The sequence below is a fragment of the Oncorhynchus kisutch genome, linkage group LG4, assembly GCF_002021735.2.
Source record: "Oncorhynchus kisutch isolate 150728-3 linkage group LG4, Okis_V2, whole genome shotgun sequence".
Taxonomy (NCBI): domain Eukaryota; kingdom Metazoa; phylum Chordata; class Actinopteri; order Salmoniformes; family Salmonidae; genus Oncorhynchus; species Oncorhynchus kisutch.
Window position 1 is genome coordinate 64,316,132 of NC_034177.2, and position 70,682 is coordinate 64,386,813.

Genomic DNA, 70,682 nt, shown 5'->3' on the forward strand with positions numbered 1-70,682 from the left:
TAGACAAGAGCCTATTTAAGATGTTTGACAGTGTGAGTAGGCTAGAGTAAGCCTATCGCTGTGCAATAGGGTCCCGATCCCGATTTAGGGCAGTGCGTTTGGAAAGTATTCAGACCACTTGACTTTTCCCATTTTTTGTTACATTACAGCCTTTTTCTAAAATGGATGAAATAGTTGTTTTGTTTTTTCACTCATCAATCTACACACAGTACCCCATAATGACAAAGCAAAACCAGGATATTGGACATTTTTGCAAATGTATTAAAAATAAAAAACTGGAAATACGGACATAGCACCGAATACAACAGGTAGACCTTACAGTGAAATGCTTAGTTATAGGCTCTAACCAAAAGTGCAATTTTTAAGTAAAAAAAGGTATTAGGTAAACAATAGATAAGTAAAGAAAAAACAACAGTAAAAAAGACAGTGAAAAATAACAGTAGCAAGGCTATGTACTGTAGCGAGGCTATAACAGTCGCTAGGCTATATGCAAATATCACATTTACATAAGTTTTCAGACCCTTTACTCAGTACTTTGTTGAAGCACCTTTGACAGCGATTATAGCCTCGAGTCTTCTTGGGTATGACACTAAAAGTTTGGCACACCTGTATTTGGGGAGTTTCTCCCATTCTTCTCTGCAGATCCTCTCAAGCTCTGTCAGGTTGGATGGGGAGCGTTGTTGTACAGCTAATTTCAGGTCTCTCCAGAGATGTTGGATCGGGTTCAAGTCCGGGCTCTGGCTGGAGCACTCAAGGACATTCAGAGACTTGTGCCAAATCAATTCCTGCGTTGTCTTGGCTGTGTGCGTAGGGTCTTTGTCCTGTTGGAAGGTGAACTTTCACCCCAGTCTGAGGTTCTGAGTGCTTTGGAGCAGGTTTTCATCAAGGCTCTCTCTGTACTTGGCTCCGTTCATCTTTCCCTCGATCCTGACTCCCAGTCCTGGCTGCTGAAAAGCATCCCCACAGCAAGATGCTGCCACCACCACGCTTCACCGTAGGGATGGTGCTAGGTTTCCTCCAGACGTGACTCTTGGCATTCAGGCCAAATAGTTAAATCTTTGTTGCATCAGACCAGAGAATCTTGTTTCTCATGGTCTGAGTCCTTTAGGTGCTGTTTGGCAAACTCCAAGTGGGCTGTCATGTGCATTTTACTGATGAGTGGCTTCCGTTTGGCCACTCTACCATAAAGGCCTGATTGCTGGAGTGCTACAGAGATAGTTGTCCTTCTGGAAGTTTCTCCCATCTCCACAGAGGAACTCTGGAGCTCTGTCAGAGTAACCATCGGGTTCTTGGTCACCTCCCTGACCAAGGCCCTTCTCCCCCAAATGCTCAGTTTGGCCAGGCGTCCAGCTCTAGGAGGAGTCTTGGTGGTTCCAAACTTCTTCCATTTAAGAATGATGGAGGCCACTGTGTTCTTCGGGACCTTCAATGTTGCAGAAATAGTTTGGTACCCTTCCCCAGATCTGTGCCTCGATACAATCCTGTCTTCCTTCGACCTCATGGCTTAGTTTATGCTCTGATATACACTGTCAACTGTGGGACCTTATATAAACTGGTGTGTGCCTTTCCAGATCATGTCCAATTAATTGAATTTACTACAGGCGGACACCAATTAAGTTGTAGAAACATCTCAAGGATGATCCATGGATACAGGGTTCACCAGAGCTGAATTTTAAGTCTCATAGCAAAAGGTCTGAATACTTATGTAAATAAGGTATTTACATTTTTATATTTGAAAATATCTGAAAATCTGTTTTCGCTTTGTCATTATGGGGTGTTGTGCGTAGATTGATGAGGATAAAAAATATACATTTTAGAATAAGGCTGTAATGTACCAAAGTGTGGAAAAAGTCAATGGATCTGAATACTTTCCGAAGGCAAGGTATATACGAAAGTATGTGGATACCCCTTCAAATTAGTGGATTTGGCTATTTCAGCCACACCCGTTGCTGACGTGTATAAAATCAAGCAAACAGCCATGTAATCTCCATAGACAAGCATTGGCAGTAGAATGGCATTACTGAAGAGCTCAGTGACTTTCAATGTGACACCGTCATAGGACTGTGGAGCAGTGGAAACGCGTTCCTCTGGAGTGATGAACCATGATTCACCATCTGGCAGTCCAACGGACGAAACTGGGTTTGGCGAATTACAGGAGAACACTACCTGCCCCAATGCATAATGCCAACTGTAAAGTTTGGTGGAGGAGGAATAATGGTCTGGGGCTGTTTTTCATGGTTCGGGCTAGGTCCATTAGTTCCAGTGAAGGGAAATCTTAACGATACAACATACAATGACATTCTAGATGATTCTGTGCTTCCAACTTCGTGGCAACAGTTTGGGGGAGGCCCTTTCCTGTTTCAGCATGACAATGCCCCTGTGCACAAAGCGAGGTCCATACAGAAATGGTTTGTCGAGATCGGCGTGGAAGAACTTGACTGGCCTGCACAGATTCCTGACCTCAACCCAATCGAACACCTTTGGGATGAATTGGAACACCGACTGTGAGCCAGGCCTAATCGCCCAACTTCAGTGCCCGACCTCACTAATGCTCTTGTGGCTGAATGGAAGCAAGTCTCCACAGAAATGTTCCAACATCTAGTGGAAAGACTTCCCAGAAGAGTGGAGGCTGTTATAGAAGCAATGGGGGGACCATATTAATGCCCATGATATTAATGCAGTTGTCCACATAGATTTGGTAATGTAGTGTATGTATGACTTTCCAATGCACGCCTTTCCTACACACCTCTCAGTATTTGGTATTCAGACATACCTTTTTCAGGAGCGTAATGCTCTGCAGGTGTGGCTACCTTGCGTGCTCTGAATAAATGTCATTCAACCCCTGAAAATCCTTCCACTTGCAGGCCAACCGATTTTCTTGTGGAGTTTTCTTTCAATGTGGTTTTCAGTACATTTATCTTAAGACATCCCTTTAAATACGATGCACCTAGTAGTTAGAATATTGTCGACAGACTAGAATATATCGAGAGAAAGGGTTCAGAATATTAGGGATGGATCATAGAAAGCCTAAATATATGCATATTCGTCTCCATTTCAGCACCAATTGCTAGATTGGAAATATTCAGATTTTGTAGATTATTTCGGTTTAGCAAAGTAGACATATTTATGAATCATACGAAATGGTTTGGAGAGCCTTTAGGCAAGAAAGAAAGAAAACAGTGGTTTGATTCATTCTGAAAATGGCCACATTCTGTTCTTCAACCCATTGTAAATGTAAGAAGATTCGGTACATATAATTGTAATAGGGAAAATAGTATACCTTTGTCTATTGCCTGTACTAACCATGGAACTGTGTGATGACAAGGTCAACATTGAGCCAAGCATTGAGGGTTCAAACTGTTATGGCTTTGTCTGTTCTCCACTCCATAACAATTTAATTAGCCTAGATGTCTTTTTCAAATATTATCAACTGTTAGTGGTGATCCTCGGCGACAACCAAATGGCCATGATGGCGTTTGCAGTTGAAGTCGGAAGTTTACAGACACCTTAGCAAAATACATTTAAACTCAGTTTTTCACAATGTACGCTTACCATGCTGCACTTTGGTCCTTCAGCCAGCCGTGACAGAACTTCCCACCACCAACAGACCAAGCAACATGGTAAGGTGGACTCCTGGACATGGGAGGACGTTCTGGACGGCACATGGGAGGAGATCCTGGCGGGAAGGGATCGCCTTCCATGGGAACAGGTGGAGGCAGCTAGGGGAGCAGAGGCAGCCGGAGACAGGAACCAGCGGTATGTGGGAACACGTCTGGCAAGGAAGCCAGAGAGGCAGCCCCCCCCCCCAATTTCTTTTTGGAGGGGCACACGGGGAGTGTGGCAGAGTCAGGAAGCAGACCTGAGCCAACTCCCCGTGCTTACCATGGAGAGCATGGGACTGGTCAGGCCCCGTGCTATGGGGTGGTGCTCACGGTTTCGAGGCGGAGCATTCACAGGCCGGTGTGCTCGGTGCCAGCGTCCCACATTTGCCAGGTGGAAGCTGGAATACAGCCAGAACGGGTGGGGTCAGCTCTGCGCTCAAGACCACCAGTGCGCCTCCACAGCCCAGTGTATCCGGTGCCTCGGCCAAGGAAGAGGCCTCCTGGATGTCTCCCCAGCCCGGTGAATCCTGTGCCTGCCTCCTGTCCGGAGCTGCCAGAGTTCCCTCCTGTTCGGAGCTGCCAGAGTCTCCCTCCTGTTCGGAGCTGCCAGAGTCTCCCTCCTGTCCAGAGCTGCCAGAGTCTCCTTCCTGTCCGGAGCTGCCAGAGTCTCCCTCCTGTCCGGAGCTGCCAGAGACTCCCTCCTGTCCAGAGCTGCCAGAGTCTCCTTCCTGTCCGGAGCTGCCAGAGTCTCCCTCCTGTCCGGAGCTGCCAGAGTCTGCCTCCTGTCCGGAGCTGCCAGAGTCTCCCTCCTGCCCTGGGCCCGCTTCAAGGGTCCCCAGTCCGGGGTCGGCGACGAGGGTCCCCGCTCTAGAGGCGCCACCTAAGTGGGCCGAGCCAGAGGTGGAGTGGGGTCTACGTCCCTCGCGAGAGCCACCACCGCGGAGAAATGCCCACCCAGACCCTTCTCTATAGGTTCAGGTTTTGCGGCCGGAGTCCACACCTTTGGGGGGGGGTACTGTCACACCCTGACCGTAGAGAGCGTTTTATGTCTCTATTTTGGTTTGGTCAGGGTGTGATTTGTGTGGGCAGTCTATGTTCTATGTTCTATGATTTTCTATTTCTATGTGTTTGGCAGGGTGTGGTTCTCAATCAGAGGCAGCTGTCTATCGTTGTCTCTGATTGAGAACCAGACTTAGGTACCCTTTTCCCCCACCTGTTTTGTGGGAAGTTTAACTTTGTTCAGGGCACGTAGCCCAAAGTGTCACGGTTTGGTTTTTGTTCTTCGTTTTGTCGGCGTCATTTTTTAATAAAGACAAAATGTACGCTTACCATGCTGCGCTTTGGCCCAGTCCTTCAGCCAGCCGTGACACTTTACTGTGGGAAAGTTCATATGTTGATATGCTTCAGTTTGCTGCCATATGACTGGTTTCACATTTGTCTCCAGCGATCATAAGGTAAAGTAGATCTAAAACAAGTGTCATTTATATTTACGATCCCCTTCTCCAAACGGATGACTCATTTACCTCGATCTTATCAAGTGTAAATGACAGAGAATGGCGCTTATATTGGAAAAAAGTAAAGTAGATGCTTCTTTTCAATTGTAACCGGTATGGCTAGACCTTTTTCATTAAGTCAAGGTCAGAATATGGTCTATCTGTAAACACACCTTCATTTATTCGAGCTCCACCTCCAACGAATAGTGGGCGAATAGCACTCTATTCTCATGCTTAAATTCGAGGTCAGAATCTGCATAAGAGAGGAAAGTGCTTAAAAAGGGAATCAAGTTCCCTTTACATGCACACATAATTTGTTGCTCACTCAAATCCTAGAATCTCTACATATGGCAGTGAGAAATGTACACATGGTTGATAAATGAGACCCCTGGTCTTTACCTTCTCAGCTAGGTTCAGACCACCTGGGAAGTGAGTTTAGACCTCCATAGCATTCACGCTGACTGAGTGGAAGTCGCCCTCAGACTCTAGGTCTCTTTGTTTTGTTTTAAGGGGAAGGTGAGTTGACCCTAGATCAGTGCCTAAAGCCAATATTGACCCAAAACTGACTCAGAAGTCCCTAAAATAATCAAATTCTCTCAACACGCCATGACTTCTCTCTCTCTCTCTCTCTGGAGAGAGCTCATGTTTCCTTTATCGATTGTGATTGAATACTCTAACCTCCCGCCCACCTCATGCACCCCATTTCACAGAGCTCTCAAATCCACTTATACGCAAACACAACATCCACAGTTTGTGTTTTAATCCCACTTAAAGCTTGGTTGATTAAATCATGTTACCAGAGGGAAGAACAACACACAGCACTTCTGAGATTTGTTCTGGCTGAAAGTTGGTCTGATTGCAATGAAAACAGCTTTCTTTTGTTCTGTTCGTCGACGTGTCGCTTTATATCTTCAAATCAAAAGCAGTACGTACCAAGGGAGTAGTGACTTGTATAAAGCCAGACACCTTACAGCTTCTCATGCAATGAAAGGCTAGAATCATGCAATAGGATTGTTTTCTCATTTGAATCATAATTAAGTGAAAACGCATATTAATTTCACCTTGTTTAACCCCAATACAAGTGCATTGGACGTTGAACAAAATACACAATTGTCTAGCCACCCCAACAACATGAAATAATAACTTAAATCCAGGAGATGGAGAGACACATAGCAGTGTATCCCTGCCTCATGTGCTCGTTTAACGAAGCTTCTTGTGATTTGATTAAGAAAATGCAGCTGTTAAGGTAGAGCCAGCCCCTCTATGCTGCTCTGTGTCACTACTGCATATACAGGACCTGCATCTGTGTCATCGCCATGGTGACGGCCCCATCTCCTGTCTCATGTATCCATGGATCGACAGGAAGTGACTGACAGCCATAAACTCACAAAAAGAGCAGAAAAAAAGACTAATGCGTGAGGCTGCTAGGCATAGAAATACATGACATGTATGTCATTGCCTATAAGTGCTGCAACATGATGAGTAAACACGTGGCTACGGGAGTGATGGGACCAAAATCAATACTCAAAGCTACGATGGAGATGACATTTTTTTTTTTAATCGCTCAATTATTTCTTGTATTTGGCATCCAGACCAAGGCTATAGATAAAAAGTCCGGCTGCATCTCGGTATCAATAGGGGTCGGGAAATAAGAAGAACGAGAGAAAAAAGAGGAAGAAGAAAGTCAGAGCTCTCTGGTCTGTGAATAGGGGAGTAATGAGAGACTGTCTGGAGAGGGAAAAGGACGATTTCATTCATCCTACTGCTCTCTGCATAAACATACTGTCTCCCTTTATTATCTTTGTCCCTCACCTTTCATATGGGGAGAGAGAGAGAGAGAGAGAGGAGAGAGGAGAGAGTTCTAGGGAAGTAGAACGTTCAGAGAGAGAGAAAGAGAGCGAGAGGCATAGAGGCCGTTTGAAAGAGCAGGAGGCATGCTGTCACGGGCTGACTCTGGGTGTGTCAAAACACCCACTCTAATCAACAGTATATCAGGAGTAGTCTCTGGACATACTGTATGTGCCACCGCCTCTGCTCCATACAAATAAATAAATCAGTGTGCCTCTGCCTCACCATTTCCTCCTTTTGGGTATGGACGGACAGGACCATCTGCCCTCGCACGCATGCAAGCACAGACAAAAACGTAATAACACACACACACACACACACTTCAGACGGATTGTATTTATTGTTGCTGTGCATATGGTTGTAGAGTGTGGTAGGGTGTCTGTTTGGTGGGTTTCTGTCACGAGAATTATGTTCTCAGTGTTCATAAACCCAATTGAATTGATTACTCAGCCTGAAACCCAGAATTTGTAGGAAACTGGTTGGAATGAATCAGACGGAAGCCCAGTTACAATAGTCGTGAATGTTTATTTAGAGAGCTCTGCTTATCATTTCCTGTACATTGGTCTATATACCTCACATTTTGTCATAAATGTCCCTCCTCCTCTCAGAACCAATGACAATATACTGTAGATCACAAGTCTTCTCCAACTCATACATTGCCTGCCACCTGTTGTACAATCTACTAGAAGCCCAAGGTCTCTCCCCTCCCTGAGTGGGGACAGAATGTCCTGTAAGGAACACAGTAGTCCAGCCTGTTTGACGATAGCTCCATTTCACACTTGCACCCTGCTCACATACTAAAAAGGAACAGAAAGTCCTTGTTCTAATTCTTGACTAAAACTACACACATTAGATTTAGTTTTATGATTCCAATAAGTTTCATACAATCATACAGTGACAGGGTAGAATTATGTTAGTTATAGTTCTACTTTAAATGTATTTAGTCATTATTCATAAAATTCATAAGGTTCCCCACATGTTTTGTTGTGGCTAACATTACCTAGGTTAGCTTAAGCTAGGTGACTAACATTACCTAGGTTAGCTTTAGCTAGGTGACTAACATTACCTAGGTTAGCTTTAGCTAGGTGACAAACATTGCCTAGGTTAGCTTTAGCTAGGTGACTAACATTACCTAGGTTAGCTTTTGCTAGGTGACTAACATTACCCAAGTTAGCTTTAGCTAGGTGAATAACATTACCTAGGCTAGCTTTAGCTAGGTGACTAACGTTAGCTAGGATAGGGGTTAAAGCCCCCACGTAGTCTTTGAAATGTTATTTTTAAATCATCACTGCATGTCTAATCAATTCAAATTGTATTGGTCACATACACATATTTAGCAGATGTTATTGCGTGTGTAGCGAAATGCTTGTGTTCCTAGCTACAACAGTGCAGTAGTATCTAACAATTCACAACAACACACACAAATCTAAAAGTAAAAGAATGAAATTAGGAAATACAGTACCAGTCAAAAGTTTGGACACACCTACTGAGGGTGTTTCTTTATTTTTACTATTTTCTACATTGTAGAATAAAAACGATGAAATAACACACAAGGAATCATGTAGTGACCAAAAAAGTGTTAAACAAATCAAAATATATTTTATATTTTTAATTCTTCAAAGTAGCCACCCTTTGCCTTGATGACAGCTTTGCACACTCTTGGCATTCTCTCAACCAGCTTCACCTGGAATGCTTTTCCAACAGTCTTGAAGGAGTTCCACATATGTTGAGCACTCTCTGCGGTCCAACTCATCCCAAACCATCTCAATTAGTTTGAGGTCGGGTTATGGTGGAGGCCAGATCATCTGATGCAACACTCCATCACTTTCCTTCTTGGTCAAATAGCCCTTACACAGCCTGGAGGTGTGTTGGGTCAATGTCCTGAAGAAAAACAAATTATAGTCCCACTAAGGGCAAACCAGATGGCTGCAAAATGCAGAGGTAGCCATGCTGGTTAAGTGTGCCTTGAATTCTAAATAAATCACAGACAGTATCACCAGCAAAGCACCCCCACATCTCCTTCTCCATCATGGTCGGAACCACACATGCAGAGATAATTCGTTCACCTACTCTGCGTCACACAAAGACACGAGGGTTGGAACCAAAATTCTCAAATTTGGACTCATCAGACCAAAGGACTGATTTCCACCGGTCTAATGTCAATTGCTCGTGTTTCTTGGCCCAAGCAAGTCTCTTCTTCTTTTTGGTGTCCTTCAGTAGTGGTTTCTTTTCAGCAAGTCGACTATGAAGGCCTGATTCACACAGTCTCATCTGAACAGTTGATGTTGAGATGTGTCTGTTATTTTAACTCTGCGAAGTATTTATTTGGCCTGCAATTTCTGAGGCTGGTAAATAATGAACTTATCCTCTGCAGCAGAGGTAACGCTGGGTCTTCCTTTCCTGTGGCAGTCCTAGTGAGAGCTAGCTTAATCATAGCCCTGGATGGGTTTTGCCACTGCACTTGAAAAAACTTTCAAAGTTCTTTACATTTTATGACTGACCTTCTTGTCTTAAAGTAATGATGGACTGTCATTTCTCTTTGTTTATTTAAGCTGTTCTTGGCATAATATGGACTTGTTTTTTAAACCAAATAGAGCTATCTTCTGTATATTACCCTACCTTGTCACAATACAGCTGATTGGCTCAAGAAGGAAATACATTTCACAAATTAAATTTTAACAATGCACACCTGTTAATCAAAATGCATTCCAGGTGACTACCTCATGAAGCAAGTTAAGAGAAGGCCAAAGGGTGGCTATGTTGAAGTATCTCAAATATAGAAAATATTTTGATTTGTCAAAAACTTTTTTGGTTTCTACATGATTCCATATGTGTTATTTCATAGTTTTGATGTCTTCACTATTAGTCTACAATGTAGAAAAGAGACAAATAAAGAAAAAATGTTGAATGAGTAGGTGTGTCCGAACCTTTGACTGGTACTGTATATACATATTAGGACGAGCAATGTCGGAGTGGCATTGACTAAAATACAGTAGAATAGAATACAGTATAGATATGAGATGAGTAAAGCAGTATGTAAACATGATTAAAGTGACTAGTATTCCATTATTAAAGTGGCCAATGATTCCATGTCTATGTATATAGGGCAGCAGCCTCTAAGGTGCAGGGTTGATTAACCGGGGGATAGCCTGGCTATTTAACAGTCTGATGGCCTTGAGATAGAAGCTGTTTTTCAGTCTCTCGGTCCCAGCTTTGATGCACCTGTACTGACCTCGCCTTCTGGATGACAGCGGGGTGAACAGGCTGTGTTTGTTTATTTAAAGAAAATAACTCAAAAATATATGTCTTAATCATTTATTTCCATGAGCCTCCTTTTGCCCTTGAAATGCTCAGATTGATCGTGTGGGCTTTAGGAAACAAATGTGATGGTCTAGAGCCCACCCCCTTACCCAGATGAACAGTCATTGGTCTATTATAATCAGATCACATTGTGACATCATGATATAGGCCAAAAGTGTCATCCCATCTGTACAGGCTGAAAAACAACTCTTACACAAAAATACATTATCATACGTTTTCCAATTTCAGAGTGTTATTTCAACCTCCGTGTGGAAATATCCTTAGAAAAACGGGTAAGTTACGTTTTTAACTGCACTGACACTTTAATGTTAGGGTTAGGGTTAGCTAACATGCTAGCTAATTATTTAAAAGGCTAAAGTTGTTCATCATGTGATTCGAACAAGCAACGTTAGGGTTACCTGACCTTTACATTTTATGCCCAACCAACCTCCCTCCTATCATATCTGTTTTAAGTAATCTACTGCCTTTATCTGTGATTGAAATTCACTGTATACAAAATTGTGTGGTAGACAATTGTTTTGTTTCTATCTCACAATAATTTGTGATATTGAGTTGGGTCAAATGAAGATCCTACATCTGTATAGTAAAACAAACAGACACACACAAATGCACACACGCATACGCACAAACTCTCCATCGCTCTCTCTCTCACCAATCAGCAGCCGGATGTCTCCTAGAGAGTGAATCAGGTAATAAATGGAGGTTACAGGCCTGGTTATTTCTGGCCTGCTGATGGAACTCCTGCTGAATGGAAGGTGAAAGGCCAATCATGCTCAGAGTGACCTTCTGTGGCCCGGTCCCCAGGGGCCCTGTGTGTGACTGACAGAGAGAGGGGAAATTGACCTCACAACACCATCTTTCGTCCAAATGGATCTGAGACCCACACATCTGCTGTGACTGATTGAATGGCTGTCATCATTGAAACTCCCCAGTCAAACAAGAGTCCATTCAGATGGGAGAGAGAGGAAATGAAATGGAAGTGAAGAGAGCTCTGTGTAAATGCCTCAGACAAAATACTGTAGTTTGATAACAAAAGAGAGAGGATGAGAAAAAGTGACATGACTCACTGTAACTCCATTGTGGCTTTATGTTAGTTTCTTTTCTTTGAGTGACTTTGACAGGTTAACAATGGAGTCATTTGACATCCATTGACAGGTAGAAAATATCTTACTGTCCACAAAAAAATGTATGTGGATTTTGTGCCAAATCTAAATGCATTTGTCACGCTTCATAGACAACAGGTGTCCTGCAGAGTTAAAGATTAGATAGGTGACAAGAGGAATAAATAAACATTGACGAGGAATAAATAAACAATAAAAGAGTAAAAATAATATGGTTATATTTTGGGAGTAAAAAATAACATGGATAATTACAGGAAGTACCAATACTGCGTCAATGTGCAAGGGTACAAGGCAATTGAGGTAGCTATGTACTGTACATACAGTGGGGCAAAATAGTATTTAGTCAGCCACCAATTGTGCAAGTTCTCCCACTTAAAAAGATGAGAGGCCTGTAATTTTCATCATAGGTACACTTCAACTATGACAGACAAAATGAGAAAAAAAAAAAAATGTAGGATTTTTAATGAATTTATTTGCAAATTATGGTGGCTGACTAAATACTGTTTTGCCCCACTGTATAGGTAGGGGTAAAGTGACTAAGCAACAGAATAGATAAGACCATAGCAGAAGTGTATGTGGTAAGTGTGAAAGTGTGTGTGTTATGTGTGTGTGCTATAAGTGTGTGTGGGTGCATGTAGTGTGTCAGTGTGTGTGTTGGGAGTGCAAAAAAGGATCAATGCAGGTAGTCCGGATAGCCATTTGAGTAGCTATTTAGCAGTCTTGTTTAGCAGTTTAATGGCTTGGTGGTAGAAGCTGTTCAGGTTCCTGTTGGTTCCAGACTTGGAGCATTGGGAACCACTTGCCGTGCAGTAGCAGAAAGAACAGTCTGTGGCTTGGGTGGCTGGAGTCTTTGACAATTTATAGCGCTTTCCTCTGACAATGCCTGGTATAGAGGTCCTGGATGGCAGGAAGCTCGGCGGGGGGGAGGCATTGTCGTGCCCTTTTCATGACTGTGTTGGTGTATTTGGACCATGATAGATCCTTAGTGATGTGGACACTAAGGAACTTGAAGTTATCGACCCGCTCCACTACAGCCCCGTCGATGTGAATGGTAGCATGCTCGGCCCTCTATTTCCTCTAGTCTACAAGGAGCTCCTTTGTCTTACTGACATTGAGGGAGAGGTTGTTGTCCTGGCACCACACTGCCAGGTCTCTGACCTCCCTATAGGCTGTCTCATCGTCCTAAGGTGATCAGGCTTACCATCGTTGTGTTGTCGACAAACTTAATGATGATTTTGGAGTCGTGCACAGCCACGCAGTCGTGGGTGAACAGGGACTACAGTAGGGGACTGAGCATGCGTCACTGAGGAGACCATGTTGAGACCGAGTGGCGGATGTGTTGTTGCCTACCCTCACGACCTGGGGACAACCCGTCAGGAAGTCCAGGATCCAGTTACAGAGGAAGGTGTTCAGTCCCAGGAACCTTAGCCTAGTGATGAGCTTCAAGGGCACTATCGTGTTGAACGCTGAGTTGTAGTCAATGAATAGCATTCTCATGTAGGTGTTCCTTTTGTCCAAGTGGGAAAGGGCAGTGTGGAATGCAAGCGAGATTGCATCATCTGTGGATCTGTTGGGGCGGTATGCACATTTAAGTGGGTCCAGGGTGTCTGTGATGATGGTGTTGATATGAGCCATGACCAGCCTTTCAAAGCATTTCATGGCTACAGAGATGAGTGCTACAGGTCGATAGTTATTTAGACAAGTTACCTAGGCATTCTTGGGCACAGGGACTATGGTGGTCTGCTTGAAACATGTAGGTATTACAGATTGGGTCAGGGAGAGGTTGAAAATGTCAGTGAAGACAGCTGCTCAGCGCATGCTCTGAATACGTGTCCTCATAATCCGTCTGGCCCTGTGGGAATGTTAACCTGTTTAAATGTCTTACTCACATCGGCTACAGAGAGCGTGATCACACAGTTGTCCGGAACAGTTGTTGCTCTCATGTATGGTTCAGTGTTGCTTGCCTCGTAGAGAGATTAAAGGCATTTAGCTCACCTGGTAGGCCTGTACAAACTGTGATAGTTTGCAAGCCCTGCCATATCCAACGAGAGTCAGAACTGGTGTAGTAGGATTAGATCTTAGTCCTGTATAGAATATTTGCCTGTTTGATTGTTCGTCAGAGGGCTTAGCAGGATTTCCTACAAGCGTCCAGGTTAGTGTCCCACTCCTAGCTTGTTGAGTGCGATCTTATTGCCAGCATCAGTTTGGGCTGGTAAGTAGACAGCTATGAGAAATACAGATGAAAATTATTTTGGTAAATAAACTCAGCAAAAAAGGAAAACGTCCCATATTCAGGACCTTGTCTTTCAAAGATAATTTGTAAAACTCCAAATAACTTCACAGGTCTTCATTGTAAACGGTTTAAACACTGTTTGCCATGCTTGTTCAATGAATCATAAACAATTAATGAACATGCACCTGTGGAATGGTCGTTAAGACACTAACAGCTTACAGACGGTAGGCAATTAAGGTCACAGTTATGAAAACTTAGGACACTAAAGAGGCCTTTCTACTGACTCTGGAAAAACACAGAAAGATGCCAAGGGTCCCTGTTCATCTGCGTGAATGTGCCTTAGGCATGCTGCAAGGAGGCATGAAGACTGCAGAGGTGGCCAGGGCAATAAATTGCAATATCCGTACTGTGAGACGCCTAAGACAGCGCTATAGGGAGACAAGACGGACAGCTGATCATCCTCGCGGTGGCAGACCACATGTAACAACACCTGCACAGGATCGGTACATCCGAACATCACACCTGCGGGACAGGTACAGGATGGGAACAACAACTGCCGAGTTACACCAGGATTGCTCAATCCCTCCATCAGTGCTCAGAGTGTCCGCAATAGGCTGAGAGAGGCTGGACTGAGGGCTTGTACGCCTGTTGTAAGGCAGGTCTTCATCAGACATCACCAGCTACAACGTCGCCTATGGGCACAAACCCACCGTCGCTGGACCAGACAGAACTGGCAAAAAGTGCTCTTCACTGATGAGTCGCGGTTTTGTCTCACCAGGGGTGATGGTTGGATTCGCGTTTATCGTTGACGGAATGAGCGTTACACCGAGGCCTTTACTCTGGAGCGGGATCGATTTGGAGGTGGAGGGTCCATCATGGTCTGGGGCGGTGTGTCACAGCATCATCGAACTGAGCTTGTTGTCATTGCAGGCCATCTCAACGCTGTGCGTTACAGGAAAGACATCCTCCTCCCTCATGTGGTACCCTTCCTGCAGGCTCATCCTGACATGACCTTCCAGCATGACAATGTCACCAGCCATACTGCTCGTTCTGTGCGTGATTTCCTGGAAGACAGGATTGTCTGTGTTCTGCCTTGGCCAGCGAAGAGCCCGGATCTCAATCCCATTGACACGTCTGGGACCTGTTGGATAGGAGGGTGAGGGCTAGGGCGATTCCACCCAGAAATGTCCGGGAACTTGCAGGTGCCTTGGTGGAAGAGTGGGGTAACATCTCACAGCAAGAACTGGCAAAGCTGGTGCAGTCCATGACGAGGAGATGCACTGCAGTACTTAATGCAGCTGGTGGCCACACCAAATACTGACTGTTACTTTTGATTTTGACCCCCCCTTTGTTCAGAGACACATTATTCCATTTCTGTTAGTCACATGTCAGTGGAAATTGTTCAGTTTATGTCTCAGTTTTTGAATCTTGTTATGTTCATTCACATATTTACACAAGTTAAGTTTGCTGAAAATAAACGCAGATGAGAGGACGTTTCTTTTTTTGCTGAGTTTAGTAAGGTCTACAGCTTATCATGAGGTATTCTAACTCAGACGAGCAGAACCTCGAAACTTCTTTAATAGAGATTGCGCACCAGCTGTTGTGAAATCATGTAAAACAAATGAAGACAGAATGGGGTAGCTGGGAGAAAATAAGAAAACACATTTCTATTCAATATGTTGAATCGAAGGACATAGCAATGCACACTGTACAAAGTAACAGCGGCCAAAGCTTTTATGATCAGCAACATTGTCAACAATTATTGTGACAATTGTAATAATTAATAGGGAAGAGCTTGGAATTGTTATGTTAGTCAGATGTAAATATGTCACCATAGCTACTGCAAGAATGAGATGCCTGATTGGGGATGCAATTATGGTTGTTGCCAGGAAACCAGGGCCAATACAGGTCATTAAATTAAGTTATAAACATAAAGAGACACTGCTAATTAGTAAATAATTAGCAATTGGCCTCTCTAATTAGTCAATTAGTATTGGGTTAGCGTATTACAGTGGCTTGTTGTTGTGTTGGGAACAGTTAAGACACACAGCTTGCTTGCCACATACTGAAGACACAACAGCTGAGACACACATAGCACAGACACAAATCGGTAGCTACAAACAAAGAAGAGAGAAAGAGGGAGAGAAAGAGAGGAAGAGGTTTACTGTTAGCTACAACTATTGACTCTGTCTGAGCAAGGCCCCTCGAGAGAGGGACGTGTTGTGTGGTCCACTCACCTGCTGTCACCTCCAGTCCCCAGGTATGGACCACTGCCCTGGGATCATGGCTCTTTGTTAATGGAATGTATCGGCAGGTTAGATGTTTGGGACACAGTCCCCTTTGGAGATATGGTGGTGAGACGTTCGGGGTTTACCTTTGAGCCCTGAACACTGAACAACCCACTGTCCAGCCTATAAAATAACCGGTGCAGAGGCAAAAGTACACGATCTCTACCTCACAGTCCATGAGTCTGGACAGCTGGGAGTGGGTTCATCACCAGGCCCGATCTGGTTTAGATAAATGGAGGCATCCAGAGAAACAGGAATAGACTGGCACTCTAGGAGTCGGATTGGAGAGGGCTCACTCCACCTCTCTCTAAGTCTGATGATGAGTTACTATCAGAGGCAAACAGAGACTCACACAGTCAGTCACTGATGGCCGGATGTAGTCATCCACACATAACAGCAGGTCTGCCTCTGTCATAGCGCTGGTGCTTTGGAAAGAGTGGCGGCTCTATGGTCCTTGAGAGGACTTCATTCACATCCGTCTAGATTTGGGCTGTGGAGGTACTGTGGTTGTTTGTTCATCACTCTTCAAGGGGTTTTGGAGAGGCAAAATTTGGCATCATTATGCTTAAAATATCCTTTGATATCATATTGTTGTTTTTAAATATGTGACAGATGTCATGGAAAATTGCAAGATTATGTTATAATGCTTGTATTGCATTATAATGGTTGTTTTATTCGACAGAATAGAGTATTGTGTGTGTGTTCCACTGAGGATGGGCCTCTATGAGATAGCACTGACAGAGGAGATTTACGATGTCTTTGGGTGATAAAACCTAAAGAGCATTCCAGATAACATGAGGTAATGTTTTTGTGCTATGAAGTACCAGGAACGAGATTAGAACCTCGTCTGAGGGACCAAACTGAACGATAATTTACAGGGAATGTTATCTGGCTATGGGATACTCCTCTCTCTCAATTAAAAGTATTTCTTTGTGAACTGTTCCTAAGATCTGTGGTTCGTCATGTAGGTTGAGAGGGGTGTATCTTGGCCATAAAAGATCTTTGTACTTTTCTGATGTCACTTTCAATGGTTCATTAGAGATGGCGCATCATTGAAAGTCAAAATGCTATTCCAAAGCTCTTATTATTATTAAAAATGTAGTTTAAGTATAACTCTGACTGGTGTGTGAAGTTTGTAACTCTCCTCATTTGGTAAAGCAGAAATAAGCCACCACACCGGCCAGCTCAAATCAGTCTTATGTAGCAAAATATGAAATTGTGTTTTTTACATTGGATAAAAGTAGATACTCAGAGCTACAAAATGATACAGTATATCATACACTACAGTTGAGGAACAATGGGAAATTAATTTTGCTTTGAAAGTTGTAAATCTTGGAAACTCACTTTGGTGAAAATGGCCTTTGAATGTTTTGGTACTACTATTGGAGAACCCTTCTTTGTCTACACCCATTCAGCATCGTTCACACCCACTTAAGCTTTAGCCCCACCCATCTCTTTAAGGATTGAACTGAATGTACTAACAGCAGTCAAGCTAACTTGCTAGCTACTTCCAGACATCTAAGTGAGAGAGAGAACTGCTCACTGAACATTACTCGCCCTAGTAAAGCTGGTTAGGCTGTTATGTTATCCAGAGCATTGGTGACTGCAACTGTGCTGTCAGATTGTCACTCAGACGAGAGTGCTCTGAAATCGGAGTAGATGGCCAGACTGAATTTTAGAATGCACGTGAAATGGTTACTTGCATAGTGGAGTCTTCTGTTAAGATATGTAGTTAGCTAGCTAGCTAGGTAAACAATGATCCATAATCACAACATATGGCATTACTACCCTGCATGAATCTGCAGGTAGCTAACCAACCAGGTTCAATGTTAGCTACCTAACATTAGGCTATAGCTAGTTAAGCAAATAGCTCTGCGATGCGAATAATAAGGTCATACACGTAACGTTAACTAGCGAGTCAGCCAGCTAACATTAGCTAGCTAGCTAGATAAACAATGAACCATAATCACAACTCATGACATTACTACCCTGTATGAATCTGCAGGTAGCTAAACAGCCAGGTTCAGTGTTAGCTAGCTAACATTAGGCTATAGCTAGCCTAATGGATCTTTCTGGATCTTTCTGTCAAAATTTGAAACATATATCTGATAATGTAACTTGCCAGACTATCTTACCCATATACAGCATTCATGGTTGGACGCGTCTCCTGTCGGATGCCATGGTTGCCCATAGTTTGAAGATGTCACCTGGAAGCGATCATACTTAAATTCCAGTGATTTCAAAACTCAGTCCTCCAGAAAGTGGAGAGCAACACTTATGCAGTTTTAATACACAATAAAAAAAATTAAGACACAGGATTATCTAGACATACTGACCAGCTCAAATAGACAGAAGCGTGTTTAATGGCAGACCAATCCAAACTCATCCCTCAGCAGGTCCAACCCACTCATTATCTCAGCCAATCATGGATAGCGGGAAGGTTGCTGACTTTTTCTTTGGCTATACCAACTAGGCTCATAATTTAACAATTTTATTTGTATTTACAAATGGCATACAAGTTTGTTATTAAGGCATATGAAAGTTCATATGTTCGAGAAGGCATTTCTGCCAAAAAGCATATTTTGATCAACAACAAAAAATGTTTACGTTCAAACGGCTCACCTGTGAAGTAATGACCCGCGACATACGCCTAGTTTCCTGAAACGGGACACATATGTGTTCATCTGTACAGTTGAAGTCGGAAGTTTACATACATCTTAACCAAATACATTTAAACTCAGTTTTCACAATTCCTGACATTTAATCATAGTTAGGATCATCACTTTATTTTAAGAATGTGAAATGTCAGAATAATAGTAAAGAGAATGATTTATTTAAGCTTTCTTTCATCACATTCCCAGTGGGTAAGAAGTTTACATCCACTCAATTAGTATTTGGTATCATTGCCTTCAAATTGTTTAACTTGGGTCAAACATTTCAGGTAGTCTTCCACAAGCTTCCCACAATAAGTTGGGTGCATTTTGGCCCATTCCTCCTGATAGATCTGATGTAACTGAGTTTGGTTTGTAGGCCTCCTTGCTCAAACACGCTTTTTCAGTCCTGATAACATATTTTCTATAGGATTGAGGTCAGGGCTTTGTGATGGCCACTCCAATCCCTTGACTTTGTTGTCCTTAAGCCATTTTGCCACAACTGTAGGCTTGGGGTCAATGTTCATTTGGAAGACCCATTTGCGACAAAGCTTTAACTTCCTGACTGATGTCTTGAGATGTTGCTTCAATATATCCACATAATTTTCCGTCCACATGATGTCATCTATTTTGTGAAGTGCACCAGTCCCTCCTGCAGCAAAGCACTCCCACAACATGATGCTGTCACCCCCATGCTTCACGGCTGGGATGTGTTCTTCAGCTTCCAAGCCTAACCCTTTTTCCTCCAAACATAACAATGATCATTATGGCCAAACAGTTCTATTTTTGTTTCATCAGACCAGAGGACATTTCTCCAAAAAGTACGAACTTTGTCCCCATGTGCAGTTGCAAACCGTAGTCTGGCTTTTTTATGGCGGTTTTGGAGCAGTGGCTTCTTCCTTGCTGAGCGGCCGTTCAGATTATGTCGATATAGGACTCGTTTTACTGTGGATATAGATACTTTTGTTCCTGTTCCCTCCAGCATCTTCACAAAGTCCTTTGCTGAAGTTCTGGGATTGATTTGCACTTTTCGCAAAAAAAGTATGTTCATCTCTAGGAGACAGAACGCGTCTCCTTCCAGAGCGGTATGACGGCTGCATGGTCCCATGGTGTATATACTTGCATACTATTGCTTGTACAGATGAACGTGGTACCTTCAGTCGTTTATAATTTGCTCCCAAGGATGAACCAGACTTGTGGAGCTCTACAATTGTTTTTCTGAGCTCTTGGCTGATTACTTCTGATTTTCCCATGATGTCAAGCAAAGATGCACTTAGTTTGAAGGTAGGCCTTGAAATACATTAACAGGTACACCTCCAATTGACTCAAATGATGTCAATTATCCTATCAGAAGCTTCATTTTCATTTTCTGGAATTTTCCAAGCTGTTTAAACGCACAGTCAACTTGGTGTATGTTAACTTTCTGACCCACTAAAATTGTGATACAGTGAATTTTAAGTGAAATAATCTGTCTGTAAACAATTGTTGGAAAAATGACTTGACATGCACAAAGTAGATGTCCTAACTGACTTGCCAAAAACGAGTTTTAATGACTCCAACATACGTGTGTGTAAACATCCGAATTCAACTGTATGTATTGTGATTGCTTCAAAATGAATTGCGTCATTAAGTACATTACAGTTTTCTGATCTGATCGGATAGTGTAAATTATAGTGTCATTGAAACATAGTCATAGAAAAGCACAGTAGGTGAAAGTGGGGTAATGTGAGCCCTTTTTTACATTCAGCAACACTCCGTCAAGTGAAACATAGTATTCTTTCCAACAAATAGATCTACATATATTTCAGAATGTTGTGTATCCCTGGAAATAATCTGAATTCTTGTAAACATTACAGTTTTGAAAACATTGCTTGTCCAACAAAAGTGGTCTCTTGGAAAACGTACCCAGGTTATGGGGTACATTGAGCCGGAGGACAGGGTAAGTTGCCTACACATTTCTGTACTTAATGAAACATTACCACTACCTTTTTAAAACAATGTCAATCTTTATTTCCCAAACACAATTCAATATAATCACTTTTGTGTATTTGATTCATTTTAAGCATATTTTAACACAGGCTTAACACACGTAAAACACTTTTTACTTTTCTTTTTACACTTTTAACATAAGCCAGGCCCTGTTGTTACCTCATATCCCAGCGATAATGCCTTGCATTACGCCTGTGAAGAAAACATTTCAATTTTCTCAACTTGCCATTGGCTCAACTTACCCCAAGGGCAAACATTTTGACTATATTAACTCACACAGCTACAACGATGCACTTTCATGCTAGGTTTAGGACCTCATCTTGAAGCTATAGAGACTGCAACTGATGTATCGAACAATCTTGAAATTATATAGCAATAACGATGAGGATCTCTGTGGCAATCCTCCTCTCCTTTCTAAAGACATAATGAAATGGACACCGTTCCCTCTATGTAGGGCAAAACCTCACAGAGAGCAGGATGTCCATTAATACAGTGACATCAAGATGGCCTTTCTCCTCCTGGACACTCCATTGCCATGGTTACCACCCTCACGATTACAGTATGTCACCCATCAGCGACTCTGAGCCAGAGGGGAATCCCCCTGAGGATGCCATAATGCAGCCTCAACACCACCACCACTCTCTGTTCCAGTTGGAACCACAGAAGCTAATTGCTCATCTCATCACTGGCCTGTGAAGAATTGGCCATTCCGGCTAATTAGGATAAAACAGTGACAGTCATTTCCCCGAGCTGAAATGACATCATCGTCAGAGACTCGCCATCTGTTGTCAGTCTGCGACCAAAGGGTCAAAGGTTGTGGGTGAGGATGGGACTGATGATGATGCTGTTCTATACAGACTCCCTTAGGCACTGACCTACGCTGTGGTGAAATATAGTCACCTGTTAAATCCACTTCAAATCAGTGTAGATGAAGGGGAGGAGACGGGTTAAATAAGTATTTTTAAGCCTTTAACAATTGAGCGATGGATTGTGTATGTGCGCAATTCAGAGAGTGAATGGGCAAGACAAAATATTTAAGTGCCTTTGAATGGGGTATGGTAGTAGGTGCCGGGCGCACCGGTTTGTGTCAAGAACTACTATGCTGCTGGATCTTTCACGCTCAACAGTTTCCCGTTTTGTATCAAGAATGGTCCACCACCCAAAGGACATCCAGCCAACTTGACACAACTGTGGGAAGCATCAGAGCCAACATGGGCCAGCATCCCTGTGGAACGCTTTAGACACCTTGTAGAGTCCATGCCCTGACGAAATGAGGCTGTTCTGAGGGCAAAAGAGGGTGCAACTCAATATTAGGAAGGTGTTCCTAATGTTTTGTACACTCAGAGTATGCGCTCTAGTCTGGATGATTCATGGATTTCAGCAAAGACGAGCTGCTGAAGTTTCACCGAGCAGTTGATATGGGGTGCTCAGAATATGAACTACTGTAGCTAGCTAGGTGAATAAAGAAAACGCTATAGACAGCAACATCCCTTTAATAAAGTGTGTTCACTTTTTCTAGTGAGTCAGAAAATATACTCTTATTGAATGGAAGGTGCTGTCCTCTAGACAAGGTAGTTTAAATCCCATACATTGAGCAATTACTTATAGTCTGAACAAACACACAGATAAACAAACATTTCTCACAGTGAGCCAGCACAGTCTCAACAAGGAAAACCCATAGAATGCAATGATGCAGTTCTCCCCGCCTCCCGTGTACACAGAGATTATTTATCATTGCTTATCAGTGGTGAACATAGAGCCTCGGCTGTTGACAAGGGTACCTGATGTTTGTGACAAGGCAATTCATCAAACACGTCACAGATCACTTTGTCAGAAAACAAAGTAAAACAATTAGATACCCTCCTGTTCCCTGTCACATTATTCAAACTGAGTGGATAGCGGTGTGGGGGCTGTGTGGGGGCTGTGCTTTGGCAAAGTGGGTGGGGTTATATCCTTCCTGTTTGGCCCTGTCCGGGGGTGTCCTCGGATGGGGCCACAGTGTCTCCTGACCCCTCCTGTCTCAGCCTCCAGTATTTATGCTGCAGTAGTTTATGTGTCGGGGGGGCTGGGGTCAGTTTGTTATATCTGGAGTACTTCTCCTGTCCTATTCGGTGTCCTGTGTGAATCTAAGTGTGCGTTCTCTAATTCTCTCCTTCTCTCTTTCTTTCTCTCTCTCGGAGGACCTGAGCCCTAGGACCATGCCCCAGGACTACCTGACATGATGACTCCTTGCTGTCCCCAGTCCACCTGGCCATGCTGCTGTTCCAGTTTCAACTGACCTGAGCCCTAGGACCATGCCCCAGGACTACCTGACATGATGACTCCTTGCTGTCCCCAGTCCACCTGGCCATGCTGCTGCTCCAGTTTCAACTTCCACCTGACTGTGCTGCTGCTCCAGTTTCAACTGTTCTGCCTTATTATTGTTCGACCATGCTGGTCATTTATGAACATTTGAACATCTTGGCCATGTTCTGTTATAATCTCCACCCGGCACAGCCAGAAGAGGACTGGCCACCCCACATAGCCTGGTTCCTCTCTAGGTTTCTTCCTAGGTATTGGCCTTTCTAGGGAGTTTTTCCTAGCCACCGTGCTTCTACACCTGCATTGCTTGCTGTTTGGGGTTTTAGGCTGGGTTTCTGTACAGCACTTTGAGATATCAGCTGATGTACGAAGGGCTATATAAATAAATTTGATTTGATTTGATTTGATAGCGTAGCAACGTAGACAAACGCACAAAGTCAACCTCTAACCTTGACTACCTCCCCAGTGAGGCTTGTCTTGCTTGTTGTTTAAAAGATCAACAACATGAGAATTCAGTGAGATTGATGGAGAACTGAGTGGATATGTGGATGCCACTTACGGTAATAACTTTACTCTTTAAGTGCGCACTGTCCATTGTCTGTCACGCACCACATCTCCCAAAAGATAACTCCCGCTCTACCTCTCCCTCCTTTCTCTTCCCATCTCTCTATTTCTCTCTCCTTCACTTGTTTGAGAGATGAGGTGGATCCAAAATTGCATTTTCAAATGTTAATGAATGATCCTATGTGTCTAACCCCTCCAATCCTTCTCCCACACCCCCAAACCTCTTCTATGACCGCCCACATGTGTGGGCCTCATTAAGCCTCCATGGTCGGTTGCTTGTCATTCCCCTGTGGAGCACCATGGGTACTTGGAGGTGGGGGAGACACACTAGAGGGATCAGAGAGAATCTTCACACTCCTCCAACCTCGTCTCTCAGCGGTAATAGTGTCAGACCATTTTCCTTAACAAGTGACTCTGTATCCTGTGTCCCTAGAGCCAATTTGCAGTTTGCCCTAGTAAAAAAGTCCTATATGATTCCAATAAAAACATTCCAATGGAATTTTGGAACCCATCTTTTCTATTGGATTCTTGCATTGGAATCCTATAAAATTGTATAGCTATAGCATAAAATCCTATAGGATAGAATTCCATAGGAGTCCAATAGGACTGGTTCCCAAAATCTGATAGGATTTTTCTATTGGATTCTTATATTGTAATTGTAATGTCCGCTTCCAACTCACACTCTCACACACATAGATCCCCTGAACACAGCTCACTTTCCAACCCACTTTCCAGCTCACACTCTCCAACACATACTGTAGAGCCCCTGAACGCAGCTCACTCTCCAGATCCCAATCACCCGAATTCTGATCACCTGTTCACACACTTGTATGTCATTATCACACACTATTTAGTTCAGTTCTTTGCACCCCATCACTGTGAGGTATTGTTTGTTTTGTGACATGCTTCTATTCAGAGTGCTGGGTTTCCTGTAATTTAATCCTCCCGTGTATGATAGTTTTGGCCCGCCTGTTATCAACCCATTGCCTGATCTCCCGGACGACGTTACTAGCCTTTTCCGTGCCTGTACTGTTGCCTTTTTAGACCCCCTGTGTATGACCTTCTGCCTGGCCCTGGACCCAGCTACCTGCCTCCTCCTGTGGTCCTTTACCAAGAAACCCCGGCGCTTGAAACCAGCTCTCTTGTCTCCTATCGTGTTCATTATAGTAATCCTATAAGATCCCATGAGATTCAATATTATAGGATAACATCCCATAGGAGTCCAATAGGACTAGTTCCAAAATCTGATAGGATTTTTCTATTGTCATACTGCAAATGAACTTGAAGCCTTGAATTATTCCCATATTGTGAACATGGGTTGAAGAGGTTGAGAACCTCAGGGAATTATCACTGGTGTGAGTAGGTAAAGAGATGGAGATTGGGCTTTGGAGACACGGGAGAGAGGCTGTTCCACAGTTTACTGGTCTTTCATCTTGATTGCAGTTTAACATAAATGTTTAGGTTTCTGTGTGATATTTAGCTGTGAGAATTGTATTTATCCAATTGTAGTGTCCGTACACTATTGTCTGAAATAACAACGAATAGAATAATACCAATACGATGGCTTGACAGGTTATGATAAGTAGGCAGGGTGAATGAACGGGCTTCTGCACAGTCACTACGGGAGCTCTTTCTAGAGTGCCAGATTAAATTGTGCATTAAAGCATTTTTTTACTCTGTAAATGGGTAAACTAGTGAGAAATACAGTGCCTTCAGAAAGTATTCAGACCCCTTGACTTTTCCCACATTTTGTTACTTTACAGCCTTATTCTAAAATGGATTAAATATATATTTTTTACTCATCAATCTACACACAATAACCCATTTTTATTTTTTATTTTTTATTTTTTTTCTTACCTTTATTTAACCAGGCAAGTCAGTTAAGAACATATTCTTATTTTCAATGACGGCCTGGGAACAATGGGTTAACTGCCTGTTCAGGGGCAGAATGACAGATTTGTACCTTGTCAGCCCATAATGACAATAATAATGACATTTTTTTTTTTGTACATTTCTTTACATACACTACCTTTCAAATGTTTGAGGTCACTTAGAAATGTCCTTGTTTTCCATGAAACCATACATGAAATGAGTTGCAAAAAGAATAGGAATTATAGCCAAGACGTTGAAAAGGTTATAAATAATGATTTTTAATTGAAATATAATTGTGTCCTTCAAACTTTGCTTTCGTCAAAGAATCCTCCATTTGCAGCAACTACAGCCTTGCAGACCTTTGGCATTCTAGTTGTCCATTTGTTGAGTTTATCTGAAGAGATTTCACCCCATGCTTCTTGAAGCACCTCCCACAAAGTTGGATTGGCTTGATGGGCACTTCTTACGTACCATATGGTCAAGCTGCTCCCACAACAGCTCAAAAGGGTTGAGATCCGGTGACTGTGCTGGCCACTCCATTATAGACAGAATACCAGCTGACTGCTTCTTCCCTAAATAGTTCTTGCATAGTTTGGAGCATGTGTCCTTTGGGTCCTTGTCCTGTTGTAGAAAGAAATTAGCTCCAATTAAGCAGCGTCCACAGGGTATGGCATGGCGTTGCAAAATGGAGATCCCTTTTACCCTGTACAAATCTCCCACTTTATCACATCCAAAGCACCCCCAGACCATCACATTGCCTCCACCATGCTTGACAGAGGGCATCAAGCACTCCTCCAGAATCGTTCATTTTTATGCATCTCACGAATGTTCTTCTTTGTGATCCGAACACCTCAAACTTAGATTCGTCTGTCCATAACACATTTTTCCAATCTTCCTCTGTCCAGTGTCTGTGTTCTTTTGCCCATCTTAATCTTCTCTTTTTATTGGCCAGTTTGTGATATGGCTTTTTCTTTGCAACTCTGCCTAGAAGACCAGCATCCCAGAGTCGCCTCTTCACTGTTGACGTTGAGACTGGTGTTTTGCGGGCACTATTTAATGAAGCTGCCAGTTGAGGACTTATGAGGCATCTGTTTCTCAAACTAGACACTCTAATGTACTTGTCCTCTTGCTCAGTTGTGCACCGGGGCCTCACACCCTTCTTTCTATTCTGGTTAGAGGCAGTTTGCGCTGTACTGTGGAGGGAGTTGTACACCGCGTTGTACGAGATCTTCAGTTTCTTGGCAATTTCTCGCATGGAATAGCCTTCATTTCTCAGGACAAGAATAGACTGATGAGTTTCAGCAGAAAGTTCTTTGTTTCTGGCCATTTTGAGCCTGTAATCAAACCCATAAATGCTGATGCTCCAGATACTCAACTAGTCTAAAGAAGGCCAGTTTTACATCTTCTTTAAGCTGCACAACTGTTTTCAGCGGTGTTAACATTATTGCAAAATGTTTTTCTAATGATCAATTAGCCTTTTAAAACGATGAACTTGGATCAGCTAACACAGCATGCCATTGGAACACAGGAGTGATGGTTGCTGATAATGGGTCTCTGTACGCCTATGTAGATATTCCATAAATAAATCTGCCGTTTCCCGCAACAAAAGTAATTTACAACATTAACAATGTCTACACTGTATTTTTGATCAATTTGATGTTATTTTCATGGACTTTTGTTTTCTTCTTTGTTAAGTTACAGCCGTATTCTAAAATGGATTAAATAGTTTTTTTCCCTCATCAATCTACACACAATGCCCCATAATGACAATTTACCACAGGTGGACTCCAAACAAGTTGTACAAACATCTCAAGGATGATCAGTGGAAACGGGACGCAACTGAGCTCAATTTCTCATAGCAAAGGTTCTGAATACTTATGTAAATAAGGTATTTCTGTTTTTAACACATTTGCAAAAATGTCTAAAAACTTGTTTTTCGCTTTGTCATTATGGGGTGTTGTGTATAGATTGATGAATAACATTTTTATTTAATCCATTTTAGAGTAAGGCAGTATTGTAACAAAATGTTGAAAAAGTCAAGGGGTCTGAATACTTTCCGAATGCACCGTATACAGTATACTGTATATTTTTTTCAATACATACAGGGGTCCTAAAATTCCAAATCAAATAGCCTAATAATCCATGATGTGTCCACCTTAAAACAATTCCATCTGTTAGCTTAGTAGACTCATTAAGTGCCCATTGAATGACAGATGTCATTGTGTAGGAAGCCGATTTAAAAACATCAAGTTGTGAAAAAGTCTGCTTATTGTTTTACGTTGATCATTTTGTTACAAAATAATTCCTCTTCATTGTCCTCTGAACTTTAAAAGGTCAAATCGCAGGGAATTCGGATGCCGAAATGAGAATGCAATGTGTTGGCTAATATTCCCATGTTGAAGCCAATACATGTTTTTTTACATGAAAAACTGGATTTAACTAGGCCTATTATAGGGTTACTGTATGTATTTAATAAACTAGTAGGCCTTTCTTCAACAGATAGGACAAACATTCACGCTCTCCTGCCTGAGTTTAGGACAACGCTACATCAAACACAGTAAACGCGCAACTTGAGGCAACCACATGAAAAGCTTCGAGGCAGGTTTTCATTGGCCAGTCAGTGATCAAGCCCTCGTTACACCTACAACTTTATTCATTCATAGAAAGCCTGCCTCTTTACGCTTAACGCCAGTTGCGTGTCCAGCAGGACACAACGTCTTGGAACATTCAGATAAAAATATGTTATGTAGAACAAACATGCCTCTATTGTAATGTGATGAAGTTGGACCCAGGTGCAGAGAAGAGACCAGACGAGGAATCAGTGGATTAGGATAAAAAATCTATATTTCTGACACACCCACAACTCAACTGTGCTGAGTGAGTGCACTAAGATGTACTTTTGGTTTATTAAAGTAAAGCCCTGAGACTGTATTCACAGGAGGGAAACATATTTCAGAGGAACTCTTGCTGCCACTTGGCTGAGGCAAGGAAATCCTAGCTCCGAGTGTCACAGTGACGTGTATATTAGGCCCGGTGCCTCAATCACGAGATATTCCTGTGCTTTTACATAACTTTCCGCACTAATACTGTAAAATTGTTAAATTGATGATAATGTCCTTTTAGTGTAAAAGCTGTTTGAAAAGACCTGCTGAAATGTCAGCCTGTTTTGGTGGGACGGAGTGTTGGCCTTTCTGGTACCATTCCCAGGCGGGAAATGAGTTAATAGACCAATACAAAAGAGAGTTCCAAACCTCTCTGCTAATAACAGCTCCTTTTAACAACAGTCCTAGCTAAATTATTGCTTGAGAATTTGCTCTTTAAGAAGCTATCTTTGTTCATTGTTTACCATTTTAATTGAAAACGATCACATTAAAGTACTTCATATTACCCAGAAATGATTTGATGTTGAGATAAAAAAAAACAGCTTACATTGGACCTTCAGAGAAACACAAACGGTGAAGAGAGACAGGACAGCCAGATGAAGAGACGGTTAGCTAGTAGGACGTGGGCCGGACTCAAACCCACGGCAGCGTTGGCAAACATGGGTGCTCTGAAGGCAGCGGCAGCAACCACTAGACCACCCTAGGCCATGGAGACGGGCTTATCTTATCAAACAACCTGTTTTCCGACCGCCATTGTTGACTAGGATCAAATCTGAAGCTTTGTAACTGTGTGACGTGGAGACTGCTCCTTCTATGGGACTGTACTGTAACAGCTGTACCAAAACCAACAACAAGTAGAGCAACAGACATGCATCAACGTTTTATTGCGTTTTATTTCCAGTGGCCAGTTCTGCTCCACTTCACCGCTCTCAACCCTGGCAACTGTGAATGATGCATAGCCCAGCCTTGGCTAAACTTAAAGCTTTTCAATAAAATATAACCTCATATTTCACTGTGAATTATTCATGGTCTCTGTTCATAAGATCCGGGGGTTTGCGGTTCAGACGTGAGCTGCCAGTGAAATTCTCTCCTCTCCCCCCAGACGTTGGTAATCTCCATCTATTAGCGAGTGTCCTGCCCAGCCGTTCACCCATGGTCACAATTCATTTCAACATGTTAATAAACCTCTAGCCGGATTCACAGGCTGAGGAAGAAAACAAGCCTTTCACTTAATGTCGGTTCTATTACTGGCCTGCTGAGAGTATTAAATATTGTGGGGCTGATATTCTATTGAATTGTGATATTAATCATGGACTCTGCTGTGCCACGTCCACAGCACAGTGGCAAAGGGCCAGGGACTCCAGGGACTTTGTTATTATTGCCATTTTATTCTTTATTGCTTTGTGAATGTGTGTTTTTTTGATGTGTGTGTTGGAGTAGGTTCAGTATGATGGGAAAAGCACAGTGTACACAGCAGTTGGTCGGTGCGGTTTCTTAGTGATTAATGGCTAGTGGGGATATGTGGCAGGTTGACGTTTATTGTCATGAATCTTGCCATGGAGGCAGAACTGAGCGATTTCCACTAGATGGGTCAGCTGCAAAGTCAAAGTTGTCTATACTGTCCCTTATTCATACCCCTTGACTTATTACACATTTAGTGGTGTTACAGCCTGAATTCAAAATAAATAACAAATTCTCACCCATCTACACATAATATCCCATAAAGACTAAGTGGAAACATGTTAAGAAATGTTTAGCATAGAACAAAAATAAATAAATACAGAAATATCAAATTTACATAAGTATTCGCACACCTGAGTCAGTACGTTGCAGAAGCACCTTTGGCAGCGATTACAGCTGTCTTTCTGGGTAAGTCTCTAAGAGCTTTCCACACCTGGATTGTGAAACATTTGGCCATTTATTATTTTCAAAATTCTTGAGGCTCTGTCTAATTGGTTGTTGATCATTGCTAGACAAACATTTTGAGGTCTTGCCATACATTTTCAAGTAGTTTTAAGTCAAAACTGTAACAGCTACTTGGGAACATTCACAGTCTTCTTGGTAAGCAACTACAGTGTAGGCCTTGTGCTTTCGGTTATTGTCCTGAAAGGTGAATTCATCTCTCACTGTCTGGTGGAAAGCAGAGCAAGGTTTTTCTCTAGGATGTTACCTGTGTCTTTTGTATCCCGAAGAACTCCGCCGTCCTTAACGATTACAAACATACCCATAACATGATGATAACATAACACCACTATGCTTGAAAATATGGAGAGTGGTACTCTGTGTTATAATGTGTTTTATTGGGTTTGCCCCAAACATAACACTTTGTATTCAGGACAAAAAGTACATTTTTTGCAGTATTACTTTAGTGCCTTGTTGCAAACAGGATGCATGTTTTGGAATATTTTTTATTCTGTACAGGCTTCCTTCTTTTCACTCTGTCAATTAGGTTAGCTGGCAGGTAGCCTATTTGTTAGAATGTTGGGCCAGTAACCAAAAGATTGCTGGATCGAATCCCTGAGCTGACAAGATAAAAATCTGTCCTTTTGCCACTGAACAAGGCAGTTAACCCACTGTTCCTATGCTGTCATTGTAAATAAGAACTTGCCTAGATAAATAAAGGTTCAAATAAATACAAAATCCAAATTATTGTAGAGTAACTATAATGTTGTTGATCTGCCCTCAGTTTTCTCCTATCACAGCCATTACACTCGGTAACTGTTCCTGCAGTCAAATGACCAAATCGCCCTCTAGTGGCCTCATAGGTGGAATGTCATTCATATTTTTCATGATTAATAAATATGATTTTTTACAAAAACTCAGAAATTCTGGTGTTTTTGTGTCAAACGGTTTTGTTACATTTCAGTCTTCTGTGATGTATACTGTATAAAGTGTAATATTGGGATGCAACCTCAAAATTGAATACATTTCAACTCTATATCTGACATGGTACAGGTGTCTTCTTTTTTAAAAGCCTATAACCATATGTGTTAGGTGTATATTTTTGTTTCAAAGTAAAAAAAACTAAAAAATGAAATTCACTGCTCGACTCAGTACAGATAAATGTATGTGTGGGGTACAGAGATGTGGTAGTCATTCAAAATGTATGTTAAACACTATTATTGCACACAGAGTGAGCCCATGCAACTTAATAAGCGATGAAGAAATGAACTTATTTAGACTTGCCATGACAAAGGGGCTGAATACTTATTGACTCAAGACATAGCAGCTTTTCATGTGTTATTAATTAGTAAACATTTTAGAACGACATAATTCCACTTTTACATTATGTGGTACTGTGTGTAGGCCAGTGACAAAAACATCTCAATTAAATCCATTTAAAATTGAGTCTGTAACACAACAAAATGTGGCATGAATTAAGGGGTATGAATACTTTCTGAAGGCACTGTATTGTTGATCTCAACATCAACTCCTCAGAGGATTTGCTGCAAAGAAACCCCTACTAAAGGACACCATTAATAAGAAGAGACTTGCTTGGGCCAAGAAACATGAGCAATGGACATAAGACCGGTGGAAATCTGTCCTTTGGTCTGATGAGTCCAAATTTGAGATTTTTTGTTCCAACCAACGTGTCTTTGTGAGATGCAGAGTAGGTGAACGGAGGATCTCCGCATGTTTGGTTGCCACTGTGAAGCATGGAGGAGGAGGTGCGATGGTGTGGGGGTGCTTTGCTGGTGACACTGTTGGTGATTTATTTAGACTTAACCAGCATGGCTACTTAGGCATTCTGCAGCAATACGCCAATATCCACATTTTTGAATGGTACTGTATTTCCAATTTATTTACAGAGTCAGTTATGTAGCTTCTCCCACCGCCTACCAGACAATACAAAGCCTACCAGAAGACCATATTTGAGTTTACCAACTTTTATTATTGCTTCAGCAATGTAAACATCTGAACAATCACCAGTTACATTCAACCTTGAAACCGAGGGGATTCAAATCATCAACACAAAGTAATACATCTCCTTGAAATAAACTGCTTTGGTCGTGCCGATACATGAAAAAATGAACTCAAGTAAGCAGTTATGGATTGGAAAGTGAGTGGTGGACATGAGCAGCTCAGTAGAAACCCCCAAACAGCATGTCTTAGCTTGTTATAGGAGGCCAACGGCGCTTAATGCTGGGCTGCATTCACAGGGCTCTGTCTGGGGCAAACATGCTTCACTGATTCAGAGGAGAAACAGAGCACAAATGAGAAAGACCATAGTCATTCTCTCTCTAAAACTCTCCATTAGCCCTCCCTCTTTTGTGAGTAAGTACTGAGACTGCCCAGTGTGCCCAGGGGCACTATTCACTGTTCCCCATCTCTCTCACATGAGCAATTTGTCAGTCTCCTGGCCACTGTACGGAAGAAAGCTCCACTCCATCATTCTTCACTCATTTTGTTAGAGAGAGAGAGAGAGAGACCAGTAGAAAAGGAATAGAATTTCTGTTTAAATCTCAGAACTCCGACCGATAACACCCAGTCAGTCATGTCTCATCGGCAAAACACTAGATTCTGAAAATTGCTCTGCTCTCGGTAGCTATGACGCATTGGCTAATACGGCAAACTTGCTACAGCTAGCACCCTAGTGCAAGCTTGTTTGAATGGCCATACGGTAGCTAGTTTGCCAGCTTGTTGATGAAGTTGTACAGCAACAAAGTTTTGGGACTGTTAAAAAAAGCACATGTATCTGACTCTGAAAGCTGGCTCTGTGCCTTGCTACTTTGTAACATTTGACCAACGAGATAACGTTGCGGAAAGCTGTCAGCTGTGCTGTATCAGTCGGCTGGGATGTAAAACTCTGCGCACTACTCACGGCAGAACAGATATAATGAAAGCTAATTTGTGCATTAGCTAGAACTTCCCTACACTAGCTAGCTAGCTAGCTAGCTAGAAGGAGTATTCAGCATTGAGTGAACTGGCATTGTTAGCATCCCTGCCTTTCATTTCATATGGATTGATTTGATCCTGGTTCAGGCAGCAAGCAGACATTTTTGTGCACATTTCAAACTTCATAGATACTGATTCTACCACCACAATGTATATTATTTTATATAGAATTAGGTACACTTGCTCATGAACAAAAAGTAAATATTAGCTACAGATTGATCTTCAAAAGAGCCAGAGTTAAAGGGGATTCAGTGGACGACGTCCCCTTGGTAACATTTTGAGGATGAAAGGCGGTTCAGTGGATGATGTCACCTTGGTAACATTTTGAGGATGAAAGGCGGTTCAGTGGATGATGTCACCTTGGTAACATTTTGAGCATGAAAGGTGGTTCAGTGGATGATGTCACCTTGGTAACATTTTGAGGATGAAAGGCAGTTCAGTGGATGATGTCACCTTGGTAACATTTTGAGGATGAAAGGCGGTTCAGTGGATGATGTCACCTTGGTAACATTTTGAGGATGAAAGGTGGTTCAGTGGATGATGTCACCTTGGTAACATTTTGAGGATGAAAGGCAGTTCAGTGGATGATGTCACCTTGGTAACATTTTGAGGATGAAAGGCGGTTCAGTGGATGATGTCACCTTGGTAACATTTTGAGGATGAAAGGCAGTTCAGTGGATGATGTCACCTTGGTAACATTTTGAGGATGAACTATCAGACAGATCAGTGCAGACGGATTTCACACTTTCTGAAGTCTTTTTTAAAAACATTATTATAGATTTTTTTTAACCTTTATTTAACTAGGCAAGTCCGTTAAGAACAAATTCTTATTTACAATGGCGGCCCACCCCGGCCAAACCCGGACAGCGCTCGGCCAATTGTGCGCCGCCCTATGGGACTCCCAATCACGGCCGGATGTGATGCAGACATGAGACAATGGTGTAGACTCAACAATATGTTTGTCTGATCAGAATGGGGACAGACACAGTTATTGATTGTCAGCTTATTGCCTTCTATACTTCAGACTACTTTAGTCTCCTGTGTCCCAAAACAGGATCCTATCATGATCTTACTAGAACTACTAATACCAAATCCTGTTCAACAAGAAATTATGAACCAAACTTATAGAGCACTACTATTACAAAATGAATCAAAGGTCAACTAATAATAGGCATACAGGTAGAATGTGGAGAGGTCATACATCACAACGAAGATGGACACAAATCTGAAATAAACGGACCTCTCTAATGGTGTCAAATGGAAATTAAAGTGGTAGTGGAATGAACTTACATCAAGTTTGGCAAAATCCCTTATGTCTGGAACACTTAGGGAAAGAGAAATGTCTCCTGGGTGGAATGGATAAATGGGTATTTCAGACTGTTACAATTAGGTGTCTGTGGCGGAGAATGGGGGGGAAAGCATTTGGGTGAGAGATAAATAAGAAGAGTATTTGGAAGAAAGTTAGAAGGAAGAAGATGGAGCATGTGATAGATTGCATCAGTACATTTTAAGTATCCCATTTAAAATAATAATGTGACTAGAAGCAGTATTGTGTAAAACACTTTATTTGATTAGATGCTCTCATGTCTGCCTAGAGCTGTGCCCTAAAAAGTAACATGGGATTTCATCTGCCAAATAATCAATATTCACTTAATAGCCTCTTAAGAATGGGCCCCAGACATCATCCATTGTGACTGACCACAATACAGCTGCTATAGCAGTGCTTTACTGCCCCCTTTTGGCAGCTTTCACAACTGAACGTCACAACAGAATCCTATTATATAATAGTCACTAGCTGAGGGTCTGCTGACTTGTGAGGCTACTCCGAGCCTGACAGAGCTTGTTATGCCAGGTTGCAGTTCAAATGGTGCTGGGTTACAAGATGCCAAAGCTTTTTAACTGGTTCTGCTATCAGAATCCATGCGTTATGGCAGATCACCTCTCAGAGTAGAAGCTTTTTGAAGTTGATTTGGCAGTGTGTCAGACTGGCAATTATGGCTGAGGCTGTTACCACCCCAGTGTCAAATTAGTGCCAACCAGTTATTATTGGTTAATCAGTGCCAACCAGTTGCAGTAATAGCTTTTTTCCCCCATCAAACATTCTTACAAGACAACAGATACCAGGCATCTACACTGCTTTGTTCAGTGCCTTGGATCTGTTGTACATGACACCAAGTGTGGCTATTTCTGTCGGGGTGTTGTTGTTGAACGACTGAGACACTAATACTTACTTGAGATACAGCAACATGTGCCAAAGGAATGACTTCATTGCTATGTTATGCGATCTCTGCCTTGGCATGAATTGGATAACTGGGATAAACTCTGATCACAGGTACGGCCTAAATGTTAATAGGTAATCAAGCACTGTAAACCTACATTCCGTGCAGTGGGTTGGTGAACAAGCGATGGAAAGGGTACGGTTGTAATGATGCATGTACAAATGTACAGTCACTAGTTCATACTGTATTCTGAAGAGAAAGGCCTTTACCTGACTCTACCCGAGGAAGAGGATGCTCCAGCAGCGACCTACAGCAGCTCTGGAGGACGAGCTCAGCTGTCCCATCTGCTTTGAATTTTTCCAGGACCCCGTGAGTCTGAAATGCCAACACAGCTTCTGCCGCGGCTGCCAGAAACACCAGCATGGATACAACAAAAGCAGCGCGAATTCCCCGTCTGCAGGCGAAGGCATTCCATGGCCGATTTCCATCCCTCCGTGTCCAACATGAAACTGAGGAACATAGTGGAGGCCTACCTGCAGAGAGAGGAGAAGGAGGGGAATGAGGGGAGAGCAGTGTGTCTTGTGCGGTGTTCCATACATAACAAGAAGCTGAGGTTTTTCTGTAAGGAGTGTGAGGAACTTGTTTGTGCTGTGTGTGTGGAGACCGAGCTGCATGACAAACATAAGCACCTGTCAGTGAAGGAAGGAAGTGCAATGGAGTAAGGTACTGTGCAGGCTGTGCAATGGAGTAAGGTACTGTAACCCCTCATCTCTCCACCACTATCCCCCCTCTCTTCCATTATCTACCCAGAGGGAACTCACGGCACTGCTCTACAACCTTCCCGAGAAACTGGAACTGGACGTAAAGCAAGCGTGAGCATCAAGAGAGCGTGCAGCACAATGCATCAAGGTATGTCGCTAGCTAAATAACACAATGTTACAACGATAATACAAAAGATATTTACACAGATACTACATGTCTATCTTATTGCACCGTTTCCGACCTGGGCCCAGACCACAGCAGGACAGATCAAGAGTGAGTTTGCGAAGCTCCGCCAGTTCCTGAGAGCGGAGGAGGAGGCCAGACTGGAAGCTCTGGAACAGGAGGAGAGCAAGAAGACCGGGTTACTGACTGAGAGGATCAACCGCCTCACCGACGACATGACTTCCCTCTCTGAGAGAATCTCAGACATACAGCACAGGATGAAAACAGATGATGTCTCATTCTTGCAGATTCATCTCACATATTTTAACAATGTTCTAAGTTCACAGGAAAAACTGTTAAATGTACTGAGGCTTTCTCAAATAATTATGTTCTTTTTTTTACTGAGATCCATGTGTTTTTGTTTCCAATATACAAGGACTTGAAAGACGGTTATGCAACATTACAATGATCGTCATAAGTCAAATATTTGATCAGTCTCCAACATCATTGACACAAAATGTGTGTACTGTATGTAATTTCAGTACACTGCAGGATCCAGAGCCTTTATCAGGGACACTGATAGACGTGGCCCAACACCTGGGCAACCTGAGGTTCAAGGTCTGGGAGAAAATGGTTGAATACAGTGAGTACACAGATTTTATAAGCAACAGTTCACATTTTGAGGTTAATCATTGACTTGCTTCCATGGCGCAGCACAATGATCCGTTTCGAAACATTACAGTCCAATATCCAGACTCCAACCTATAGCACTCTTTCATAGCCTTGAATCCCGGGTGAAGCAACAACAAAATGTACCTTTTCTGAGCCAGTCTGATTCCTCACAAAAAAGCTGACTCATGTTGGAATTCCTGACTGACCAGTGATGGAAATTCCTTAACTAAAAATACTTTCAAGTACTACTTAAGTCGTATTTTTGGGTGGCTGCATTTTGTTATTGAATTTAATTTATTTTGGTTAAGGAACATGTACAACAAAATGTGGACAAACTTAACAGTATTATTTACAATGCTTGTTTACAACGTGGTCGGTCCTCAATGGTAAAAACAATAACTTACAGTTGAATTCGGAAGTTTGCATACACCTTAGCCAAATACATTTAAACTCAGTTTTTCACAATTCCTGACATTTAATTCAAGTAAAAATTCCCTGTCTTAGGTCATTCAGGATCACCACTTTATTTTAAGAATGAGAAATGTCAGAATAATAGTAGAGAGTGATTTATTTCAGTTTTTATTTCTTTCATCACATTCCCAGTTGGTCAGAAGTTTACATACACTCAATTAGTATTTGGTAGCATTGCCTTTACATTGTTTAACTTGGGTCAAACGTTTTGGGTAGCCTTCCACAAGCTTCCCACAATAAGTTAGGTGAATTTTGGCCCATTCCTCCTGACAGAGCTGTTGTAACTGAGTCAGGTTTGTAGGCCTCCTTGCTCACACATGTTTTTTAATTTCTGCACATAAATGTTCTATAGGATTGAGGTCAGGGCTTTGTGATGGCCACTCTAATACCTTGACTTTGTTGTCCTTAAGCCATTTTGCCACAACTTTGGAAGTATTCCTGGGGTCATTGTCCATTTGGAAGACCCATTTGTGACCAAGCTTTAACTTCCTGACTGATGCCTTGAGATGTTGCTTCAATATATCCACATAATTTTCCGTCCACATGATGCCATCTATTTTGTGAAGTGCACCAGTCCCTCCTGCAGCAAAGCACCCCCACAACATGATGCTGCCACCCCCGTGCTTCACGGTTGGGAAAGTGTTCTTCGGCTTGCAAGCCTCCCCATTTTCCTCCAAACATAATGATGGTCATTATGGCCAAACAGTTCTATTTTTGTTTCATCAGACCAGAGGACATTTCTCCAGAAAGTAAGATCTTTGTCCCCATGTGCAGATTTTTTATGGCGGTTTTGGAGCAGCTTCCTTGCTGAGCGGCCTTTCAGGTTATGTCGATATTGGACTCGTTTTACTGTGGATATAGATACTTTTATACCTGTTTCCTCCAATAACTTCACAAGGTCCTTTGCTGTTGTTCTGGGATTGATTTGCACTTTTCGCACCAAAGTACGTTCATCTCTAGGAGACAGGACGCGTCTCCTTCCTGAGCGGTTTGACGGCTGCATGGTCCCATGGTGTTTATACTTGCATATTATTGTTTGTACAGATGAACGTGGTACCTTCAAGCGTTTGGAAATTGCTCCCAAGGATGAACAATATTTTTTTCCTGAGGTCTTGGCTGATTTCTTTTGATTTTCCCATGATATCATGCAAAGAGGCACTGAGTTTGAAGGTAGGCATTGAAATGATGACTCAAATTATGTCAATTAGTCTGTCAGAAGCTTCTAAAGCCATGACATAATTTTCTTGAATTTTCCAAGCTGTATAAAGGCACAGTCAACTTAGTGTATATAATCTTCTGACCCACTGGAATTGTGATACAGTGAATTATAAGTGAAATAATCTGTCTGTACTTGTGTCATGCACAAAATAGATGTCCTAACCGACTTGACAAAACTATAAATAGTTAACAAGAAATTGGTGGAGTGATTGAAAAATTAGTTTTAATGACTCCAACCTAAGTGTATTTAAACTTCCGACTTCAACTGTATATAATGATTAAAAGGCAAGACAAAATTACAAACAACCATAAATACATTCATTTAAATTGACATCTTAAAAAGTGGCACTATTCACTGCACTTTTCCTTATCCATAAAAATCGACCATACATTAATTTCACATTTCAACCTTAAAAAACGATTCATTGCACATCATAACTATTATTCCAATACATACACCTGACCAGCAGTAGTGGGGTACAAGGGGCAGTGGAGTGGTTTCTCTTACTAAGACAACATTGTCCAAATGAAAACCTTTGCCTGCTTTTTAAAGCTATTGAAAAAAAATCTTTGTTTGATCTCTAAGGGGAGGCTATTCCATAGACCAGGTATTCCCAAACTGGGAAAAGATTCTTCACATTTTCTAACAGTCCATTTATATTTTCCAACGAGAATATACATTTGGCTGAGTTTTTTTCCTCTCGCCTGAGTAGCCTAGGTTTCAATGCCAAAAATAAAATTCAACCATCTAGTGTTCAGCGAAATAACAACACAATGTGAAATACAGGTTGCCTAGTCAAATAATTAACATCCAATCACATTACCTGTTACTCTCTCGTGGGAATTACACTAACAGTCTGTATGTAGCCAGACGTAGCTGCTGCTCATTCCGTTTGCTCTAAAATGGATAAATTGTTTTTAAAAAAGTGAGGCCCGCTTCCATAGAGACACATACCAGCTCTACTGGTAGTACTGCTACTACCAGCAGTACTACACCTGCACCTGTCAACAACACAAGTTGTTCTGCTCCCACAAGCACTTCCAATGCTAGCATCAGTAATTCTACATTTGTTGTTAGCCCAGCTAGCTTGGACACTGACAGTTGTGAATCTGATGCAGCCGAAGAGCTACTGCCCCCTTACCCGGGAAAGCACCAAACAACAGACAGGGATGTTGGACCATCGAAGAGGCACAAATATGATGAGAACTACATTGAGTTGGGGTTTCTTTTATATTGGGAGTAGTGCCTTCCCTCAGCCACAGTGTGTTGTATGTGCAAAGGTACTATCTCACAACTCGATGAAACCTTTTTTACAGGGTGACTCACGCGCAGACATTTAAAAACAAAACATGCCAATTTGAACGAGAATTAAGACGACTTTCAACTAGTAAGACATGTATAAAAGCAACAGATACCATTAATAAGAAGGGGCTAGAAGAGTCTTATATGGTGAGCTACTGATTGGCTAGGACAAGCAAGTCCCATACTATTGTGGAGGACTTAATTCTTCCTGCTGCCGCGGCTATGGCTGGGACAATGCTGGGGGGAAAAGACCAAAAAACTATACAGACAATATCTTCATCAAACAACACTGTTTCAGGACGCATCAGTGACATGGCAGGAGATGTTTTGAAACAATTACTGCTTCGCATACAAGCCAGTGAGTTCTATACATTACAGCTGAATGAGTCAACAGACGTGGCGGGCCTGGCACAGCTCCTGGTATATGTCCGTTACGTTTATGGGGGGTTAATTAAGGAAGACAACATGAAAGGATATTTTTAAAGTACTGGACATCTTTGTGACATCAAATGGACTTTGGTGGTGAAGATGTGTTGGTATCTGTACTGACGGCCCAAAATTACTTTTAAATGTTGAATGCTTAGCAGGACAGGAAAATGGTCCAATTCACACACTTATTAAGAGTACATCCTGGTCATCCCTACTGCCTCTGACCTGGCGGACTCACTAAACACAAATGCTTTGTTTGTAAATGATGTCTGAGTGTTGGAGTGTGCCCCCTCCATATAAAAAAGAAAAGAGTGCCGTCTGCTTGGCTTAATAGAAGGAATTTTAAATGATTTACACTTTTACTTTGACTTTTCGTACTTAAGGATATTTTATCAATTACATTTACATTTGATACTTAATTATATTTAAAACCAAATCATTCTATACTTTTACTGAAGTAGTATTTTACAGGGTGACTCACTTTTAATAGAGTCATTTTCTGTTAAGGTTTAATTACTTTTAGTATGACAATTGGTTACTTTTTCCATGACTGTGACGGACTCATTGACAAAATGCTCAGTCATGTTAAGGTTGCTGAAACACAAACTGCTGACGCATGTTCTGATTGCCAAACCATGAACTGTTGACCAATGTTCTGATTTCTGACCCAGTGACAAACTGCTTACTCATGTTCTGTTCATACAGCCAGCAACACAGTGTACCAACATGTATCTAACCCGGTGGCCGTCTAACCTTCCCACTCTTTCTGTCCCAGCCCCTGTGACCCTGGATGTAAATTCAGCCCACGCTGATCTACTGATCTCTGGGGTTCTCCTGCAGGTGAGTGACACACGGGTGTCCCAGCCTGTGCCTGATAACGCTGAGCGATTCGACAGCTCAGTGAGCGTGCTAAGCTCTTTGGATTTCTGCTCAGGCATTCACAGCTGGGAGGTGGAGGTGGAGCCTAAGAATGCCTGGACTCTGGGAGTGGCCAAAGAGGGTGTAGCCCGAAAAGGCAATGTGATGGTCAGCCCAGAGGTCGGGATCTGGGCGATGGGGATGTGGAACGGGGAGCAGTATAGCGCTGGAACTGTCCCCCTGGGTACCCCGTTGGTTCTGAAGAGGAAGCCCAAGAGGATCATGGTCAAGCTGGACTATGAGAAAGGAGAGCTCTCTTTCTATGACTCCAGTGACATGTCACTCATCTATACGTTCGAACACGGGTTCACAGAGAGACTGTTCCCTTACTTCTCTCCCTGTCTCAACTCTGATGGCACTAACTCTGGAGTGCTGAGGATCTGCCCTGAGAAGGTGTCTGTGACTGTGGCACCTGAGCATATAACCTGGTGATTCTATTTCTTGATCACATACTGAAGTGTCTGTATTGGTAAAGTCTGTCACAGTGACTCCTGTGTATTGGTTTTGTCTGTCTATTGTTTTGTAAATTGAGGTGAACAGCCTCACCTCCAGTGGTGATATTGACGTCTGTGACACCAATGTGTATTTTGGAACTTTGTCTGGAGCAGATCTATTCTTTGCTGTTAAAGAATTTACTGAGAACAAGTGTCATGATTGAATTCCATAATTATTGATGTCATGTTCCATAAAAGTACATATTTCGTGTATTTCCATTCCATGCCTCACCTGTTAAGTGGAGCAAATCAACACCGAAACACTGGACTAGTTTGCCAGCATTCCAGACAGCGTCATCAGTCCCTAGCCCAGCCACCCTACGGTAGGTACACCAGCTCAGAACAAGAACACATCTCTCCATCATGGCTGCCACCTGGACCCTGGAGGACGACATGTCCTGCCCTGTGTGCTGCGATGTTTTCACTGACCCTGTGGTGCTGGGCTGCAGCCACAGCTTCTGCAGGAGCTGCCTGGACAACTACTGGGACACTCAGGTCATCAAAAAGTGCCCCGTCTGCCGCAAACATTCCCTAACCGACGCTCCACCCAGTAACCTGGCTCTGAGGAACATCGTGGAGACCTTTGCGAGGGAGAGGAGCCACAATAACACCAAGCAGGTTGAGACGAGAGAGGGGGAGAAGGAGAGCCAGGGAAGGAGGGAGTCAGGAGGGAGGAGTGGGTTGGTACCGGATGGGGATGAAAGGTGCAGTCTCCATGGGAAGAGGTTGTTGTTGTTCTGTGTGGAGGACCAGGAGGCTCTGTGTGCGGTGTGTCAGACCTCCAGGAGACACAGGACTCATCAGCTCTGCCCTGTGGATGAGGCTGCTCAGGAACTCAAGGTATGGCTAGTATTGTATGTCATTTCAGGGCCAGAAACTGCATGTCACTTCACTAGGCTGGTCTGGTTGTGTTACAGTAATTAGTCTGTTTACAGTTTTACTGTAGTTCTCCAATTACCGTAAGTACGTACTGGAAGTCATTTTTGATAAATAGATGAGGATGTGTGGCTCAGTTCGTAGAGCAGGTGCTTACAACGCGAGGGTTGTGAGTTTGATTTCCATGGAGGACAAGCACGAAAATGCATGCACTCACTACTGTCAGTCACCCTGGATAACAGTGTTTGCTAAATGACTTACATTTTATGTAAAATTTCACCTTATTGGGATTGTTCACTACACTGAAACTATAGTTCTGTTTGCTTAGTCTTGTTATTTGGCAATGTGTTATTCTTTTTCGTGATCCTATCTGTGCATCAGATGAGCTCATGCGTTTTGCATGAATGTTGGCTTTGCAGTTTCTGAGAGTCAATCAAAACGGTTTCGCCTTAGGTAGAAAAAATATGATATATTGACATTAATTCTGTCTGTTGTGTTTAACAGCACACAGGTGCCTCAATACCTGAAACTGTATGTGGCCTAAACCCCTTGACTTATCTTGTCCTCTCTCATCGCCTCCTTCTCAAAACCCATTGGAGGAGAAGGTCAGAGGGGAGGGACCTCTGACTTTCTCATCCAGTGGGTTTCGAGAAGGAAGTGAGGAGAGAGGACACAAGGAGTCAAGGAAATGAAATTGAGATTTTCCTCCGGTATGTGGCCAGGAGGAAGTGAAAGCATCTATCATCCCTCTGAGGAGGAAGTTGGAGACATTCCAAAAGTTGAAGGAGGATTGCATGAAAACAGCAGAACACATCAAGGTAAGTACTGTGGAACAAACAATTATACAGAGAAACAACGCTGACTTTATTGTCAACATTTTGGTTTCCTCGCCTTTTTCAACAGTTTTGCACTATGAACCATTTCCATATTGTATCAGAAAGTATGAGAGGTCACCCACTGACCTATTGACCCCCAGAGCCAGGCCAAGCAAGCAGAAAGGAAGATAAGAGATGAGTTTGTGGCGCTGCATCAACTCCTGCGCCTGGAGGAAGTTGTCCGGTTGTCTGCCCTCTCTGAGGAGGTGGACATGAAGACAGTTATAATGGCAGAGAAGATTGAACACCTGGCCAAGAAGATGACCTCCTTGACCAGCAACATCAGAGAGATAGAACAGGATATAGAGGCAAACGACCTTCCATTTCTCCAGGTACAGAGACACTTACTTTAAACATACACATTCTAAAATACAAGACATTTGATTTTCTAATTTGGTCATTTTATCTCACACAACTATGTCCTTTCCCCAGGCTTACAAGAACAACAAAGCAAGGTAAGGTTCTACTTTTTCAAACACATTCGGCCTGCTTCGAGGTTACAGTCCTTTACTACAACAGCCATTCCATCTGTATTTTCTTGCTTCAGGGCCAACTGTACATTGCAGGATCCAGAGCCTGTATCAAGGGCATTGATCGATATGGCCCAACATCTGGGCAACCTAAGGTTCAAGATCTGGGAGAAGATGCAGGAGAAGGTGCAATACAGTGAGTACTAGACCAGAGCAAATTAATGGTTATCAGATCACTAGATGCTCGGAGCACCACACTTTAAAATGTAAATTGTTATACAGCATTGTAGTCATACCTGTTTGTGTTTCACCCCAGCCCCAGTGACTCTGGACCCCAACACCGCGGCCCCCTGGTTATCTCTCTCAGACGACCTGACCAGTGTGTGCGTCAGTGGAGAGAAGCCTCACGTCCCCAACAACCCAGAGCGCTGTGACACGTGTGTTTGCGTGCTGGGGGCCGACCCCTTCAGTTCCGGCAGTCACTGTTGGGAGGTGGAGGTGGCGGGTAAGACCAGATGGGACCTGGGGGTCCTGAGAGAGAGTGTGCGTAGGAAAGGGGTCCTGAGTGTGAACCCTGCCCACGGGTTCTGGGCCCTGTCGCTGAGGGACGGCGGCCAGTACAGCGCCTGCACCATGCCCTGGACCCGTCTCACTCTGAAGAGGAGGCCCAGGAGGGTCAGAGTGTGTCTGGACTATGATGCGGGAGAGGTGACTTTCTATGACCCCACTGACATGTCACTCATCTATACATTCAGGGACAAGTTTAAAGAGCCATTGTTGCCCTACCTCTGTCCCTGTGTGAGTGACAGCGGCCGCAATGCTGAGCCACTAAAGATATGCCCTGCCAAAGTCTCATTGGTTCATGTTGGTGATAAGGTTTTGTAGATTACAAGATGTATTTTTTAGAGGAGACATTGCTAAAGCATCCATATGTCTCGCTATCTATTATTAACACAATGGATGTATATTTTATATATTGATGTATATTTTATATATTGATGTATATTTTATATATTGATGTATATTTTATATATGGATGTATATGTGAACGGAACAATTCTTGTCCTATATAATATCATAAGTCATATTTTCTTGGTGTGTGTCAAATGGCAAGATAAACAAAAAAGGTGATGATTACTCAGCATTTGAGTTAATATTCTGTAAGACTTGTTCTAAATGCTTATGAATGATCATGCTTATAAATGTGTATAAATACAACAATTAAATACTTTTATGTTCATGAATGGCATGATTTATTCATGATTTATTAATGGTTTATTGTTTATTCATGACCTTTCTTAATAAAGTGTTTCTTGTCAACATTGAGCTTTGTCAGCCTCCTGGAGGTGAGTGACAGACGGGTGTCCCAGCCTGTGCCTGTTAACGCTGAGCGATTCGACAGCTCAGTGAGCGTGCTAAGCTCTTTGGATTTCTGCTCAGGCATTCACAGCTGGGAGGTGGAGGTGGAGCCTAAGAAGGCCTGGACTCTGGGAGTGGCCAAAGAGGGTGTAGCCCGGAAAGGCAATGTGATGGTCAGCCCAGAGGGCGAGATCTGGGTGGTGGGGATGTGGAACGGGGAGCAGTATAGCGCTGGAACTAACCCCCTGGGTACCCCGTTGGTTCTGAAGAGGAAGCCCAAGAAGATCATGGTCAAGCTGGACTATGAGAAAGGAGAGCTCTCTTTCTATGACTCCAGTGACATGTCACTCATCTATACGTTCGAACACAGGTTCACAGAGAGACTGTTCCCTTACTTCTCACCCTGTCTCAACTCTGATGGCACTAACTCTGGAGTGCTGAGGATCTGCCCTGAGAAGGTGTCTGTGACTGTGGCACCTATTCACTGAGCATATAACCTGGTGATTCTATTTCTTGATCACATACTGAAGTGTCTGTATTGGTAAAGTCTGTCACAGTGACTCCTGTGTATTGGTTTTGTCTGTCTATTGTTTTGTAAATTGAGGTGAACAGCCTCACCTCCAGTGGTGACATTGACGTCTGTGACACCAATGTGTATTTTGTCTGGAGCAGATCTATTCTTTGCTGTTAATTAATTTACTGAGAACAAGTGTCATGATTGAATTCCATAATTATTGATGTCATGTTCCATAAAAGTACATATTTCGTGTATTTCCATTCCATGCCTCACCTGTTAAGTGGAGCAAATCAACACCGAAACACTGGACTAGTTTGCCAGCATTCCAGCCAGCGTCATCAGTCCCTAGCCCAGCCACCCTACGGTAGGTACACCAGCTCAGAACAAGCACACATCTCTCCATCATGGCTGCCACCTGGACCCTGGAGGACGACATGTCCTGCCCTGTGTGCTGCGATGTTTTCACTGACCCTGTGGTGCTGGGCTGCAGCCACAGCTTCTGCAGGAGCTGCCTGGACAACTACTGGGACACTCAGGTCATCAAAATGTGGCTCTGAGGAACATCGTGGAGACCTTTGCGAGGGAGAGGAGCCACAATAACACCAAGCAGGATGAGACGAGAGAGGGGGAGAAGGAGAGCCAGGGAAGGAGGGAGTCAGGAGGGAGGAGTGGGTTGGTACCGGAAGGGGATGAAAGGTGCAGTCTCCATGGGAAGAGGTTGTTGTTGTTCTGTGTGGAGGACCAGGAGGCTCTGTGTGCGGTGTGTCAGACCCCCAGGAGACACAGGACTCATCAGCTCTGCCCTGGAGATGAGGTTGCTCAGGAACTCAAGTCATGGCTAGTATAGTATGTCATTTCAGGGCCAGAAACTGCATGTCACTTCCCTAGGCTGGTCTGGTTGTGTTACAGTAATTAGTCTGTTTACTGTAGTTCTCCAATTACCGTAAGTACGCTACAGTAAGTCATTTTTGATAAATAGATGAGGATGTGTGGCTCAGTTCGTAGAGCAGGTGCTTACAACGCGAGGGTTGTGAGTTTGATTTCCATGAAGGACAAGCACGAAAATGCATGCACTCACTACTGTCAGTCACCCTGGATAATAGTGTTTGCTAAATGACTTACATTTTATGTAAAATTCCACCTTATTGGGATAGTTCACTACACTGAAACTATAGTTCTGTTTGCTTAGTCTTGTTATTTGGCAATGTGTTATTCTTTTTCGTGATCCTATCTGTGCATCAGATGAGCTCATGCATTTTGCATGAATGTTGGCTTTGCAGTTTCTGTCACGGTCTTCCTCCTCTTCATCTGAAGAGGAGAGGCGAGAAGGATCAGAGGACCAAAATGCGGCGTGGTATGTGTTCATAGTGAAATTTAATAAAGAGAACACTGAACACTGCAACACTATACAAAAGAGTAACAAAAACAATAAACCAATGACGACCGTGAAGCTACAAATGAGACCTGTGCTGACACAAGCCACTAACATAGACAATCACCCACAAACAAACAGTGCAACCCAGGCTACCTAAGTATAATTCTCAATCAGAGACAACTAATGACACCTGCCTCTGATTGAGAACCATACTAGGCCGAAACATAGAAATCCCAAATCATAGAAAATCAAACATAGACTGCCCATCCAACTCACGCCCTGACCATACTAAATAAATACAAAACAAAGGAAATAAAGGTAGGAACGTGACAGTACTCCCCCCCCCCCCCCCCCCCCCAAAGGTGCGGACTCCGGCCCAAAACCTTAACCTATAGGGGAGGCTCTGGGTGGGCGTCTGTCCGCGGTGGCGGCTCTGGCGCGGACCCCACTTCACCATTGTCTTAGTCCACCTCATTGTCCGCCTCCGTGGCTTCCTAACCATGGCAACTCTTCTCAATGGACAGAGGGGCGGCAGCTCGGGACAGAGGGGCGGGGGCTCTGGCGCCTCTGGGCTGAGGGGCTCTGGCGCCTCTGGGCTGAGGGGCTCTGGCGCCTCTGGGCTGAGGGGCTGAGCAGCGCCGGACAGGCGGGAGACTCCGGCAGCAGCGCCGGACAGGCGGGAGACTCCGGCGGCAGCGCCGGACAGGCGGGAGACTCCGGCAGCAGCGCCGGACAGGCGGGACCACCTGCAGGGAGGAGACAGAGAGACAGCCTGGTGCGTGGGGCTGCCACAGGTACCACCAGGCTGGGGAGACCTTCAGGAGGCTTGGTGTTAGGAGGAGGCACCTGAAGGACCGGGCTGTGGGGGAGCACTGGAGCTCTGGTGCGCAACCTTGGCACCACTTCCCCAGGCTGGACAACTACTCTAGCCGGGATCCTCCAGAGTGCAGGCACAGGTTGAACCGGGCTGTGGGTAAGCACAGGAGATCTAGTGCTTACTACAAGCACCTCTCCCTTAGGCTCCACTCCCACATTTGCCCGGCACGAGCGGAGCGCAGGCAGAGGACGCACTGCACCCTCCCAGCGCCCCGGAGAGACAGCACGCAGAGCCGGCGCAGGATACCCTGGACCAAAACTGCGTACCGGCGACCAGACCCGCTGAGCAGGCACCATACGCCCTGGCTCGATGCCCGCATTCGCATGACACTCTCGGGGGGCTGCCCTATAGCGCACCGGGCTATGGACACATACTGGCGACACCGTGCGCTTAACCGCATAACACGGTGCCTGACGAGTAACGCGGTGCTTATAATAAGCACGAGGAGTGAGCTACCTAAGTATGATTCTCAATCAGAGACAACTAATGATACCTGCCTCTGATTGAGAACCATACTAGGCCAAAACATAGAAATCCCAAATCATAGAAAATCAAACATAGACTGCCCATCCAACTCACGCCCTGACCATACTAAATAAATACAAAACAAAGGAAATAAAGGTAGGAACGTGACAGTTTCTGAGAGTCAATCAACATGGTTTCGTCATGGGCAGAACAAATATTACACAGTACCATTCAAAGGTTTGGACACACCATGGAGAAAAGCCTCAGACCGACACACCATTTTGACTATTTTCTACTTTGTAGAATAATAGTGAAGACATCAAAACTATGAAATAACACATATGGAATCATGGAATCCTGTGTTTCGCCCCAGCCCCAGTGACTCTTGAACCCAACACCATGGCCCACTGTCTCTCTCTCTCTCAGATGACCTGACCAGTGTGTGCATCAATGGAGAGAAGGCTCACGTCCCCAACAACCCAATGCGCTGTGACACGTGTGTTTGTGTGCTGGAGCCCAACCAGTGTAATGGGACATTTCTATTGTGTGTGTCCCCATAACTGAGGATGTGACTAATTTCATGAAACTGTCCTATTACAAGTTCCTGTTCTTGGGAGTATCATCCTGTGTTGCAAACCAGCTGCACCTGTGTCCTTGTATAGATAAAAAAAAAAACAGGAACTAAGAGATGGGACTGACGTATCGTTGACCAGTGGCTCCTGCGGTTCTGAGGGTAAACTGCCGGCAGAGGCTCGCTGCACTGTGAGTCTAGGGTAAATTCCTCCTCGTCAAACGAGGGAATGGAGAGACCCGGCCTGACGTCCATGGGAGTTGAGGGTCAGCGATTGCTCAGTAAATTTTTTTTTTTACTAAGCTTGTGAGTCATTGAAATGAGAGGAATTGTGCATTCCTAAATCACTTTGCGCTCACTGATTGAGAGTTCTACCGCATAGTGTGATCCGGGTGGACTGGTTAGGACGTCATGTTAGACTAGAATATCAGGTTAGGGATAGATCAACCAGTGGACAGTAAGAACTGTTTTGCCATACAGTTCAAACTAAAGTTCGTAGCAAAACTGTGTTTACTTTTTATGTAGGTAAGATACCAATTTGGATTAGTTCTCCAGTGCTTCAATTATAAGGGCACAAGGCGAGACCCAGATGCAGAAGGTAGAGTCTTTGTCGTTCATTTATCATCCAAAGGGTGTAGGCAAGAGAATGGTCGTAGACAGGCAAAAGGTCAAAACAAGAGGTGAGAGGAACAGAGTGGCAGACAGGCTCGATGTCGGGGCAGGCAGAAGGGTCAGGCAGGCGGGTACGGAGTCCAGAAAAAACAGGCAAGGGTCAAAACCGGGAAGACTAGGAAAAGAGAATAGAAAACAGGAGCACGGGAAAATCACAAGTAAAGGTGAAACAGATCAGGGCGTGACATCAATGACAAATTAGGCAATATTTTAGCATCCATGCAATTATGTGGTTTAGGTTGTAGGAACTGATCACTCCTCTATTTTGTGCGTTTGAGTGAGATAGAAACTCAGATGGGATGATCCTGGAGAAAAAAAGTGTTCTCCAGCCACCACATGCTACACAAGGCCGTTGAAGGTAATGGTAAGCAAATGGGTTTCGAGTGTTGCCGAGGACGTGTCACAATGCCACCGCTTAGCGAATGGAGATTTTCCCTCAGTGTCGCTAAGTTGAAATGTGTCGCTAAGTTGAGAACAGTTGGAGAAAGTAGGGAAAGGCAAGAAAAATAATACACGCTGGGATAAAGTGGGAAGTTGAAGCTGAGACAAAGACAGAGAGAAGGGGGGGGGGGGAGTGCAGAGAAGTTTGCAGAGGTAAGGATGAAAGCTGAAGAAAAATAAGGCAAAGCAAGTAGGAACAGACGTAAAGATGAACCGAATCAACATCATCCATCCACCACCTCCACAACAAGAACCCACAGCAGCAGGAGTAGGGGCTGTGGGGGCAGACGGCGGAGAGAATCTGAGGAAGACGAAGAAGGAAAAAGACACGACGCTGGTCACCACACACACTGAGTACCGGAGTAAAATACCGACACCTCAGAGCCACCCCCGCCGAGACTCTAAGCCTCCCCAGCGACTGGTCACAGAAATGTGACTTTGACTTTATCCAGACTTACCTCCCCCTCCCCCTCCTGTTTCCACACCACCTTCAGCTTCCCCTGATGACGATACCAAATCCAGTGGCTGGCCGTGTTGTGAACGCTACTTCAACCTTCCTGGTCCAGTGGAATCGGGAAATGGGGGAGATGATGGACATTGTGAAGAAGCTTCCCCTCTCTCTCTCATAGCAGGGCACAGTGGTGGATCCGGTTTACCACCACGATCAACTGCCCAGCTAATGCTTTTTTGAGAGGGGGAACTCAGGAGACAGAGGAAGGGGGGCTGGAAGAGCAAGAGGAGGAAGGGGCTGCGGAAGAGGTGGACGAGAAAGAGGGGAACCATGGAGGTGTTATAACTGTTAGCAGCCAGGCCACATTTCAAGAAATTTCCCCCAGAACAGGGGTGATATGGGTGGCTATGATGAAGCTGAGGACAGTGATACATACTATCCACCACCACCACATGTAACAGCATCTAACCCGCAGGGTAGAGGGGGAGGCTGGGGAGGAGGTAGAAGGAAAAGACAGCAAACAATGCCACTTTGGTGAGTACCCAGTTTATTCTTCTAACAGCGCAGGATCACCTAATATGAATGTGTGTGTGTGTGTGTGTGTGTGTGTGTGTGGGCGGTGTGAAAATGTCTTTCCTGGTCGATTCAGGGGCAACCATCTGTATTTGATCTAAATGCAACAATTTAAAAGATCCATTATCAAGAGATGTGTCACGTCTACTCGCACTACCCTCTACCCTCCTGCGTTCAACGTTGCAGGTTTACTCACCACCGGTCCTGACATTCATCATTGCTCGCACCTGCACTTCATCATTGGACACACCTGGACTCCATCACTTCACTGATGGAAGTATTTAGTATTTAGTATGTGTTCCATGTCTGTACGCTGCTCGTGTGTCTTGTTTTGTTCCATGTTCCGGTTATTATTAAACTCACCACCTGCACTTGCTTCCCGACTCCCAGCGTCCACGGTACAAGATGTAATAAAGACGTTCCAGTGGTAGAGAACCAAACCCCTTTCAGTCCAACTTGGTGATAAAATGTATAATCATTGTTTTGTTTATTCTCCTAATTGCTCTGTAAATTGATTGGGAAGAGACCTATTGTGGGAATTAACATTTGTTGCAGTGAGAAGGGCCTGGTAGTAACTGTTCCAAGAACCGGTATCTGTACCGCGCTGGAAGCACCAGGCCATGATTGGTATTATTCATGGTATTTCTCTGACCCCTTTGACCTACTGAATGGATTTGCTGGACCGGGCCAAACTAACCCGACCGCTCTTCACTGCCAAATGTAGTAATGGTCGAAGGGACCATTTGTTTTTAACACTGTGACATTGTGTGACCGAGCAGGAAGAGTTGACAACAGGTTATGTGTATGAAGAAACATTGGGTGTGGTAGCTGATGTGAACAGTTTTTCCTCTGTGCCCCAATCTGTTCCCCCATGCAGTATCTCTATCTCCAAGATGGAGGATACCAAATGGGAAGAATTTGGTACATGCGTGAGGTTGGCAACAGACTGGGAGGCTCAGACATACGGGAGAGCATTCTACTCTGTGGTTGGGGCTCACAGAACGTATGTGAATGGCACGCACGCAGTGCACCGAGGGGACAGTGAAGCCCCTGTTCCAGTTTCCCTTGCACCTAACCAGCCCACCCCTGACAGCGCACTGTTGACTCAGGTTCGGGACTATTTATGGGCAAGGGATACATATGACAGGGAAAGATGAGAGGAGCAACGCCTGTGACCGTCTCTCCTGAAGGCACATATCGGCCCCACAAAGCACTGAACCCCTTGCATAAGGAGGAGGAGGAGGCAGGCACGGGCACAATCCTGACCTCTCTGCTGAGCAGAGACCTGGCAACACGCCAGTTTGACCTGTTAGAAAAGCATCTGGTGAATGGAGAATGGTACAAGATCGTAGAGCTGTTAATGATGCAGTTTATGGCAGGGCCCCAGTTTTGCCAAACCCATTCACTATCCTTTCTTCTGTCCCGCCAGGTTCAAATTGGTTTACAGTTGTTGATTCGGCTGCACTGCTACATTTCCTAGCTGCCACAATGCCTCGAAAAACCAATTACAATGTGTTCAACAGACTGTTAAATATTTGGGACACGTTATCACACCAGGGGGCAGAAGGGTGAAAGCTATTTTAAAAGTTCCTAATCCAAACACCAAAGAACATGTTGCCACTGCTAGGAATGGCAGGTTATTATAGGTTATTGTAGAGTTTGGGTCCTCTACGGGATCGGTGAGTGCACTAAACTGCAGACGACAAACTCCTGGCTGTCAAGACAATTGTTATTGTTGTTAATGATGTTATTCCTGAATCTTTCTCTTGGTGTGTGAGATTCACTGGTTCTGGGGACTGTGTGGTAGAATTGGGAGTGTTTGATAGCCACCTCTGTAACAACGAGGTGAATGACGATTGACAAACATTTCAACAGGGATTTTGCAACAGCAGCTGGGAAATGTTCAGTAAGAGCACCTTAAGGACATTATTGAATTTGTAATCATACTGCTTACCCCTATTTAACTGGGGGACCATACTGCTTACCCTTATTTAACTGGGGGACCATACTGCTTACCCCTATTTAACTGGGGGAACATACTGCTTACCCCTATTTAATTGGAGGATCATAACGCTTACCCCTATTTAACTGGGGGACCATACTGCTTACCCCTATTTACCTGGGGGACCATACTGCTTACGCCTATTTAACTGGGGGACCATAATGCTTACGCCTATTTAACTGGGGGACCTTACTGCTTACCCCTATTTAACTGAGGGACCATACTGCTTACCCCTATTTACCTGGGGGACCAAAACATGGTTTATGTGCTCAGCTGAGCTACACTTTAATGCCGAAGACCGTAATGTTTGACCTGTAGCATACTTAGAAATGCGCTTGTTGTAGACAGAGGTTTGCTCTCACAAGGTTGTCTCAGTGGGAGTGGAATATTGGCTGAACATCCAGACTCTGTGGTGGCCAGGTGTTTCTCTCCTAAGCAAACACACTCTGAGAGCAATTACTTGCTGAGAAAGGATGCACTTTGCTGTCTTTGTTTGACCTAATCCTTAGCAGAAACAGGCAAGTTAGAACTGAACATGATGTGTGAAAGGTTGAAGGTATTAAACTCAGTTTCACAACGGATGAGATTTACATAGAATAATTGCTACATTTACATTTTTTAAATTAAATGTATTGTTAAGGAATTAAGTACAGGGAGGATTGTAATGGGAATTTTTAATTGTATGTGTCCCCATAACTGAGGATGTGACTAACCTTGTGAAACTGTCCTATTATAATCCCGTTCTTGGGAGTATCACCCTGTGCTGCAAACCAGCTGCACCTGTGTTCTGTCCAAGAACAGAAACCATGAAGACATGTCCAAATCCCTATTTTATAATATCCACCACAAGAGGTGGAGGTGGCGGTTAAGACCAGATGGGACCTGGGGGTCCTGAGTGTGAACCCTGCCCACGGGTTCTGCGCCCTGTCCCAGAGGGACGGCGGCCAGTACAGCGCCTGCACCATGCCCTGGACCCATCTCACTCTGAAGAGGAGGCCCAGGAGGGTCAGAGTGTGTCTGGACTATGATGCAGGAGAGGTGACTTTCTATGACCCCACTGACATGTCACTCATCTATAAATTCAGGGACAAGTTTAAAGAGCCATTGTTGCCCTACCTCTGTCCCTGTGTGAGTGACAGCGGCCGCAATGCTGAGCCACTAAAGATATGCCCTGCCAAAGTGTCAATGGTTCATGATGTTGGTGATAAGGTTTTGTAGATTACAAGATGTATTTTTTAGAGGAGACATTGCTAAAGCATCCATATGTCTCACTATCTATTATTAACACAATGGATGTATATTGTCTATATGGATGTATATTTTTGGGGTATATGTGAATGGAATATAACATCCGTGAAAGGCTGTACCTATTCACTGACGAAATCCTAGGCGGGACAGCACGAAATGAGACGCAGAGACGTGACTTCAACAAAAAGAAGGAAACTGTATTGGAAGTTCCTCTTTCAACTCTTCCCCCCTCTGCCCCTTCAGTCAGGTCCTTAAGAGAGCACAAACAACCAGTCAATTGGCCTCCGGTGAGCTCATCAGTAGTGGCTGTACTGTGGCCCACCTCCAGGAGAGAGCGCAGTCGGACCACTTGATCCGGCTGTTCCCTCACACATCATTTGTCATATTTTCTTGCTGTGTTTCTCAACGGCAACAGAAACTAAACAGAAAAAGGTGATCATTTCCTCAACATTAGTGTTCACATTCTGTATGACTGGTTCTAAATGCTTCGGAATTATCATGCTCATAAATGTGTAGAAATACATTTAAATACTTGTGTGATTTATGAATAACATTTATTTGTGTGTTATGAATGGGGTATTGTTTATTCATGAACATTATTAACGAAGTGTTTCCTGTCAACAGTGAGCTTTGTCAGCCAACAGAGGTGAAGTGCTATTGGAGTGCTCCAAGACTCCCACTGATAATGCGACAGTCATGGGATGACATAAGACACCATTTCCTTATATGGAAGACATTTTAGACACCATTCTTTAACCCTGAAATCCACCCTTGTCAACACAGAGTGTATGCCGTGCCTGTCATTGTGTGGGTGTGTGTGTTCCTGTCTGAGCACACGACACAGTATAAAAGCAGAGGGGCTCTCTGCCCCTCCAACACTTTGAACCTCAGACTTATCCGCTGCTAAGAGAAGTCTTCGACTGAGACCAACAATGAGAGCCTACCTGGTCCTGCTTCTGCTGCTCCCTCTGTGCACAGGTACGTCACGCTTACTTACTTCACTTGGTGCGTTGAGTTCCTTGCCGAACATAGGTCCTCAACGAACTGCTTCCAACCCCTTTCTATCTCACAGACAAACTGCTTCCAACCCCTTTCTATCTCACAGACAAACTGCTTCCAACCCCTTTCTATCTCACAGACAAACTGCTTCCAACCCCTTTCTATCTCACAGACAAACTGCATCCAACCCCTTCTCACAGACAAACTGCTTCCAACCCCTTCTATCTCACAGACAAACTGCTTCCAACCCCTTTCTATCTCACAGACAAACTGCTTCCAACCCCTTTCTATCTCACAGACAAACTGCTTCCAACCCCTTTCTATCTCACAGACAAACTGCTTCCAACCCCTTTCTATCTCACAGACAAACTGCTTCCAACCCCTTTCTATCTCAGACAAACTGCTTCCAACCCCTTTCTATCTCACAGACAAACTGCATCCAACCCCTTTCTATCTCACAGACAAACTGCTTCCAACCCCATTCTATCTCACAGACAAACTGCTTCCAACCCCATTCTATCTCACAGACAAACTGCTTCCAACCCCATTCTATCTCACAGACAAACTGCCTCCAACCCCTTTCTATCTCGCAGACAAACTGCTTCCAACCCCTTTCTATCTCACAGACAAACTGCTTCCAACCCCTTTCTATCTCACAGACAAACTGCTTCCAACCCCTTTCTATCTCACAGACAAACTGCTTCCAAACCCTTTCTATCTCACAGACAAACTGCTTCCAACCCCTTTCTATCTCACAGACAAACTGCTTCCAACCCCTTTCTATCTCACAGTCGCTCTATCTTAATGCCTTGCTCTGTGAGGATACAGGTGGAGGAGTAGATAAAGGTGGTCTTGGGCCTTTCTCTCTTGCGTTTAACTTGTGGGCTAAAGGTAAGTGTCTGTCTGTTGATCCACGCGATGCATGTTTCTTCTTAGAGCGTTGCCTAAAAAGCACCACTTCCTCCTCTTCATTTGTGCTTCAATAGGTTCTTGTTTTTGATCTCCCACTGTCAAATGTTGCTGATGGCCTCTGTCCAATGGATTCTAAGTAAGCTTTAGAGGCAGTGGTTGGTGAATGTTTGAGCGGTTCTGGACCGGTTCCGACACCAATTTTTGCGCTCTGTGAACGGCGCAGCATCCATTGCTGTGCACTTCATGAAATCTTTGGTTGTCCCACTTCACATGCCGCTCTCAGCTCTCAGCTGAGATGCAGTATGTGAAATTTGACACCTCATTTTTCATAAGGCGGGACATATCACATTTTCTGGCCGATCCAGACAAAGGATCGAGCTTCTCTGGCTGGGAACATCGCAGCTCCGGTCTCAACCAGATGGATTTAGAGCTCTCAACATGAAAAAAAGACCACTTTCTCATGGTCACAGAGGGACGATCACTTTGTGCTTAAAGCTGATGTTGCAACGAGTCAGCCGGCATTTGAGCGGCGTCTCTGCGTTGCACAGAGTTCGTTGGGTAGAACTCACTCTGCCGTCAGTTATATGAAATGGTCCCAATTTTGTACTGTCACCAAGTATGATCATATTTATTTTACAGTCATAAGAAAGGTGCAGTCTTATAGTAAGTCATTATAATTAATACTATATTTAGAAAGCATTTCAATCCCTATTCACACACTTTTATTGAAAATGAAAAAATACATGATTTTTCATTATTTCATATTTGTATAGTGTACTTGAGCTTGTGTCCTCAAAAGTGACTAAACCTCAGTAATTTCTAACTATTTTTTTTTTTTTTACCAGAAAGGCGATATTTTTATCTTTCTGACAGTATAAGTAATGCTAAGACCAATGTTCTCTTTTCCAGATGAGCCCTGTTTAGTACATCAAAATACAATACAGACAAACTACACATCCATATACACATTAAAATACACGTTGTTATTCACAGCAATAGATGAAAAGCGAAACACAATCATAAAAAACGGACAAATTCTTCAGTAAAAATATTTGCATGGTAGGTGTTCTTGAAGGCTTGAAAGCTTTCTCAAAGTTCCAATTTATGGATTGTTATATGATAATCCTGAGGTTGGCAATTTGGTCTCTGAAAGATCTACCACTTCTCCAGTGTTGGGGAGTAATCTGTTACAAGGGTACCTGTAATCCCTTACATTACCAGCAAAAATATTGTAATTAGATTACAGATACTTTTGAAAAACTAGATAATTACTTTTACATTCACAAAGGATGTTTGCGCGAAAAAAATCGGCCACTCCTGTTTTCTCAAGGACATTCAAATCAGCATTGAAAAAATGCGTAAATTTAAATTTGTTCCACCTGAGCGACTCAGAGACCACAAATCAGAGAACACTACGATGACACACCAAATGTGCTTGATGGATCGTGGGAAAAGAGCAAAATCCAAGCTATGTCTTCCAATAGTGCGACTGCTGTCGTTATCCAAAGATGATCCAACTTGAATAAACGCTTGGTAAAGGATGACAGCAGTGGTGTAGTCTACGACGATACGGATATCACTTATTATTGATATCTACATAGCGCATTGATATGAATCACACTGCTGCTCTCTCATTTAGCTATTTGCGCTTTACGGATTGTGGTTGTGGATGGCTGTTCACAAATTGAAATGTGTATTTGAACCCAACAATAGTTGAATTCAAAACGTTTAAGCTGCCTATAAATCATTGTTTTTAAAACCAGTGGACAGCCAGTGAAAAATGCGCTCTTCAACAGCTGCGTAGTGCGGATCCCATCCTATGGGGAAAAAGTAGATATTTTATTGCTCATTCTAATTCAGGCTGGTAAAAAATAAAATCCATAGACGTAATGGACACATGCTCAAAAGACGATCTGTAGTTGCTACATCCATTTTTTGACTTATAAATTATATATATATATCCATTGATTCTTGAATATAATTTATGTCTTATGAGCTTAGTTCATCTGTCACGCTCCATGAGAACCCAAAATATAAGCCTGTTTAACTCCAATGTTTGTAAACATTGTGAATGTAAACAAACACTGTATAGCCTCATAACACGGTTTAAATAATAATTGTGATATCATGGATGGTCAGTCCTTGCATCTATAGCTCTGTCTGTTAATCCGAGAGTGGTTACATTTCTCCAGGCCCATCACTCTTTACCAAAACAGAGGCGGGGAAACCGTTTTGTTTTATCTGTGGACTTGCCCTTTAAACAGCTGCATATTGTCAAGATATCAAAGTGTCACCAACAAAAAGGTAACAATAGGCCTTTAGCGAATGTAGCATATGACATTCACTTTTCAAATGTAAATAGCACTTTTCAGTAGTGCTCAAAGTATGCCATTCCATGAGCGCAGCATTTATTTTTCAACTCGAATTAATGAGCCCAATCAGTCTCCATGACAACAAAATCATAAACAGAGTAGGGCTGGCTAATAAGTCCTTAGTTGGGAGGTTATGCTCAGGTAAAACAATTTGGCTAATCTATACTTTCATATTTCTAAGTCCTATTCTTGAAGATCAAAGGGTATAACGTTTAGTGGAATGACTGGAATTCTGATAGACTTTGGCTTTTAATGTGAATATATAATGTAATCATATTATTATATGTAGTAGAAAGTTATGGATTAGAAGACGCCTAAATTACCAACCCATAAAGTAAAATTTATCTATGGCAAGCTATGTAAACTTTAACATTGATTTATTCTGCAATAGATGTCTTTCAATTGGTAACATACATTGTCTTCTTCTAATGCCGCTTAAGGGGAAAGTAATCTAAAAGTAACTGAATGTAATCAGATTACGTTACTGAGTCTGGGCAATCTAAAAGTGACGTTACTGATTACAATTTTGGACAGGTAACTAGTGGATAACATTTAGAAAGTAACCTATCCAACTCTGCACTTCTCAAACCGGCCTAATATTCTGTTTTTCATCCACCGCCATCCTATAGTATAGGAAGATGTGGTTGAACACTTCCTGGTGTTGTCTAACATTATCATGAGGTAGCTTTTACACTCCCTTAGGTCTCCTGTCTTCTGTAAAGACACACAGACACACACACACACAGCAGCTCGCATGCACACTCACATTACTGAATTCCTGCTCTGCATCATTCATAACCGTGCTGGCAAGGGATTGACGTACTTCCTCAGACCACATCATCATGCCATTACGTTTGTTGTCTCCAGTGATCTGTGAACCAGCCCAAAACATACCTTGGTCATTGATGACGTAACCCTGACCCTCTTCCCTCTTCCTTCCCTTGCCATAGCCGACTACAAAATTGAATGTTACGGCGAGGACTTCCTGATGCTGAGGAACCAGCTCCTACAGTGCTCAAGCAAAACACAGCAGGCCTGCTACACCAGGAGTGAGTATCACCAGCAATAGTCCTTCACTTGTCTCCTGCTACACAAGCGCTGTGTTCATCTCTCTCTCATCAGCTCATTGGAGAGGAGAAAATGGGCCCTCCCCTCGGACTTCCTTCACCAATAACCTTTCGAAAGGGAGGCGAGCAATTTGGAAATGAGGACGGAGGAAACAAGGATTTGACAGCTAGTCACGTTTTCAGACAGCCCAGGACTGAGCAATATGACTTGTTCTTGGCAAGGCTGGTTCTTTGGATCAATTGGCTGATCGATGACATTAACTGTCAGATATGCCCATGATTACGTTGGATTGCATAATACAACAGTTAACACAACGTTTGGACCTTCAACAGACCTTCAATCAAATCCGTAGCTTAACAATAAGTCTTATAGAATAAAATGCTTTGTGAGAGTGAAATCCTTGGTCCTAGTAAATCTTCTGATAGAGACCTTCATCCTACGACATCTCCTAATGTTTTGTGTCTCCTCTACAGAGACAGGGGAGAAGGGCTGTGCTCGGCTGGAGTTCTGCTCTCGACCAGGCTGGAAGTGCTGCTATAAGGACCGCTGCAATGCCTTGAGCTGATTCCAGGGGACACTAACTCCACGGCCCAGGACAGGCAGAGGACGAAGAGCTGTGATATCAGCTGACAGCGACTTGCTGTTTAGCACTTGGTGATTGAATGCGTTTGTATAAATAACGTGACAAAAATAACTTTAATTGGATGTAAAGTCACATGAAATAAAGTCCTACGCAATTGTAACCACCCATCTCGAGTCTGAAATGCTACTACAGTATACATCATTTCATCAGTGTTTTGTTAAGCATAGAGAACTATTCAAGCAGGACTTACAGGGTCACTTTACTCAAGTTGTTCTTTCAAATGTGGGATGCTGAACCATGCTGCTCATAGCGACACTCTTGCATTTTTCCCTTTGCGGTACAGACAGACAGAATTTTCTCCTGTGTGTGTGTGTGTGTGTGTGTGGTGCCTGGCAGTCTGTGGGTCTTTTTGTTATCTGTGTGGCAGTCAGTCGGCAAGATCTGCTGAATCAGAATGACACCACTCCTCGGTTTACCTACAGTCTAATACCACAGAGAGCTCTGTCCACTGTTTACTCACAATGTCTAATACCACAGAGACCTCTGTCCACCGTTTACTCACAATGTCTAATACCACAGAGAGCTCTGTCCACCGTTTACTCACAATGTCTAATACCACAGAGACCTCTGTCCACCGTTTAATCACAATGTCTAATACCACAGAGACCTCTATCCACTGTTTACTCACAATGTCTAATACCACAGAGACCTCGGTCCACTGTTTACCCACAGTCTAATACCACAGCGACCTCTGTTTACCCACAGTCTAATACCACAGAGACCTCTGTTTACCCACAGTCTAATACCACAGAGACCTCTGTTTACCCACAGTCTAATACCACAGAGACCTCTGCTTACCCACAGTCTAATACCACAGAGACCTCTGTTTACCCACAGTCTAATACCACAGAGACCTCTGTTTACCCACAGTCTAATACCACAGAGACCTCTGTTTACCCACAGTCTAATACCACAGAGACCTCTGTTTACCCACAGTCTAATACCACAGCCAGAGAACTGTCCACTTAACGGACACAACTAGAGACTGAAACGTCCAGAATTGACTAGGGAAGACCGTCCACTATACAGACATACACATGGACGCATGCCCACATACACACTCAGCAGGTCAGGTATCAGAGGATTCAGATTGACACAAAACAATCTCGTCACAGTTTGGTTTTCAGGATCAGTGAGTTGTCGTCAGAGCTTGACAAAGTCCACATTTAATCCTTCCTCAAACATCTATGTCCCTGAGCCTGTTTCAGGGACATAGAGATGTTTGAGGAAGGATTAAAGGTGGACTTTGTCACGCTCCGACAGCAACTCAATGTTCCTGAAACACAACAGTGACTCAATGTAAACTGAAATTATGTATTGAAGCGAACCCTTTCATACCACAAAACATTCAGACCAAGATCAACACATAGATCAGTGGAAATACTCAAACATAAATGCTTCTCTCTGTTTTAAAATGTTTATTTCCATTTTTTTATATATTTTTTATCTTCAGTATTTTTCTAGACAGATCGTGTGAAACATGTTTTTTGTTGTTGTTGCCATTCATACATTATCTCATCACCATCAAATCATTTCAACATTTCATCAGTATCCCCGTCATCGTGCATGGTCATAACCATGTTTATTTTGAACATCACAAAAGGTTGTACATGTCTGTGCCCCCCCCCACCCCCATACTCCTTTATGACCTCCCCCATTCCAACCACGGTGTCACAGCTGTTTTGTTCAAGGAGTGTTGGTAAGACAACCCCAGCGTACCCATCTCCCGACCTCCCCCATCCCCGCCCCAGGACACTTAGACATTCATTCACAAGGCTGAGGTTTCAGACCAGTCAAGGAGCTTTGTGTTTTCAACTCACGTCTCCCCTTCCCTTTTTCCTCTGTGTGTTTTGGATACTAGCCATCTAACTAATAGAAACATGATTCTATACAAGCCCTTCAGAAATACGGCCCCTAAAAAATATGGTTGAATAGAAATAATGGCCCTCTACCTCTCAAAATCCTTAGATCCTTGGCAGGGCCCAGTACACGGGATGCCCTGGTGTCCAAATCCTCCACACCGTACTAATCCGCCCTATCTTAAAAAACATTTTGCCTCCCTTTAACCAACACAGGCTAAACCTACCAAACCCCCCACCCCCGAACCCCCTCTCAACGTGGCCATTCGTCAAAGCAACACTCAGTACATAACGGCTGTAGGCCTCCAATTGGCAGACCACCAACCAAGTCTAGATGGGCGAGGTGATTGGCCATGAAAACGCTGTAAAAACAAAAGTGACAGAAAGCCGATCCACTGTCCCCCACCATAACAACCTGTCATGGTAAGAAGAGCACATTATGCGGAGAGACATTATTTCACACGGTATTGTACGTGGATGAGCTGGAGGAGTGTGCCCCCTAGTGGTAAAAGAAAGCAATGAAAAAATGGTTCAGAGGGTCTATCTCAAGATGAAGAGACCAGATATATACACACAGGCATACCATTATATACATAAAGTAGCCACAACTGAAAGTACAAAATGATTGAGTATGGGAGGGGAAGATCTAGCAAGACCACATGCCCCCCCCCCCCCCCCCCCAACTACAGAACCACAGGAGGAAAAAAAACGACAGGACAAACTACAGAGAAAGTCTACCTATAGTAAAGCATTCCCAAGAAGGGGAAAAACCCAGTTGATTTGCAAGAACAAAACAAATCTGGAAACGCTCATAATATAAAAAGAGAAAGAGGTTCTTTGTGGGCCAGCTGGAAGGCTACATTTCTGAGGCCAACGCTAGAATAACATCAGTATAACATCGACACAACCATGCCCTTGTGCAGTCTTTCACTACGATTGATAATGTCTCTACCTCTCCACTACAACCCTGTCAATGCCACATTACCGACCTTAGGACACTATCACCGACAGGCACTTTACCTCCACAGTCCCGTGTTCACTACAACTACACCTTTCTACGCCACATACCTTTTTACACAGTCCTCTCTCGTCCTTCTGATAATGACAAACCTGGAAAATTACTATACTTACGATCAAAGTCTTTACTGTGCATTGCCACATATGCCTTAGTCATGAGTATGCATATCCCTTCTATCGTCCTTCAACCTTCCTTGCTATAGAAAGCCTCCACTTCTCTCCCTAGTCACGGATGGACAATTAAAAGGCAATCTCTCGATTCTCTATCCTCTACTTCCAGCCGATAAACAGAAGAGAGTCTCGCTCTCTCTCTAAATGTACCAGCACATTCCCACTGAAGGGAGACAGAGGGGGCTGTGTAGGAGGAAAGAGGGGCTGTGTAGAAGACAGAGGGGGCTGTGTAGAAGACAGAGGGGGCTGTGTAGAAGAGAGGAGGCTGTGTAGAAGACAGAGGGGCTGTGTAGAAGACAGAGGGGGCTGTGTAGAAGACAGATGGGGCTGTGTAGAAGACAGAGGGGGCTGTGTAGAAGACAGAGAGGGCTGTGTAGAAGAGAGCTGTAGGGCTGTAAGGGCTTAGAAGACAGAGGGGCTGTGTAGAAGACAGAGGGGGCTGTGTAGAAGACAGAGGGGCTGTGTAGAAGACAGAAGGGGGCTGTGTAGAAGAGAGGGAGCTGTGTAGAAGACAGAAGGGGCTCTCTGCCTCCCTCTGCTGGCTGTGTATTCCTGTGAGAGTGATCTAGTCCTGATTTCTGCAGAAAGGGGGGGATGAGCCAGAATGACACAATGTATACAACGGCGGCTCGCAGACACTTAAGACTCTTTTTTATTTTTGTTTATATTCTTTTTTTTCTTCTTAAAAACATCTCAGTCCATTCCAGCAGAGAAGGAACAGTCCCCAGAATAAGATTTTAAAAGGTATACATCCAAAAGGGAAATAGAAATAAACAGAGAAAATGGTAGCATGTTATTGTAGGGCGAGCAGGTGAGAGTCTGCTGGGTACTGGTCGCTGGTGCTTCAGTGCGGTCATTGTGTCCATGGCCACAGGATATCCTATGGCTCATTATGAACCTTTCTGGCCGTTACAACGAGGCTGGATGGATGAGTTCCCTGCAGGGACTCTGGTAGAGAGAACAGCTTATTGCCATGGAAAGGCAGTCTGCATGCATGTCAGCCCACACACACACACACACACACACACGCAAGTCTTGCGCAGCTAACCTTGTGGGGACATACAATTAAGTCCCATTCAAAATCCAATTTTCCTTAACCCCTAACCCTAACCTGTACCCTTACCTTAACCCTAAACCTAACCCTAGCTGCTAACCCTAAACCTAATTCTAACCCTGACACTAATTCTAACCGTAACCCCCCCCCACACACACACACACCTGTTTGAAAGCCCGGAGTGATGGAGTATGTTGTCATCAGCTGTATGTGATGGTGTGTTAATGGTTGTGTGTGGTCGCACATTATGCTATGGTGTGTTATTGCAGGTTGTTGCATTATCGAGTAAGGATTAGATGAGTATATACACGTTTCTATGGCAACATAGCCTAAACATGTGATCAATATTGAATAAGGGCTGGACTGAGGAGTGAGCATTAGCAGACACATACTTAACCGTATAAACCAGAACAACCACAACATTCTCTCCTCACGCTCTCACAACGTCGGGTGATCATCTTTAAAAAACAACATAAGCCACTAACATCACTGCCTTGTCTCACGTACATCCGCCACTATTCTCCGAATAACGCAGACATCAAAAAGAAACAAAAAGAAGAGCACGAAGACAAAACTAAAACTGAAAACCAAAAGAGACCTGAACAGAGATGGAATCCGCCCGAGAGACGCAGCGACATCGAGGCACCTCCAGGGGGGGGTGCTGAGCAGGAGAGAGGAGCGCTGGCTGCATCACAACTGAGGCTCTTCACGAGGTTGGGGTGAAAGGGCGGCCCTCGTCGCTAGGCGTGGCCGTGTCGTCGCTTGGTTCCAGGCTGTCCTTGAGGCTCAGCGTGCTGTCAGAGGGGGGCGGGGTTAGCTCGGCGGGGGGAGGGGTTTCCGGGGAGCTCTCCTGCCGTCCGTTGGTCGTGGGGGAGGTTGGCGTGGGGGGAGGTGTGACAAGAGCCACTCCCCCGCAGTGCGCCGCTGTGGGGTCAGAGGTCAGGTCGAGAACGGTGGGCGGGGTAGGGGTTGTGGTTGGCGGCGCGGCCGGCTCGGTGGGGGTGGGCGTCAGAGGCACCGCTGGGATGGCAGCACGGAGGATGGAGTTATGTAGGAGCCCCTCCCCTAGAGAGAGGGAGGAGTCACTGGGGACCAATGAGGGGGTCTTCTCCACCAGACGCCACTGCATGACACTGGTATCCTTCCCGCCCGTGGACACCAGGTGACTGTCGTTGTGCATGAAGGTCACATTGGTCACGTGACTGCTGTGGGCGCTGTATTTGTGGCTAGGTGCCTGCGGAGGAATGAGACATTATATTAGGATTTGAAGCCAATATTACAGTAGACTATACTACATACAGTATGTTTACCACAGGAGGTTGGTGGCACCTTAATTGGGGAGGAGGGGCTTGTCGTAATGGCTGGAGTGGAATGGAATAAATGACATCAAACACACGGTTTCCATGATTTGATGCCATTCGCTCTGTTCTAGCCATTATTATGAGCCGTCCTCCCCTCAGCAGCCTCCACAGATGTATACTGGGACAGTACTGTTGAGCAGTACGGGGACTAGAGTGCTTAGGGGCCAGGCTTACCTTGGGTCTGGCGCAGGGGTACTGGAAGAGGTGCACTTTGCAGAAGTCATCAGCCAGAGCGATCACCTTCCTGTTGTGGGACCTGATCAGGGCGTTGATGTCTGTACCATCGGAACCCTCAGGCCACACTCCTGGAAGACACACACACACACACACACACACACACACACACACTGGTTGTTTTGCCCCGCTATCATAGCAGTGGAACCTGCCCTGAACTTTAGCCTCTGTTACTAGCCAGCTATCAACCGGTACTCTACCCTGCACCTTAGAGACTGTTGCCATATGTACATAGTCATTGAACGCGGGTCACTTTGATAGTGTTTACACACTGTTTTACCCACTTTATATGTAGATACTGTATTCTAGTCTAGTGTTATCCTATATAACTACTGCTGTACACAGATGTTCTATTCATGTACTGTCCCCACTGTCTATACACACACCATCATATACATTTATACTTCAGGACTTTGACATGGCTCATTCTGATATCAGTATATTTCTTATTTCCTTTCTTACATTTTGGTGGATTAGCGTGTATTGTTTTGTATTGTTAGGTATAACTTTTATTATCACACTGTCGGAAAAAAATAAACACTTCACAACACCCGCGATATCATCTGCAGAATAAGTGTCCACAACCAATTTGATTTGACTTAGTGTCCTATCCACATGTTCAGGTACGTGAAGCTGTGTCAAAAAGCATACCACCAGGGGGCAGACCAACACCATAGGGGCCTTCATCCACGCTAACGTGCACAGTACACACTCCCTATCTTACCTTCTCTCTCTCTCACAGGGAGATACAGGCACATAGAAAATCTCTACTCTCCTGGGTCTGATCAGTTCCAGCCTAAGCGAGGGACAATCTACTGGCTGAGAACTGAGGAATCTGAAAGTCGAGAGAGAGAGAGAGAGAGAGAGAGAACTATTTTTTCAGCCCCCTAAAGAACTAAAATATGTGGAGTCGGGGGCTCTATGTTTTCCTGGGCCTGTCCCTCCCGAGACAGTGAGAGAAGAAAGGGGCGGGGAGCGATAGAAAGAGATGGACAGAGGGAGAACAAAGAAAGAGGGAGGGAGACCAATAAAGATGTGGGGAAACACTGCAGATACCACGACACGCCGTACTGCAGTGGGGACAAAACCAGTAGGGAAACAGAGCAGGGTCAATTCGGGTAGCAGAGTTCAAATGGGAAGGACATGCGTTGGCTGTTTAGGCGCCGTTACAAACTTCGTAATATGGATTTTTTTTTTTATAAATAAAAAAAAGATTGAGAAAGAGAGCAGAGGAAGACAGGATGAATGAGGGAGGAGGAAGAAAAATAAAACAGGGAAAGGCAGAAAGTCAAGAGTGCGTAGGAACGAGTCCCAGACCGCACTTTCTGTTCAGTAGTAGGTCTCACACCCACAGAGGCTTTATACACCCACAGCAGTGAGCATAAAAACACACAGTCTACACAGATCCGGCATAGCACAGCCACGAACAGAGCCAAACGCATTCCCGCCATATCCTTATTGCCCAAGTCGATACTGACCGAAGACATGGTAGCCCAGCACACAGGTATAGGTGGTCCAGTCGATGTCCTTACACTCGGAACGGTTACGGATGTACTTGCACCCGTTTGGAATGTCCCCTGCAAAGAGGAGAGAACCGGGGCTTAGGTTCAGGGGAATACTTCACCACAGCAGTAGGTTGTTAAAGAAAAAGCTTGTGAAAAAAATACATTTGTCTGATTGCTAAACATCCCTACGTGGATCAGTAATTTAGCCCCATTCTCCATCAATGAAGCTGCTGCTGCGGCCTTACTAACGGCATGAGACTCATTCGAAGGTGTGTTTACGCACAGTAGAGGATCTCGTAGTCTCCTGAGTTGGACATGATGAACTTGTTGTCGGGGGACCAGTCAAGATGTGTGATGTAGCTGGAATGGCCCTGTTAAAACCACACAGAGTCAGAAGGCTGGGTAGGTGATTTAGGAGGAGAGGTGAAACAATTACATTCATGGAGCTAGAGACAGGCACAGCATGTACAGCGAAGGGCTAGCTTCGTTTGGCTAATCGTTTCAGAGGAGATTGTTGCCTTTATTAAAACTAGCCCACGCAGTGGTTAAGTGCACTATCCTGGGAGCGAACTCCAGTCTTCCACCACAGCCCACTGGAGGAGACACTGTGTGTGTCTGTCCTCCCCCCCACACTCAGACTCAGGGAGGGAATCTCTGTTTGCCTATCTTGGCACTTTGTTTGATTTCCTTCAGGTCTGCAGGCTTCCATCCAACACACAGACCCATGCAATCATATCATACACACACACACACACACACACACACGTCTCTGACATCCTGCCAAGTTAAGGCTAGTCACTCCACAGCTGCTGAGCTCACTTTCTCACACAAACACATACAAATCTGAATCCCATACTGAACGAAACACACACACAGAAAATGATGTATTTCTGTCTTTATGCATCTCCCTAATTATACACACAATCCTAGGCACTTCCTTATCTGAACAAGAGGACTCGTATACATATTTGCATGTGTCCCTAGAAATCCATACAACTAACTGCATCGTTAAATACTTATACTGTATATCAGCGTGTCTCTCTGCTTTGCTGTGAAGCTGTGGTTACAGACAGGGGCCCAGTCCTCTGCCAACGCCAATAAAACCTCAAACCAACCTTCCCACAATGTCTTTATTCCCTCTGGAGCTCTGAGCCTTTGAACCGTACCAATTGAGAATCTGGCTTTAATACTCTCTCATGCAACCCCAAGCTTGTTTTTCAAAAATCTAAAATGTAACTGCTGTGATTCTGATCTCTGCTCTGTTATTAAACTACCCAACCCGCATGCTCTGCTGTGGCTGCCAGGCTATGTACGGTAAGTTGCCTGGGGGTTAACATTGGTAACGTTTCGTTCCACAATAGGGTACCAAGACCATAGTGGTCAAGCACCTGAAGCAATGACCGTGACCACAACCTGAGCACCATGGTCCTGGGGGGGGGGGGGGGGGGACATGAAAGAGAAGTAGAAGAGTGAAGCGGGGGGAGAAAGCGAGTCAGAGAGGCGGGAGCCACGAGTGAGAGACACTACATACAGGGAAAGAGAGAGGGAGAGAGACAACAGTGAAAGAGAAACAGAGAGATCGCAGACCGAGCAGCAGCCAAGCGGAGGCCAGAGGAGGTGTAAAACGACAGTGTGTTTAACAGTGGAGTGATTCACACTGGCCCTGTGGGTCTCCAGACTGCTGTAGAGATGGCCTGCTGGAGTCACAGCCCAGCGTACTGATCACTCTCTGTACACCGCTACCTCTACCCTGCTGGGGTCACAGCACAGCGTACTGATCACTCTCTGTACACCGCTACCTCTACCCTGCTGGGGTCACAGCACAGGGTACTGATCACTCTCTGTACACCGCTACCTCTACCCTGCTGGGGTCACAGCACAGGGTACTGATCACTCTCTGTACACCGCTACCTCTACCCTGCTGGGGTCGTGTCTTTCTCTCAGTGTCGGTCTCGCTCTTTCTCGGAGCAACCCGACGGTGCCAAGGCAATGCAAAATGTATTAATAATTCATACTCTCTCTCCCTCTCGGTTTCTCTCCTGTTGCTTTTCCTGTGATTAATACACGCTGAAAGCACTGATCATATCCACCTCTCCAGCTGCAGGGAGACAAGCACTCCCCAGGGCCCCCCCCCCCCCCCCCCACACACACACACACACACACACATATCATTCAACACACCACAGCAGTCTGCATAACTCACGTTGATGAAATGCCTTTACTATGGCTATATTTCTAAGCTAAAGGCCTCTTCCATGCTGGGTGCTGAACTGCTCCCTTCACTGGCATCACAGATTCACAGAGGAGGTCAAATATACAGTCAGTAGACAAAGACAGAGTCTCTAAGAGGAAAATTATCTTCCCACATGCATATAGGCACACACACACACACACACAAATGGTGCTGTACTCACAATGCACTTCCCACATCTGGTGTACTTGCGGCCTTTCTCCGACACGGTGTGGAGGTAAATGAAGTTGTCATGTGATCCCACTGCCAGCAGGGTGCCATCTGAGGAGGGAGTGAGAACAGGATTGTGGGTAAATGATCCACCCGCGTTCTATTATCCTCCGCAGGCGTGTGTTGAATGAACAGCGCTTCATTCAACACGTGACTGTGTGCAAGACCAGCTCCACCCACCTAAGGAGAAGCGCATGACTGACAGCTGCTCGTTGCCGTCTGTGTGAATGGCCACCAGGTCTCTGGTCTCTGCATCCAGAGCGTACCACCTGGGACACGCAGGGGGGGGGGGGGGGAGAACAACACAAGAGGATTCGTAAGAATGGACTTTCCCCCGTACAGGAGGAGAGGTGGGACAGATAAGACACTAATGTCCTTCAGAGTTAGAGATGGGGTCCAGCTGAACTTACTTTCCTGAGTGAGTACCGATGGCCACAACAGCACCACTGGGGTGAAAGTCCGCACAGTGGCCATGCTCCTGAGAGAAAGAAAGAGCAAGGGAGAGAGAGAGAGAGAGAGAGATACATTTATTTTGTATGTTTGAA

The 70,682-nt window shown here is 44.0% G+C and overlaps 4 protein-coding genes across 10 annotated transcripts in view; 3 read left to right on the top strand and 1 right to left on the bottom strand.

Moving 5' to 3' along the window:
* Nucleotides 1–35,783: 35,783 nt before the first annotated feature.
* Nucleotides 35,784–45,174, top strand: LOC109888956 (tripartite motif-containing protein 35). Of its 2 annotated transcripts, none has more exons than XM_020480103.2 (10): nucleotides 35,784–36,189; nucleotides 36,294–36,847; nucleotides 41,073–41,137; nucleotides 41,232–41,643; nucleotides 41,950–42,549; nucleotides 43,308–43,403; nucleotides 43,562–43,792; nucleotides 43,893–43,915; nucleotides 44,008–44,126; nucleotides 44,247–45,174. In XM_020480103.2, exons 5-10 carry the CDS (start codon nucleotides 42,073–42,075, stop codon nucleotides 44,813–44,815), a joined length of 1,515 nt encoding a protein of 504 aa, XP_020335692.2. In that variant the 5' UTR covers nucleotides 35,784–36,189; nucleotides 36,294–36,847; nucleotides 41,073–41,137; nucleotides 41,232–41,643; nucleotides 41,950–42,072; the 3' UTR covers nucleotides 44,816–45,174. The 2 variants fall into 2 exon arrangements, with proteins under 2 accessions (XP_020335692.2, XP_031679256.1); XM_031823396.1 differs by having other exon boundaries at nucleotides 35,789–35,901; nucleotides 36,091–36,189; nucleotides 41,232–42,549.
* On the top strand, nucleotides 44,887–46,060 carry LOC116373075 (erythroid membrane-associated protein-like). The gene is made up of 2 exons (XM_031821781.1): nucleotides 44,887–44,892; nucleotides 45,238–46,060. Exons 1-2 carry the CDS (start codon nucleotides 44,887–44,889, stop codon nucleotides 45,775–45,777), a joined length of 546 nt encoding a protein of 181 aa, XP_031677641.1. The 3' UTR covers nucleotides 45,778–46,060.
* An 8,659-nt stretch (nucleotides 46,061–54,719) lies between these two features.
* LOC109889832 (uncharacterized) lies at nucleotides 54,720–60,575 on the top strand. The gene is made up of 4 exons (XM_074933813.1): nucleotides 54,720–54,913; nucleotides 55,106–55,459; nucleotides 59,715–59,813; nucleotides 60,306–60,575. Exons 2-4 carry the CDS (start codon nucleotides 55,414–55,416, stop codon nucleotides 60,395–60,397), a joined length of 237 nt encoding a protein of 78 aa, XP_074789914.1. The 5' UTR covers nucleotides 54,720–54,913; nucleotides 55,106–55,413; the 3' UTR covers nucleotides 60,398–60,575.
* Nucleotides 60,576–64,151: 3,576 nt separating this feature from the next.
* eml4 (EMAP like 4) overlaps nucleotides 64,152–70,682 on the bottom strand; it is a 108,008-nt gene continuing 101,477 nt past the window's right edge. For all 6 annotated transcript variants that reach the window (XM_031823399.1, XM_031823402.1, XM_031823401.1 and 3 more), the window contains 7 exons: nucleotides 70,548–70,615; nucleotides 70,318–70,406; nucleotides 70,091–70,188; nucleotides 67,960–68,047; nucleotides 67,650–67,748; nucleotides 66,112–66,242; nucleotides 64,152–65,810 (listed from right to left, as the gene is read on the bottom strand). In XM_031823399.1, the coding sequence (XP_031679259.1) occupies nucleotides 65,283–65,810; nucleotides 66,112–66,242; nucleotides 67,650–67,748; nucleotides 67,960–68,047; nucleotides 70,091–70,188; nucleotides 70,318–70,406; nucleotides 70,548–70,615 (1,101 nt within the window). In that variant the 3' untranslated portion in view covers nucleotides 64,152–65,282. The remainder of the gene's footprint in view (nucleotides 65,811–66,111; nucleotides 66,243–67,649; nucleotides 67,749–67,959; nucleotides 68,048–70,090; nucleotides 70,189–70,317; nucleotides 70,407–70,547; nucleotides 70,616–70,682) is intronic.

Excerpts from the sequence above, each read along its gene's own strand:
- LOC109888956 (XM_020480103.2), top strand. The coding sequence starts at position 42,073 with ATGGCTGCCACCTGGACCCTGGAGGACGACATGTCCTGCCCTGTGTGC. Across the intron at positions 42,550-43,307 it reads AGGCTGCTCAGGAACTCAAG|GAGGAAGTGAAAGCATCTAT; the intron begins GTATGGCTAGTA and ends GTATGTGGCCAG. Across the intron at positions 43,916-44,007 it reads TACAAGAACAACAAAGCAAG|GGCCAACTGTACATTGCAGG; the intron begins GTAAGGTTCTAC and ends TTCTTGCTTCAG.
- LOC109889832 (XM_074933813.1), top strand. The coding sequence starts at position 55,414 with ATGAGAGCCTACCTGGTCCTGCTTCTGCTGCTCCCTCTGTGCACAG. Across the intron at positions 55,460-59,714 it reads GCTGCTCCCTCTGTGCACAG|CCGACTACAAAATTGAATGT; the intron begins GTACGTCACGCT and ends CCCTTGCCATAG. Across the intron at positions 59,814-60,305 it reads GCAGGCCTGCTACACCAGGA|AGACAGGGGAGAAGGGCTGT; the intron begins GTGAGTATCACC and ends TCTCCTCTACAG.